General features: G+C 41.0%; 3 protein-coding genes across 4 annotated transcripts; 2 read left to right on the top strand and 1 right to left on the bottom strand.

Moving 5' to 3' along the window:
* Positions 1–13362: 13362 nt before the first annotated feature.
* On the bottom strand, positions 13363–39547 carry PDILT (protein disulfide isomerase like, testis expressed). The gene is made up of 12 exons (XM_010719913.4): positions 39526–39547; positions 38615–38767; positions 30388–30594; positions 27403–27536; positions 25313–25450; positions 24512–24622; positions 23091–23216; positions 21927–22124; positions 20458–20578; positions 19074–19255; positions 15358–15447; positions 13363–13562 (listed from the first exon to the last, which is right to left on the bottom strand). Exons 1-12 carry the CDS (start codon positions 39545–39547, stop codon positions 13491–13493), a joined length of 1554 nt encoding a protein of 517 aa, XP_010718215.2. The 3' UTR covers positions 13363–13490.
* LOC100540188 (acyl-coenzyme A synthetase ACSM3, mitochondrial-like) lies at positions 35297–51629 on the top strand. 2 transcript variants are annotated; one of them, XM_010719914.4, is made up of 14 exons: positions 35297–35578; positions 41333–41598; positions 41852–42062; positions 43084–43291; positions 44137–44280; positions 45210–45366; positions 46399–46478; positions 47401–47524; positions 48158–48238; positions 48556–48657; positions 49490–49617; positions 49746–49845; positions 50430–50549; positions 51160–51629. In XM_010719914.4, exons 2-14 carry the CDS (start codon positions 41398–41400, stop codon positions 51244–51246), a joined length of 1743 nt encoding a protein of 580 aa, XP_010718216.1. In that variant the 5' UTR covers positions 35297–35578; positions 41333–41397; the 3' UTR covers positions 51247–51629. The 2 variants fall into 2 exon arrangements, with proteins under 2 accessions (XP_010718216.1, XP_010718218.1); XM_010719916.4 differs by lacking the exon at positions 51160–51629 and adding an exon at positions 50938–51153 and having other exon boundaries at positions 35304–35578.
* A 3356-nt stretch (positions 51630–54985) lies between these two features.
* Positions 54986–65427, top strand: LOC100540035 (acyl-coenzyme A synthetase ACSM4, mitochondrial). Its single transcript, XM_031555886.2, has 13 exons — positions 54986–55683; positions 56532–56742; positions 57115–57322; positions 57692–57835; positions 58617–58773; positions 59909–59988; positions 60723–60846; positions 61347–61427; positions 61523–61624; positions 62606–62733; positions 63119–63218; positions 63644–63763; positions 64269–65427. The coding sequence occupies exons 1-13, from the start codon at positions 55432–55434 to the stop codon at positions 64353–64355; spliced, it is 1794 nt and encodes a 597-aa protein (XP_031411746.1). The 5' UTR covers positions 54986–55431; the 3' UTR covers positions 64356–65427.
* The last annotated feature ends 5427 nt before the right edge of the window (positions 65428–70854 follow it).

The raw sequence follows: 70854 nt of genomic DNA, 5'->3' as shown, positions 1-70854 counted from the left end.
AGCCCCAGCTCTCTCAGCCTTTCCTCACGGGGAAGGTGCTTCATCCTTCTGATCATCTGAGTGCTCTCTTCTGGACCTGCTCCAACAGCTCTATGTCCTTATTGTCCAGAACTGGACGCAGTACTCCAGGCGGGGATGATGCTCATGAGAGCAGAGCAGAGGGACGGAATCACCTCCCTCTCCCTGCTGGTCACACTTCTCTTTGGGCAGCTCAGGATATATTTGACCTTCTGGGCTGCAAGCACACATTGCTGATTCATGTTGAGTCTTTCATCCTCTGACACCCCCAGATCCTCCTCCTCAGGGCTGATTTTAAGCCATTCTCCACCCAACCTGTATCCATGCTTGCTATTGCCCCAACAACCGGTTTTTGTTGTGAGTTTTTTGTTTGTTTGTTCATTCCATGAGGCCTCGAGTTTCCAGAGTATGAGAGCAAATTGAAAACTGACTGAAAGCACATCCCTGTGCTGGCCGGACTTAGAGGCATTCACTGAACAAGCCTGCATCTGAACTTTAGGACTTTTCAGTTGCTCAGCCCAAACCTCCCTCTTCTGTAACCCTGAAGGTTTTGCTGCAGCACTTGGGGCAAACAGCTCAGTGTGATCCTCTTCTGCTGAGAGTGATCTGCATACCTCTACTTGACGGACCCCTGAGTTGGGAAACTTTCTTTTTCAGCAGATCTACAGGATTTTCCAAAGCATTGCAGAAGGAAAATATTTGCTCACCTCTATTGGCTCAAGCTGGAAATGATCCCTGTGGTAAAGTAAATCTGCTAGCAATAAGCAGGGCTTGATAATTTTGGACAAAGCACCATTCTAGTGTAGTTATTTACCTTCTGGCTTTGGCCCTTGAGCGATATCTGCTAGTTCAGACATCTCTGCAGTGTGCTTGGTTTGGTTTGTAGATGTACACAAAGTGTACAAGAGCTCTAAATGAACACTCCTGCTGTCCAAGCTGAACATGGAAATTGTTGTTTCTTCTTGTTGATCTGAGTCAGTGCTTCCTATTTTGCATCCTACCTGAAGATGCATATATATGGCAGCAGAGTAACATCTCCTCTTGTGACTGCAATGCTTAAGTCCACAAAAAGCCACAGGATATGTTGACAGAGCCCACATGAGCCCATCTGGGCAAAGACATCATATTATTTTGATGCATACCACTGCTAACAGGCTGGTAATGGAAAATCCCCTATGGGAATGAGATTTGAACAAGAAAGAGTGCAGCCTTGATTGAGAAAGGTCTTGTACGGTAACTGTTGAGTCCCAGTCTGAACCACTGATTGAGACCTGGGGAAAGGACCTGGTCAGCCCTGGCAGCACAGGTGAAGGCAATTCAGCTGTGTGACTGGAAGGGTTGGAGCCTGGCTGCACTTCTCTTAGACTCCATTTAAGGACTGACTGCTGCTGGGGTAGGATTTCTTTCTAGAGATCCCTCCTTGGTGGAGTTTTCCCTTGGGAGCTGAGATGTTCAGAGATGGGTGAGCATTTTTCCTTTGTAATACCTTTCCTTTGCTCTAGTCCCTTTGTCTTCACCTCCTGTATCATCATTCCACTGCATTGATTTTTCTGATTGTTACAGGTCTCCGTAGTGCGTTAACCAGGCAGATGAAGGGCTTCCCATCCCACTGTAAATATAAGCATGTTCTTAATGAGAACACGTCAGGAATTGTCAGGGACTGCGTTAAGTGAAAACTGCTACTTCTCCAGGCACCATCTGTTAAATTGTAGAATTGCAACCTGAGGTGATACAGGAAGGGGAGGGAGAAAAGCCCCCTGCTTGTCTAAGAATACCACCATTACAGTTTGATGGGAGTTGTTTCTGATAATGTTGCTTGTAACTATTCATGCCATGTAATTCAGCCTCCTTGGGAGTTCATACTGAGCCAGAAAACCTATCTCTAACAGCTACTAGTGATCATATCTGTTTGCCTACAGCTACTCCATCTGTGCCCCCTCATTCTCCCAGGGGCACATCTAGGTTCGTGTAAGAGAGGTGTCCCTGGAGCACCTGACTGAGACGAATCTATCATTCCAGATTTTCTCCCACCTCAGATCAGAGGGCATAGTTTTCCTCTCAGGAAAATGCAGACTGTTTTTCCTGGGTAATTTGACTGAAGCTGACAGTGGCCATTCCCCTGGCTGTATTACCCATTTACCAACCAGCAGACTATACTGAAGGGCAGATAGGGGAAATGAGAAGTTAAACATAAATTTCCTCTCTTAGAGCCTGCAGAAATCTGATGTATAAGATGCCTGGGAACATACTGTGTGCCTCTGATAGCTGAGCTTCTCTGAGTACTTAATGTTGATAGGGTACTTGCCTCTTCATATGCAGCTCCAAAGATTTGCAGATACCTTAATTATGGGCTTTTCTGCTCAGCTGAGGGGGCTAACAAAACTTAGGTAGGGCTTTTGCTGTATTTGCCTAAGGAACAGTTGGAGGGAGAATCATTTGCTCCTGGAAAACCTGTATTCATTGCCAGCCAGCAAAAGGTTCAGTTCAGTCCTTTAGTGTTCTCTATCCACAAGTGCAAGGTAGTATGTGGCCGCAGGCTTGCAGGGATCTGTTTCCTGCCCTGGGTCAACTGTGGGCCAAAGGCAGGAACTGCTTGAACTGGAACAGCAGAATCTGCTTCTGTTTGTGAGCAGCAGCGGTGTGTCTCTCTGGGCTCTGCTGATGTTTTATCTTTTGAAACCAATCTGTGCTCTACTGTGTGCTGCTCATGAAGGTTACTGGAAAGAAATTGGGAAGTGAAAATGGTTGCGGCTGCAAAGTGACATTCTGCAAAAACTGCTCTGACCTTAGCAAGGGTCTTCACAGCCCACCAGGCTCACCATGGCTCTCCTCCAAAAGCCAGCATGAGATTCTGTTGTGCTCAGCTCCCCTTTGAAGAAGAAGAAGGGGGGATTATATCATATAACACTGTCAGCTGTACCACGGCCCTCAGAAGGTGAAAGATTTGTATCTTGTTGCTGTTTTATCAGCATTTACTGTAACATTTTGAGTACCATCATTTCTTCCAGAATGACCACCAGAGACATCTACCACCAGCAGACCTGGATATTCAGATATAATTTCTTATGTTTTGTTTCTTTTCTCCCAGTGACAGTTCCTTCTGATAGCACTCCCACACATGATTTCAGAAATTATAACTGCTGTAGACTGAATGCCTCAGGAGGTGATCTCTGTAAATTGGCAGCTTTGCCTCTCTGTAAATCTTCTGCCAACTTGTGGAATTCATGCGATTCATCCTTTAGGCTAACAGCCTCTTCATATTTAAGCACATAACGTACGTGCACCCTTCCAGGGAGTATTTCATCTTAACTTGGAAAAGCATTGCAACTTTCTGGCTGTTCTGTTACCCCTTAAAATGAAAGCTGGTTCTGCTTTTTATGATAGACATTCTGGCTAGTAAGCCACTGTGTCTGGTCCTGTGGTAACACTGGTGGAGAAGAGGGGTTCTGGTTTTGGTCTTTGCTGTGTTTGTGCTGGGCTCTTTAGGATCAGCAGTTAACATTCATGTTAGCTGGTGTAAGTAACTGATAAAATCATCATTATCCCTGTTAAATACAGCGAATACACTGTCCTTGACCTGCATTGTTCCATAATCACATTTGTGTAGCTTGTCTGTGCATCCTATGCCCTACAGTGTTCATCTGAAAACCTACACCAACCCAAAGGCCTGTTGAAAGACCATCAGTAAATGCTCTTAATTAGTCACAGACCTGTTGTGCTCCTTGCTTTTAAAATAATTTGCTTATGGCTATCTTCTCATATTGCTCTTACTTCTCTGAATCACTTCTGGCAAGGAAATCCTGGCTGCAGTGAGCACACCTGACACGAGGTGGTAAATACAGCCAGCACTTGGGTTTGGGACACTAAACCTTTTGCTTCAGAAAGCAACAGATACTTCAGGAATAAGATTTCTATAAGTTCTTCTAAAACATGATAGATTTTAGGGTTCAGCTGCAAAATTCAGTAGAAGGAATTTATGCTGAAGATGTTGTCTTGAACACTGGTTTGAATTTCTTCATAATTTGCTTAACTGCTCTGATAGATGCTTCATCCTTTGCTGTAACACAGTGGCTACTTGGGGCCAGGTGCTGCTTTTTTGGACAATCTTGAGAAGTGGCTCCCTGTGAACTTAACAAGGTTGAGCAAGGCCCAGTGCGGGTGTTGTACTTGGGTCGGGGCAATGCCAGGGGTGTGCAGACTGGGAGAAGAGCTCACAGAGAGCAGCCCTGCGGAGAGGGGCGGGGGGCTGTGGGGGCTGAAGAGCTGGACGTGAGGCAGCAGTGTGCGCTCGCAGCCCCAAAGGCCGACTGCATCCTGGGCTGCATCAGCAGAGGGGGGCAGCGGGCAGGGAGGGGATTGTCCCCCTCTGTTCTGCCCTCGGAGCCCCCAGCTGCAGTGCTGCATCCAGGCCTGGGGCCCGGCACGGGAAGGGTGGGAGCTGTTGGAGCGGGGCCGGGGGAGGCGACGAAGATGTCCGAGGTTGGAGCACCTCTGCTATGGAGACAGGCTGAGGAGCCGGGGCTGTGCAGCATGGAGAGGAGAAGGCTGCAGGGAGACCTCACTGCGGCCTTCCAGGACTAAAGGGAGCTTATGAACAGGAGGGGGACTTGCCTTTCTCACAGACTAGTGAGAGGACAAGGGGGAGCATTTTAAACCGAAAGGGTAGACTTTGGTTAAATGTGAGGGAAAAGTTCTGCATCCAGAGGGCAATGAGGCTCTGATGCTGCTACTCTATCCCTGGAGGTGCACAAGGCCATGCGTGAAGCCCTGGGCAGCCTGAGCTGGGGGGGCAGCCAGCCCATGGCAGAGGGTTGGAGCTCAGTGATCTTTAAGGTCTCTTCCAGCCCAACCATTTTGTGAGTCTTTGGTTCTATGATTCTATGGTATGATTCATGCTGGAAGAAAAGCGTGCCTGAGAGGTGGCACTATCCTCATTTGGGGATCTGCAACAAGGAGAGATTTGAAGTTACCAGGAAAAAAGTCTGACAGAAAACATAGGGTAACACTGTGCTTCCCAAGAAATCACATTCTTCTGTTATCTGTAGGATAAGATACTCTCATCTGTAAGGATGAGATACTCTCAGTTCTCAGATGGTCTATTCCTCAAAGCAATGGCCATAAATCTGTGGAAATAGGCTTGGATCCTGCATTCAAAGCTTCGTTTATGTAGCTGGCAATTTTTGTAGTATCTCTTCTGACTTTGCTCTTACTAAGCTGATGTTGTGGTAATCCTGAATTGCATGCCAGCAGGCAGAATGAGAATTGGGACTTCTTGTGTGTGATGCATTACTGATACATTACTCACATACTAACTGGAATGACCATCCCGGTGCATCTCTTGCTCACCCACAGTTGTTCATTCAAGGATATCTTCTTGGGGTTGAGACCTGGGTACCAAGACCCCATAAGCTAGAAGTGCTGTGAGTTCTCTTGACTCAGAAGTTGTTGTGGGCCATGCTGAAAGAAGGTATTCACTGAAATGGCATTGGCAAAGGAGCCAAGGATCAACAACTGCCCTTCCCTCTGTATTTTTGTTGTTGTTGCTGCTGTTGTGGTTGGTTGGTTTTTGTGGTGTGAGGAATACAACATGATGATGCTAAGAGATTGTGTCATTTGTTATCTGCCATGCTTGAGGACAAGGTAGAAAAGTATTATAAGCAGAAGGAGTAACTTGCACAGAGCACAAGTTTTCCATTTTCTCCTCTAAAAGAGGCGTGATGAAAACCTGTAAGATTGAAAGGATGGCATAAATTTGAATCAAATTCATTTTCTCCTATAAGCATATGAATTGATATGATATGCTTTGAGAAATGCTGGATTCTTCTGACCAAGATGCTTGTCAGCTCAGAAGTTTTATCCTTCTCCTTGTGTTACATTCAATCTGCTAAATATATATGACTTTCTGACATTCAGACATGAAGGAAAGGCAATTAGTGGTGTTGTGTTTTTTTGTTTTTTTTTTTAAATGGCAGTTTTGTGCAGGAAAAACAAACTCTGTCCTTCACTTCCATGACAGAGAGCAACTGTAAAACTAACATAACTTCTCAGGGAAAGGGAGAAAATTGACTTCTTTAGTCAAAAATGTACTCAGAACTTGGAAAAGTTGATCCAAAGCTGCACTTAAGCAATTTTAATTGAGTCTGTTTAGTAGCAAGTCATGTTCATGAACAAATGAAAATTAGAATTTGAATTGGGACAATATCAAATTGAATTAGGTGCAGATAATTATCTGGTTCTCTACTTACATCAATCAGCTTAGCTTCATCATTTGAAGAACATGTGCCTGACCCACTTACTGTTGTCATCAGAGTTCTTCTACAAGAAGAACATTAAAGTCAGTAAATCAATAAGATGGAAAAGAACTGGCAGCTGGAACCACTGCTGATCCTGAAGGCTCCAGCAAGTCCAAAGATGCTTCCTACATACAGATAAAACTGTAAAAAGCAAATAACTGCATTTCTTGCAAAGTGGATCTCAGCTTTTGGCTGAGTCTGCTTATTTTTCTTGGCAAGCACAGCTCTAGATGTGCAGCGGTGCCAGGTGGGTAACCTGACTTCATTAAGGCAAGGAGAGGTTGGCATGGAGCTGCACATGCATGACATTAAGTTGACAGTTGTGGTGAAGGGAAGATTCCAGCTTCACAGTGAATGCACTTAGTATTTCAATGCTGCAAGTCAATCAGGTTATCGACAAATTCTTACTTTTTCAAGTAGTTTTCAAGAAGTGCACTTATAACAAAATCCATTGGGGTTTTTTTTGATGTTTTTTTGGTGTTGTTTTTTCTGCTTTAGGCTTGTTTATCACCACCTACAATAAATTCATCTTGAGCAGTCATGAACTTTGCTCCTTCAAGTGTCTCTGATCACTTTTCTGTAGGCACTAGTGCAATGTCCTTCAGGTTTTAACCTGAGAGATAAATGAGAGGATAATGTCTTGAGTGATCTGTATGAACAGAGAATCAAAGAAACTAGAGCCTGGGTGCTAGAGAGGTGCTAGAAAGAATAATGATATTGAAGATAGGGTGAAGAAGAACTATGAAGATCTTGGAGATCATCCAGAAGAGCTACATCTTGAAGGAATGAGCCATTGGGGTATTAAGAAGGCTGAAAATCAAGTGTATGCATAATAGCTGGTTTTGTGTGATCAGGAAGCTATCTTAGGATATCAAGTATGCCAGTTTGTTTTGCTGGAACATTGGTTCAACTTTACCTTGTGTGTAATCATCACTAACATGCGGGGTATTTCCAGGATAATGTGCTCTTTAAATTGATGTCTGGCTTCACAACAAGCATAGCAGTGCTATATTGGGAGCATCTCAGTGCATATTAACATGGCACCTCTAACTGTTGCAACAAACAGATGTGCTTTTGCAAGCTGAGTTCTGTTCAACACTTCTACTGGTTGGCACATTCCATGTATCACATCTTCACATGTTCAGTTTCAGCCATTTTTGTTCAATTCTACAGATTTAAGTTTTGATACTGTTCAGGAAGGCATTAGTATGATTTTTATGCATTGTCACAATATCAGTTTGACATATTAAGGCTCTGGAATGAGGTTGCAATATATTCATTTTAACTTCCCTGGTGCAGTGTTTTTAACAACTTCAAAAATCTTAATTGATTGGTACTTTTTTTTGCCTTCATGTTTTAGTCTGGAGAGAAAAAAAGAGATGTGATTTGTTGGGCCACTTCCAACAGGCCAAAGTTACCCCTTTTCTGAATAGCTCTGTCAGCTGGAGAATTCTCTGGTTAACACTCTATCTTAGGAAATTTATTTGGTGCTCACCTGATCTTTCCAGAAGCACTAGAGCTGGGTAAGTGTTACATATGTATATGAATGATCTAGTAGATTTCTGCTGAACATTTATTTAATGAGAAAACGTGGATGAGGTCCTTGGGGTCCTGGCAGGTGCACCCCACTCCATGTCAGGGAGTTCCCCAGGGATTCAGCACAACCTTGCAATTTACCAGCAGGTATCATTAACGGAGTGGTCAGTTGTGCTTTGGGCATTGCTAATGAAGAAACATGCTGCACTGGCTCCCTGGGAAGTTATGATTATTCTTGTTACCATTTTACTTGCCAGCTCATACACCTGAGATCTGCCTTGTTAGCTTTTCTCACCCTTTCAAACCTTGTGCTCAGTGATTGCTTTGAGTTTCTGTTGTTTACCATTCAGTGTTTTTTCCCTGAAGTCATACACCTTATTTCTCACCTCTGACTGCATGATTGAAATGTTGTTGTGCCAGGCTCAGATATGTTACTAAGAACCAGATTGTAAAACAATAAACAGATTTGGAAAAGTGCTTTGGATGCTTCCAGTAAGAATGAGAATTTGTAAGCCAAGATTTGATCACTACAATGGCTGAAGAGAAGGTTTCGGGTCACAAACAGAAATGAATTTCAAAATAAAGACATTAGTTTATCCAAATTGATTTTCTTTTCAAGCATCACAGCTTGTAGTTCACTTTCACCTACGACTATTCAACAAAAAGTCATCTTCCTCACCCTCTATGGTGTCCTTTGGTTGCTGAGGGAGCACATCCTTCACACCTCCGCAGTGATGTGTTCTCAGAAGAAATGTTCTAATGAATTCTTATGCCAGCCAGCATCTTAGTGCAAGGGTTTCAAATGGACAAAGAAAGATCTACAGTAAAGATTGTTAATTGGGTGCAGACTACTGTCCAAATCTCTTCCTTCAATGAGTCTTAATAAAGGATTACATGGGAAATTATCAAAGACTATAAGAAAGAAACAGTTTAGACTAGAGGTATGTATAGAGGAATAATCAGCACCTGTTCAAAAACGAGGCCAGGGAAGTTGGTTAGAACCCAGATTACTGTAATCTATCAAATTCAGGCTTTGCAAAGATCATGCTTGAGCAGTGATGTTTACACATGTATGTTCTGTAGCCTGTGACTAATTATGATTCTACCTGTGTTGTACTTGGCAAGGAGACAACATTCGTTGCCAGCTGTGCTGGTGAAAGTGCTTTTCAATAAGATTCCAATTAAATGTTTTGTTAATATTTATTATTCACTGGTGGCAGTTGCTGGTAACACACATTTGCCCAGGGGAGGTTAAAGGAAGCACAGCAGGGTTTTACTTGCTGGTGAAGAGTAGCAAATGATTCTTTGGTTGTATACGTGCTGCCTGGTATATAAATTGCTGAGCAGTAAAGTCTACGTGGAAACTCAAAATGGAATACAAACTTGTGTGAGTGACCTGAAGGCTGTGTGACACTGGGTACACAGATTCAATAGTGTCCCACAAGCCCAGGGGACAGGTGGACCTGAAGCATCTCCCAAATCCATCTGTAACACTCTCTCCTACCCCTCCATTATCAGAGTTGATCACACCCAAGCATTGTTTTCAGTCATGAACTTCTGAACTAGTAATTTCCATCAGCCAAACTCCACTTGAGTTAACAGAATAGCACATTTTTAGGAAAGTGGTAATTGTCCATTTTCATTAATGTCTCTGTATATAGGCACTGTATGCTTGGAGCTATCTCCCCTCTTTGTTATCAGGAGTAAAGGTGAGAGAAGGGCAAGACAAAGGTAAAGGCTTCCAAGCATATGAAGTTTGGCAATTCCAGTCATTGAACCAAATTCCTGAAGTGCTGACCTTAGCACACCAATTGTCACATCAGATTTCAAGGGTATAACCTATATATTTCTACCAAAGCCAAACTTTTGGTCCCCAGCTCAGACCTTTTGGTTTATACCAATTGTGCACTACTACAATCGGGGCTTTCTGAGCAATCAGTGCATTTGTTGTGCATTTGTATTAACCTCTTCTAATGTACTGTGGTACTGTTTCTCTTGTTATGCTATGCTGGCTGAAAATAACTCCAGGGGAATTAAGCTAGGATGAAGCTGTTGCAAAGACAAGAAGAATTATTGCAATTTTCATGTGCATATGAGCATTTATGAATGATTATCAATTCTGAGCCATGTTTTTCTTCCCCAGGATTTAAGAAGAGAGCTTAATGAGATGAATTGCTATCCTCAAGGTGCTCAAAACTTGTATTTTAAGGCAAAATAGGCAGATATTTAGTGTTTTAAAAAGTCAGAATTACAGGAAGGTAGTTCACAAAACCTGCAACTTATTTTTTCCATAAAGCTTTGCTATGCTTCACATTGCTTTTGAGTGCTTTTTTAAATAAGATTCTTGGCTGAGAGTGTTTTTTCTGCTCCATATTAGTAACCAAACCATCTTGGCTCTGCAGACTAAATGAGCTCCATAGTTGGTGCACACTGATATCTTCTTACTTAGTCATATCAGACTTAATTGATTGAGCTTATTTATGTGCATGGGGACATCTTTCATACAATTAAAAAATGGTGATATTGGTGTGCTCACTGATACTCATTTACTATCATTCAATTAATAAACTTTTTTTTTGCCTGGATTTAAATAATTTTTAGAATATTTGACCTTGGTTATAATGAAGTTCTCTAATGTTTGGACTAAAGCAAAATAGCATTTGACTTCATAAAGCTTGATAAAGTGATTCAGCTCCCAGCTTTTAGGGCTCACTTCTGCTTGTGATTGTTGAGGAACCTCAGAGGCACTTACGGGTTTTGTTGATCAAACTGACAGAAGTTGGCATGGGAGGGAAAGCGAATTTGTAATTCTCTCCATGTATCAGGGCAAGGCAGGCATGCACTTGGCCTCTTGCCTTTACACAACACATGAGAGTGGTTGGGATAGAAATAAGAATCACATTTGCTAAGGTGGCACGTGTTTTCATTAATCTGTAATCTTGCACCTTATAATAGGATAGATAGCAGCTTCAGGATTGAGCCTCATATACAGGGGGTAGGAGCAGTGAAAATTAATTTTTTTTCATTATCTTGAATGGTAACCCATCTGCCAGATAATGTGCAGAACATTGCTTGCTGTGTTTTTCTATGGAGAAACTAATTAAAAGATGATAGCTTCTGTGTTTAATAGTCATTCAAAACGCATTGGTGACACTGCTTGCCATTCAAATTTCATCATGTTGAGTGCAGCAAAGGGAAAGCATGCAGGCACTTCCTTCTTCTGGATTCATCTCCTCTCATTCACTCTCTAATCTGATCTCCCAGGGTATCACGTGAGTGCCTCTGTTTGTTAATGAATGCCCAGAGTTAAATGAAACCTGGTGTCCAGCAGTGAGCAGGTTTACTTTGTGCAAGGACCCACTGGCAGACAACTGGTTTGATGTCCAACAGAGAACTGACTTCTTCGATTGTGTGTAATAATAATTAAAAAAAACCCTTTGGCATACATTGGAGCTAGAAACTCTTCTGTGATATTTGTAAATAAAAGCCCCTAATAATGGTGCAGAGAAGCAATTACTGTTAACTGCATCCCTCACTGTCCAGCTGGGATGGGAGTTTCCACTGCCAGCAACTAAGGCTAATCTTTTCAAACCCAGCACCCCTCTATTTGAGATCCTATCTTCTGCTATTGCTGCTGAGTGAGACTTTGGTTTGACATGTGCTGTGTTGCAGTTCTATCAAAATCTTGTTCTGCCCTAAAATCAAGAGGTTTAAATAGCACTTGGCATCTTTAGAGAAGAATTTTGCTTTAAATAATAGCTCAGCTGTGATTTGCAATTAGAAGTGAAGGAGTGGACTGCTTCTCTCATTTCTGCTATCATGACTTAAGCTACAGTTTCCAATTTTAGTATTGCTAAATTCGGTGGCTTTTGAAATGCGAGGAACAAAATATTTTGCCAAAGAATCGGGAGCAAAAAGTAATTTGAATATTTGAATCTTCTATAATATGTATACACATATATACATATGTATGAAGCTTAGGAAAGTAGGGAATACAAATGATGTTGCTCTTACCTGTTTGCAGTTTACCATCCAGCCGGCTGGCTGGGTTATAGGACTGACTTTGGGAACAGAAGTAGGACAAGGACAAGTAGTGCAAGGACCTTGAACCCCTCCTGTGCTTCCAGTGTAGTTTAGAAGGGTCAACTTCAGCTCCTAAAGTGCAGTGCTGAGGTGGTAAAGAAAACTGTCAGTCATAGTGACCATTTTCTATCTCCCATTGCATAGGCAGTATGAGGTGAATACATGCTGAATATATACCTTGGGAGTCAGATGCATCTTCTCAGCTATGGGGAATGACACCCATCACGCTGCTCAAGAAAGTAGGTCCAAGACCTACAAAGCAAAGCCCAGGCAGATCCTCTGTGTGATCTTGCACGAAAACATACATCTAAAAGTGGCAGATTATGGGGATTTAATTGCAGTCCAAGTGAAGATTATCCCCCGCAGAGATTAAGTGTGCCAGTGACGCATTCACACAAACTGCTTTACTTTGTCTCCTTGTTATTAACGCTTCCTCACCAAAGGCCAAGAAACAGCAGCATGAGATGACAGCATTGCATGTGGAGTGCTATCTATTTGCACGATCTGTGAAGTAAAGAGGAGTTGATATTTTATCTTCCATCCCTAAGTGTGTCTGTTTAATTACACTTTGCACCCTGGCTGGCAAACAAACCATTGGTTCTGAACCGTTCTTTCTAGCAAATAGCTACAAGATGTGAGAGGTCCAACAGCTCGAAATTGCCCATCTCTTGTTGATTTTCGCAAGAGGGGGGAGGTAGCTCTTTCAGTGCTGTGTTCTTTACATTGCAGTCATTTTATACATTTTCACCTTTCTTCCTCTGCTTACATAGAGCACCTTATTGACATTAACCAGTTGGGATCAAAGACTTGGGAAGTCCATTATTGAAACGAACACTTAGTATGTGATTTCTAATTCTGTTAAAAAAAGTTTTCAAGTTTTAAAACTTACTTCTACTTTGTTTAAACTCTGCAGGAAGAAACTGTCATTGTCCAGCAGTGTCACACGTATGGGGTGCTTAGGAGACCTATCAGAACTAAAATATGAGTCATAACACTGACTTTGTGTATTAGGTACAGTATTTTTCTTACTGGAATTACATTATATCATAACTTCTGCATTTTCTGCTGCTTGACATGTAGCAAAAGGATCACAGGCCACCCCTTGGTGCCACTTTGGGCACAGCCCCTAGCTGCAGTTACTCCAGGGATCAGTTGATCTCCCAGGGAAACAATAGGGTTGTCAAGGGGTACATTGGAGAGGAACTGATTGCAAACTCGTTGCACTTTTTGATCAAAACAAATAGTATTGCACCTTGATTGGTTTACCGGGGCACTTATATTTTTCTAAATAAGAGCAGTTGTTTGATAATGAAAGAATTATTCAGGCAAAATCGACAATATTTTAAGAACCCTGACAACCGATCCTGGTAAAACTACAAATAAAACTGAATTCAGAATAGAGTTCACACAATGAGCAATTGATGCTGAATTCTTTACTTTTATTTAATAATTATTATTAATTTTTTTCAGTTCTGTGCTCACTTGAGTTGATTCATTCTCACAATGAATTCCTTCCAGGAAGTATTCTCCACAATCCTCAGCACTTTTCTCTCTGTACTATTACAGTTCTTCTTTCTCAGTTATTACAGTCTCTTTTTGGCTGAGAACTTCTTTCATTCCTCTTGAAGGACCCTTTTAAAAAAAACAAATGCAAGAGCAAAGCTGCTTACTATTCATGTTCACTAAGAGAGTCGCTCTAGTAACCCTTTACTTTCAAAACAAAAAAAAATTAATATATATATAATAAATTCATGATTGGTAAGATAATGAGTATAGAAGAATATTTCCTAGGTAATTACAGAAGAAATCACCTACTGTGTCCATGTCTGGAACTCCCAGTACAAGAAAGACAGGGAGCTGTTGGAGAGGGTCCAGTGGAGAACCACTAAGATGATCAGGGGGCTGCAGCAGCTCCCTACAAAGACAGGCTGAGGGAACTGGGCTTGTTCAGCCTGGAGAAAAGAAGGCTGTGGGGTGACCTCATTGCAGCCTTCAGTACCTAAAGGGAGCCTACAGACAGGAGGGGAATCAATTCTGCGAAAGGGCAGATAACAGCAGGACAAGGGGAAATGGTTTGAAGTTGAGGGAGGGCAGATTGAGGTTGGATGTCAGGGGGAAGCTCTTTAGAGAGAGTGGTGAAGTGCTGGAACAGCTGCCCAGAGAGGCTGTGGATGCCCCGTCCATCCCTGGAGGTGTTCAAGGCCAGGTTGGATGGGGCCCTGGGCAGCCTGGGCTGGTATTAAATGTGGAGGTTGGTGGCCTTGCATGTGGCGGGGGGTTGGAGATTCATAGTCCATGAGGTCCCTTCCAACCCTGGCCATTCTGTGATTCTGTGATACTTACTTGTCTTGTTTATGAATACCCTGAAGTCAGGATGAAGAGTTATGCTAATAGGGGACTTTACATCAAGCACTGTACTGCAAAAGGTCTACAACTGCATTCTTCTGGGAAAACTTGGAGAACATCAGGATGGAGAATTTTGAACAGATGAGCAAATGTCAGTATTTACCTCTTTTACTGTACAAAGCATGGTTTTATGGATAGTGTTTCCCAAGTAGGCACTTATGGTTTAATGCAAAACAAAGCATGAAGAAGGGATGACAGAATGGCTCCTTAGCATGGTACATAAGATGGTAAGTATGGGGTTCAAGAGGTCTGTTGCAGACTCAGCACTGAGGTACACGCAGCAGGGGCAGACACCAAATGTAGGGTCCAGGTATTGGAAAACAGATGTACAGTGACTGGTCAGTCAAATGTCTGATCCTTCAGTGCAGACCTCTGTTTGGTAACACTATTTAGTCATCTCTCTCCATTTGTAACTACCTATTTTAGCAGTGAAGTCAGGAGTGAATCAATTTTTACACTGCATGAGACAGCTAATGCTTATCTGGTTTGACTTACAGAGAGAGTTGAGGAATCAGAAAATTGTCATAACTAGATTGCCAGTACGAAAGACAATGTCAGCTCTCAACTGTGCCATTGCTTTATGAAGAAGGGAAACTACACTGCATGCAGAAGGATGAGGTAAGTATGAATATTTGAACCAGTCTGGCTGTAGCTGAAATGAATTTAGCAAAGGCTTTTCTCCAGCTAAAATCCTGACAAGGTTTTACTTACGCTTGTCAAGGTGCAGGTTTCTTTTTGCAATACCACATTAACATAGGGGCTCAGTGGTGATATGAGGAGTGGGAGAAGAGCTTTCTGTGTGATGAAAACAAGGATGTGAGTGGGTGTGTGCCAACCTGGCGGTGGTATGATTGCAGTTAATGTGGTCATGCCAAGCTGTGAGCTGGTAAGAACCATCCAAGCAATGGCTGAAGTCCATGCTTGTGGTCTATGCTATTGCTGATTCAAGTGTGTCTATTTAGGCTGCAAACATGCCTTGGATTGCACAGTAGATCCATCATTGTCTGGGTCAGATGCCTACCTTTTCTCTTGTTTCTGCTTTCATCTTGATTTGTTCTTCTAAGAATTCTGAAAATGCCTCCAAGTTGTGCTCCCCAGCATAGGGCACCTCCTAGAAAAAGTTTGAAGATTAGGAAAGTCTTTAACTCTCTACACAAAGTGCTGGAAGTAGCAGTATAATTAGCTGAAGGATGTCCATGTTTTAGACTGCCCACACTCTAGACTTTTGCTCTTAGTTTAAAAAGTGAAGGTAGAATTGCAGCAGTTAAATGTTTGCAAGGTATCTGGGGAGCAGAGTACTTTGCAGGTCCAGCTGTGATATTCTAAGCTGTCTGAGCATTTTTATGGAAATTCAAAATCCAGAAATGCTTTTAAAATCCACATTCCCCAGCTTGAGTATTCAATAAGAGCAGGAGGAAGGGGAGCAGTTATGTTAATTTTCTTACATTTCACCTTCAGTTGGGAGCTCACGAGAGATTTTCTTAATAAGTTTAGTGAGATGCGCTTTTAATTTAGGCCTTTACAATTCTCTGAATGGGTCTGAGCATCATACTCTATTTTAAAGATGTTGGTTTTTTGTGTTTTTTTTCCCAAATACTATCGCTTCCAAGTGCCCTCTAGAAGTCTGAAAGGATCTTGCACAAATCTTTCAGTGGAAATTTGTAGAAGCTCATGTGTATCACTTCAGGAATTGTCTGCTGTTACCAGAGTCTATTTAGACTCAGCCAAATGCCTTTTCTCACCTGAGGTAAGCTAACTTCTCACGAAGACCAAAAATGCTGTATTACTTTATACCTGCTGTTATGCCTGATTTGAGTTCACGGGACTATAAACAGAACGCCTCCATTCCCTGGTGAATTCACTAGATGTATACATGGGTTTAATATTCCCCATGCAGTAAGATATTTGCTTGTAATAAAAGGTGTTGCAGCCTTGAAGGTATCTTTTCTTTGCAAAATTAACTTTTTTGAGTAATATTATTTGATTCCTCCAGAGGCAATTAATATTCTCAGGTGAGTCCTGCTCCACTCTAATGGCTGAAATAGAAATTTCTCAGATCAAAGACCTGTAAAACCAGAGAAGCAGTTGATCCTTGCTCTGATTACTAAGAATATGTGTCAACATTTCTCATTAGAGCAATCAGTGTATAAGTGTATGTCAATGTTATTTTTCTCACTTAATCCATAGAAATAAATCAAATAACATTAAAATCTGCCTGAAAAAATGCATGTTTTTCTCTCACATTTGGACTTGAAGACACAGTGGATGACTTGTTCATCTCACAGATGGAGCTCAGATGATGCCTGGTCACTCTTTCCTCCACACAATCATTCCACTCTCTTGTTCCTCCAGCTCTGACTTTAGCTGTTCCTGGAATACAGCTATGTGCCAGATTTAATTGTTCTTTGGGGGAGGAGGAAACTTTTCTGTCTCACTGAGAGTTGATTTTTGCTTTTGACATCAGAAGGTTTTTTTTTATCTTATCAATAGCCATCTAGCAGTGCGTCCTTACGCTGAAATCAATGGTTATTAAACAGAGTGAGAATGAAAAAATAACATAGGGACACAGAGCTGGTGCTTTGGAAAACTGGACCCATGCTAGCTATAGATCGAGGTGTCTGGGCTCATGTAGCCCCACTTAACTCCATGCTAAATGATTTCAGGTTTAAAAATACATTAATTATTATAAAAAAAAAAAACCACCAAGTTTGCATCTATTGTAAGAAAGAGGATGACTCGTCTTTAGCTTCAGAAAAAGCTGACTTCTTAGATAGCTTAGATGGAGTGTGACTGGAAAGCAGACAAGTTCATGCCCTGCAGACCAAGCAGATGCTCCTGTCAGGAGGGGAGTGTGACCTCATCAGGTGAAAGTGCATGGAAGAGTCTGTGTAACCATGTGTTCTTTAAGTAGATGTAAGGGGGTCTGTGGTAACCAAAGAACATGATAACCCAATCTAGAAAACAGCTATGAGTCATGTTATATTAGCCACATTTCCATTGGCTTATCAGGAGCTGGCTCAAACTCCTTTATTTATATTTATGTGCTTTCTAGAGTCTTAGGATAGTTATTCCATCTTTAGAATTCTACCTGCTTCCACACTAGATTTCAATTCATTCTTAGTCTTTAAACAACATGGAGGATCAACAGGGGCAGTTAGAAGGCTGGTGTTTGTTTCCAGCACTATGCTTGTGTGAAATCAGGGCTGTACCAGCTGGTGATGCTGGCCTGTAGATACGTCCTGTTCCACTTCCTTCTGCACATACCAGTTCCTCTTTGTCTCCAAGACTTTTCTGTTGAGCTTTTCATTGGCAGAATAAGAAGTAGGGACTGTGAATGTGGGGTAGTGCCTGTACAGTATATCGTGCTCTGTGTATTGGCAAGTTGGGGTATTACTGCACCTTTTCTTTGGTTAACTTCTAAAAAAGCATAAATGTACTTGGAAGAATTCCTGGTATAACTGCTGGTTGGGTAGAAAATGGCTGAGAGCTGTTGCAGTGACTGGGTATTAATGGCTTGAGTGTGTCTCTAGTTATTTATGATGGTCTGTGGCCAGCTGTCCATACATTGCACTAAGAAAGAAGGCTGAGACGTGGGTCAGCCACTGCAGGAAGCTTCAGGACACCTGCATTGCCCATCAAGTACAGGCTAACATCTCCAATGCAGAGGGACCTGGCATAAAAACATGGTGTACAAGCAAAAACTTCAGATCTCAAACAAACTTAGTATTTTAAGTCTGAAACAATCCCTTAATGGCTACTGAAAGATATTACTGATTTTTTTTTTTTTTTTTTTTTTTTTACAAACTGGTATTTATTGTGAGAATTTCTTGGATTTCTGCTCTCCTGTTTAAAGACAAGGCACAATGTGAGTGTGCAGAACTATAGTTCAATTCATTAGAAGATGTGCATGCACATCTGAGAGCAAAATATCTCCCTAAAAGATTAAATGAGAACATGAGCAAATGTCTTCAAATTTAATTTAAGTTTGGACTAAAAAGAAAAATGAAAAGCTTAGTAATGTCTTAATTATAGCGGTATCTTAGAATTTAATTTGTTTTGGCTTCAGATGTGTTTTCTTTTTAATGAGATTGTGTATGTAGACGGACAAATATAACTACTTGTCTAATATTTTTCTTTCTTTCAGCTGTAGCATTTTCTGATTATTCTGTAACATGGCATTAGGTAGCATATTCTGAAGATCATTAGTCTTGACAACAAATATTTCTTCCCTACTGAGACTGAATGAAATAAAATTACTGGCAGAACTGCACAGGAGTAAGTCTTGAGAGCTGAATGTTGTGAAAATATAGAGGATGTGACAAGTGATAGCAGTATTTTACAGCCTAGTCATAGCTGCTGCAGAAACAACTGGCAGAGTTGTGCTGTGACTGTCTGCCTCTTGCCATGGTTTGAAGAAAGGCCTGTAATGATGAGGAGTCTGTCTCTCATGATGAGGAGTTTGCTCTGAAGTGAGGCTGTTGCTAGAACCCAGATGGGAGGCTGCTAAACAGCAGAGAATAAGGCAGTAGTGAGGTCCCAGATGGTGAATAGAGTAAAGGCTCTTGCTACAACTTCACATTTCAGAGACAGTGGAAGAGTTTCTCCTTTAATTCAGATTCTTGTTGATAATGAGCTCAGTGTTGAGTAGATAAAGAGCAAAGCCTTGCTTAAAGGATGTGCTTCTATCCGAAAGACTCCCATCAGCATACAGCTGTGGCATCCCCCCAAGTTTCTCACCTGGATATCGGGTCCAGCAGGAAAGAGTCTGAAGAAGGGGTAGCGATCCATCACAACTGACAGGACATCGTTTGCTGTGACGTCTATCTTTGCAATGATTACGTCCTCGTGGCTTTGATATTTCTCTCCTAGCTCATCCCAGATTGGCAGAAGTTTTCTGCACTCATAGGACCAAGGGGCATCTGCAAATTTAAAAGTCTGTTGTAAGAGCATGTCCTGGTTTGCTGAGTGGGATCTGCTAAGTCTGTCAAAGTTAATGGGGTTTTATGATTTCTCTTGTGGTCCGTTTCTACTTGAAACCATCCGTTTTCTATAGGTCTTCATGTAGCGATAACCAGCCTAAAGTTATCACTATCACTATCTCTAAGACCCTTCTGGCAGCAGCACTGCTTCTCAGATCCTTATTACTGTAACACACAGCACTTGCCATATGACTTTTCTGGAGAAGCATGGCAGATAACCAGTGCAACCCAAGTAACACATTGTTCCCATGATGAGGTACTTGCCAGAAGCACAAAATGCTTTAAACATATTAGAACGTCTCCAGACATATTAAAATTAAATGTGTCCATAAACTATGCTATAGTTGTACTGAATAGGAGGAGTTTGAGGTATGGTGGTGCTTTGTCTCCAAGCAGCGCACATTAGCAGGTTACCAAAAAGGCATATTGCTGAGAATGCCCTTAAATAGCATACACAGCCACAGATTTTCCATCAAGAGAAGAGTGGTCATGATCAGGTTAGATGGAATTAAAAGGATTGCCCGATTGTGCTACCATTAAGAATTTGTTAGTATAATGCTGAATGCTGTATTTATATTAATGCTGTCTGTTTGTTCCACTGAACAAAGTAAGGCACAGTGTAATCTCTGCTGGCTGGTATAGGGTAGGGCAGCAGTTTCCTGCAGAGAAAGGTCGAGCAGGGAATGCCACTTTACTTGCAGACAGAGAAGGAAAAGGAGTTAGATTTGCTGAACTACAGCTCTTTGGGATGTAATACTACAGCATTGTATCCAGACAACCTTACTTAACTCCCTTCTCTCCTTGGAAGACAGCCAGACTCAAACTGTACAGAATATTATAATGCTCCATTGTGCAGCATGAGATCCTAGTGTCCCTTTCCTTCCAGGCAGAGATTTGAAATTGCTTTGACAAAAACTTATTGAAGGGACTGAATATTTCTCATTGCTGCTCTAAGTCAGCAAGAGTAGTGCAGCATTTTCATAGATAGGACAAAAATTTTTTAAGTGCTTTCATCAGACATCACAAATTTGCTCAGCATGACTTCTGTAAAGTGCAAAGGCCAGTTTGATATGTAAGAATTAGCTTTCTTTTTTCATTTCCAGTGGATCACGTAAAAGCAATCTGAAAACAATGACACTTACAAAACATGACAAACACAGTCATGGTCCTATTGAAGACAATCCTGTTGAAATTCTTCCCAACGAGCACTTTGACAGGCATCTTGTCCCAGTCTTTGGCAATTTCTTCACTAGAGAGATGTAACTAAGCAGAAACAAACACTGCTGTGAAAGTGCAGGAAGCGGCGAGGAACTGTACTCCAGATCAAGTTATTGTGAGACAAGTGGGATCCCCCTCTGCCTGCTGTCCTCCTCTACCAAATGCTATTTTCATGCTATCTCTAAATCCTCTCCTGCCTTCTCTCTGCTCTGCCCTCAGCAGGGAACTGGTATCTTGCACCCCTGTATAGTTGGTAGGCAGAATTATGTGTCCCTCTCTTGAATACAGACATAATAGACAGTCTGCAAATCACTTTTGGGAACATATTTGTATTCGTTATCCTGAATGCTTGCTGCCCACCATTCAAAAGCTAGAATACTGAAAAGCTTACCCCCTTATTGGCATTGAAATTAATGATCATTATGGTCCTTCTCAACCCAGTGCATTCTGTTATTCTATGAGTCTATCGAGGGCTCTCAAAATTAAGTAAAACACATAAAAAGGTGAGTATTGCCTATATTTTTCTTCTAGTGCTGATCATACCCTCCACGTAACTCCTACAATTTCCAGTATAAGGCCTGGCAATTTCTGTTCTTTTAGACCAAGTAGAAGAATGTCATGCTCTCCTCTTAGGAGCTGTTCCATAGCGTGTGTTTGCCACCAAAGCAGCTCTTTGTGGAGGAGATATCTGCAGCTCTTCTGTCCCTCCACCTGCCTCAAAATTGAAAATAGGATCTACTGCTCAAATTTTTCAAGTCAATTTACTCTGGCTGATCACCTCATCACTCTTTGTGATGAAAATGAAAGTAAATAACCCTGAAGAGCACTGAAGAAGGAAAATGTTTTCATGTATTTTCCATGTGAGTATGGAGAATGATGCTTCATTATGATAAAAAATACTGTATTTACCACTGGGAGTGATTCCTCCTGTGAAAATTTACTCTGCTAGACTCATTTGCAACAAATGCTAAATTCTGTTCTACTGTGAAATTGACAATTTTCTATTAACTGAACTTCTATGATTTCAAATTCCTTTGCAATCATTAGTGAAATTTCATTTCTCCCAACTAAGAGAGTAGATTTTCTCCACGGTTACTGGAAAGATGGAAGCACAGGAAGGCTTTAAAGCACTAAAACATTAGCTTGCATCAACAGAAAAATTGCATCCTAAATAATTTGCCCATTTTTTCAGGTAGGAGAATGGGAGAGCTTTGTAATTCCCCTCTGTTTTAAATACAGAGGAATGCTCTTTCAGTAATTATCAGTGAATGCACTAGGGCAAGAGTAAGTTAATCAGTTGATAATCAGAAAAGCACGCTTTTCTAATACTAAAAGGGATGTTTTAACTTTTAGTTGGTGTAGCAGAGAGGCATCTCATTAGTAATGGACATACCTTTGCTTTTCCATCCAGGTAGCTCTGGCAAAAATGTCTTACGTTCTCCACAGTCACCTCATCTGCAGGCATTTTGTACTTTGCTTGGCTTGTGAGATTTAGGATTCTCACAGCAGGAACATCAACTTCCCTGATGCGAAAATACTCAAAAATGCGTCCATTTCTTGTTTCATTAGTATTCACCACCACAAACATTATCTGATAATAAAGAGAGCCAAGCATCTGGTTGAGTCTTACAGCTTTCGTTTAGCCATTTTAGAGAAGTGCAGGTTGGCAGCGGGTTCGGACCTAACCTTAAATGAAAGCAATTTTGTAGAACCCTTTTTTGGTCTCAGCCCAACAGCCAGCAGCTCTGTGAACATTTTCGTACCTGGATCCAAGTTAAGAAGTGGCAAAGCAGCCAAAACGAATGGAAATTTCCCTTCTGCCTTTTCACACTAGTTTGCTACCACTTATTTTAGAAACACTTCTAAATTACCCCTTAAAGTTCTTAATAGATCTTCACAGGACAGAATTGCTGGAACACATGTCATGCATATGTCTTTTTAAGTACTCGTGTATGCTCTTCTATTACAAGGCAAATTATACTTTTTCAATCTTTAGCACAGCTAAAGCAGAAGTAGCACTACGCTGGCTGGCAATAGAAACTGAAATACCTCTGTGTAAAACTGCTCTTACCTGTAAATATATATATGCAAACACTTGTGTGTTGCAGACAAAGCTACACAGATGCCTTGCAGTGTTTCTCAGGCTTTGTAGCTGGAACCAGCTCTTGCTTCAGGCAATGCCCTGAGATCTTTCAGCCATTTCCGGGTGCAGGCAGAAATTGCCAGAAGCTTGCTAAAACCAGCTTTGGTTGGAAATTGCTCCTAGAAAGTTGTATGTGTAAAATCAGAAGCCAGTTGAGTGGGAGCAGCTGGAATTAGTGTTGGTTTCTGTGGTCTTTCTGTTTTGAAGAATCGTTTTGAAGTGACATTTATGCTTTGAATTTCTCAGATAATTCTATTAAGGGTCCAAGCTGAAAAACAGCTGCTGAAATGGTTTTTAAAGGGCTTAGTAGACCTAAAGACAGAGTGGCAGCAGTGTGCTTTTGCAAACACCTATGGTGTTTTTCCACTGATCTTTTAGCATTTGTATTTGTGTATAGGATTCAGTATTACAAACCTTCCCCCTAAATTCTGCAGCAGCAGACTTGTAGTTTTCGTAAGTTGTGTTGAATGTCTTTGAGTTCGTTGGGATGAACAGCAGGATGTGATTTTCAACAGGGACATCAAAAATCTTCACAGATGTCTGGAAAACAACACTCAACATCTGTTCCATTACTCTTAAGTAGAGCAGGGAATCAGAGACTCAGAGTATCAGTGTCATTCAGTTCTGATATTGCAAATTTTACTTCTCAAGGCTCTATTCCCAATAATTTCCATAACCCTGAGATTGATTTCATTGTTTTAGAGAAGATAAAGTGAGAAGAATCAGTAGCTCCTGAGTATTTTCTATATTCCAGTAAAAACCTCATTGGTATTCATGGATTTTACAGTCAGAAGGGAGAGTCTGTCCTCCTGTGTAACACATGCTGAAGAATTAGTGCTAAGGATGTGCTGAAAGTAAAAGGCAGTGGTACCTAGGGAGGCCGAGTTGCAGCATCTAGAGCCAACTGGGACACTTCCCTCACTTCTGCATGCCATCAGCAGCCTACATCTCTTCCTTTGCAGAGAACTGCCCTTTTTCATTCCACACCGTGATCAGAGTTAATAGGGTATCCTCCCATGCAAGCATTTCCATGCCTTGTCTCCCCTTCCTACACTAGCAATGACTATTCCAGTGTTTCTAATTTCTCTTGGCCCAGAGGACCGGGTTGGTGCATGGGAATGGAAGGGCTGGAGACAGGGTGGAAACTGACCTTCCAACCTTCAACTCTCTGAGCTGCCTCAGAAGCCTGAGGTTTGTGCCATCTCTGCAGGTCGGTGGTGTTTGCAGGCTCAGGTGGGTTCACTGCTTGGCCAGCCCTTCCCTGTCCTCTCAGGAAACATCTTGCTAAGAGGGATGCGCCCTCTGGTCTGGATTTGACCAAGAGCTGCCTGTTGGATTTTACTGGGGTCCCTGGATATGATTAGGGCTAGCCTAGTCAAACAACATTTTCAAACACTAAGAAACTGATCAGCTCCTTATTTTCTGTATGCAGGTGGTAACTGCCAGCAGAGATCACAGTAACAGCGGTTGTTAGGAAGAAAGGCAACTGTCTTCCCTCTTCCCTGAATTCTTAACACGTGGACTTTATATCTGGTGGGTAGGGTTTCCTCCCTCCCCACTTCCTTCCCATTTTTTTACAGTATTATAAGAGGTGCCATGAATGATAGCTTGCAGTAAGTGGGAAATAGGATATGAAATATGTTAGCCAAATACTCTCTTCTGTTCCAGGTAATAACTTGTCAAGGCATGCAAGCAGTTTCGTAACATGTTGCCTGTATCAATCTGATAGCCTAAAACCTAAGAAATGTAGGGAGGTTTCTCAGAGGTTGATGTGAAATGTTACTGGCTGTCCTTCTCCTGTGGCTTTTGTTAACACAGTGAAAAAATACACATACCTCAAGATTATATTCAGTGACCAAATCCAAGGTAAAGGTTTTGATTATCTTTGTGAGGTCCAGTTTGTTCTGTCTGCCATCTTCAAGTACTTCATTATGCACAGGTTTTCCCTTAGATAAATAGTGAGGTTTGAGGTTGTTGGCTTTATCAACTATAGGAACAAAAGCACTGTCTTTAAGCTAAAATGTTGCCCTTGCTTTTGCTGTTTTCTGATCCTTAGTAAGTGAAATTCCATAGCTTGTGAAATGAATGCCATGGATTACAGAAGATTATAGCTAGAATCCAGGATAGAGCTGACAGTTTTAATTTGCTTATTAATCTTAATAAACTAACTGAAGAGTTCTACACCCATTTTTGGTCGGGCTACTTTGAGGCCTAAAGTTTGATGCTGTTACTGTAGATTTGATCTTGTTGGTCACTTTTAATATGGGCTGGAAGAAAAGATACCTGCTTGAAGGAAAAGGGAAGAGTAAATGTCAGCAGAACTCTCTGAACATTACCACGTTCAGTTCATGGTGTGTATGGGTGATTGGTGAATTAGAACATAGGGATTCTGAATAAAATGGCTTAAGTATAAACCAGGATCCTGAAGTGTGAGCAGACAGATGGAAAACATCCAGAGGTTGTTGTCTACCTCTTCCTTATCTTTCTTGTCTGCAAATGCAATATTTTTTGTGTTGAACTGTTTGAATTTCAGGTAGGGAATTATTTAACCTGAAAAAGTACCACACTGCATTTCCATGTCCTGAAGCTGCCACAGCAGCTTGTTGCACCTTACCTCGCTAGGCTTGCACTCCTACCTTCTTAAACACAACCAGAGTGTTAGTTTGGATGCCATAATGGGCACAGATGTCCTCGCTGCTTGTCATCCCAAAAGGCATCTCTGGCACATCTTTTGCAGTCTCACGGAAAACTTCCACGCTGTCTTTGTGAAGTTCCTAATCCCAGAAAGAGTATTCATTAAGAGCTGTGTCCAGGATCCTGACAGGATGTCAGGAAGTGATGCTGCAAGTGATGTGGGCTCTGAAAGGCTTGTGAGGTATAGGTGAGTGCAAAAATGGGCTCGCCACAATTACCTTCACGGGGAGATCTTCAGAACAGAGGAAATCATAGGAGTGCTGTGTTCACTATTCTGGCTGGTGTTGGCTGGGCTGGGCAATATGGTTACTGAACAGCCCCCCATCTCCTTCCTGCACTCATCTCATCTGCCCTGCACTCCCCTGGCATTGCCACGCTCTGCCGACTTCTCCAGATGGGGAAGGATCGAGCTAGCAGCTGCTCCCCTGCTCCAGCTCTGCTGCACAGCTGCACACAGAGCTGCATGGACAAGGGAGGGCTGCCTGCCTGCAGGAGGACCTGATGGATGTGACTGGGGCTCCTCAAAGCGGGCATCTTGACTCCTACATCTGTCAAACAGTCACCGTTCTGTCCATCCTTGAACTAGTAGTCAATAAGCACGATGAAAGGCAGCAGCTCTTTTGGGTATGGTTTAATCAGACAATTATTTCACGCTGTATTAATAGCAATTTATATGCTGAGATCTTCCAACACATTTTGGCACTCCCATTTGTGAGCAATCTGTGACTAACAGAAGGCCAAATGCAGCTCTTTATTTACTTGGACACCACTGCATTAGCTTCCATGCCTTGCATTTCTGACATGGCCTCATTCGTGATAGTGCTCATCTACTGTATTTTCAGGGAAAATTGTGGAGTCCAGTCAGACACATCTGCAGGCACTATCTGCTATCAGCCTTTTGCAGCAGACTCTCCTGCATCACTGCCATACCAAAAGCGTCTCAGTCTGATCCAGCACTGGAAAACTGCCCTTCTCCATACATGGCTGTGAGCAGATTGCTGCAAAGCAAAATTCTGGGCTCTGTGAGCATTTTCACAGTTTCTCCTATTATGCCATTTGTGTTCACCACCTCTGTTACTCTGGGCAATTTGGTAATGAATCCTACTTTCCTCAGCCATAAAACATGGTCTGTCTGCTGTAGCCAGCACATTTGGGACCTTATCAGTTCAGGTATGACTCCAGACTCCGTGCCTTGAACTAGGCAGAAAGTTACCAGAATAAAAGTCTCTTTAGAGCATTGATTGAATGTTTCAGATAGTGAAGGTTTCAAGGACACAATGAAAAAGCAGAATTAAAAAACCTACCCCTTTTGTACTGACCTCTAACTGAGTGCTTTGACAGCTCATATTTACTTTACCCTACTTGGCTATTGCTCTGCATCATTCAGTCCCAAATCCTGTGAACCTTATTCTACTCTGGAAAGTAGTAGGATTTTACCTGAGAAAGGACTGCGTGAGTTGGATCATACACAGTGCAATAATTTGACTTCCTATTCCCTGCAGATTTCCTAGCTGGCAGAAGTTAAATAAACTGCTAATGAGTTACCGATGGAGCTCTTTTCTACTCCTCAAATGGAAAGATAAATAAAAGGCATTCCAGAACATTTGATGATATTTATCACCTTTTCTACGGATTTGAGCATGAAAGGAGCTTTCCTTCCCCTTGCCAAATATTCACATCTGTGATTTTACACCATCTTTGAATAGAAATACTGTGATTAGTTGTTGTGGTTTTGACTGGCACAGAGTTTAATTTTCTTTGTAGAGGTTCACACTGTTGTGTTTTGGGTTTTTGATAATTGTGGTGATAGTACCCCAGTGTTTTTGCTTTTGCAAATCTGTGTTTATGCAATGTTGAGCACTTTATGCTTCTTGTGCTGCCCTGCCCTGCCAGGGAGGAGGCTGGAGGGTACAAAAAGTCTTTCAGGAAGTTCTGGGCCTTTTGGATGTGTGAGATTTGGTGGCAATGGAGAACATCATAACCCTAACAGATCAGAAGGGAAACCAGCCTCCTGAGCTCTCCAGTGAATTACCTTAAAAAAGCCAATCACTGCCAAATCGTCAGCATTTATGATGGCTTCGACCTGATCGGTGGAGTTGATTAAAACTGTGCTGTGTCCTGTTTGTCTTTTGAGCCACGTGATAAAAGCCGAAGCCTGTCTGACTCCTGTGGCAGGAAAAAAAAAGAATTAAAATGACCTTCAAAATGAATGAGACATTTCTGAGCAATCAAGACAGAAGCAGTGGAAGTTGGGAAGGATGCTGAACTTGGACTCCTTAGGACTGAGGTCAGTGCTGATTCAAACCCAACTTCAGGGTCCCGTCACCACTGTAATTACTGCCAGCTCTAGAAGATCAGCAGTGATGAGCAGTGTTTTGTGGGACCTCTGCACACAACTGTGTCCAGTTAATTGCTTGAGTGTAGAGATGAGAAAATTCAGACAACTAGAAAATCTGTTTTTCAGGGTTTCATGTGCCCACAAGTGAATCAAAATCATAATAAGCTATAAAGAGCTATCGACCTGAGGTTTAATCCAAAATGTCTTCAAACCAATTGCAGATTTTATTGGACTGGCTATTCAATTGAGTTAGGTGTCAAAATTGTTCCTTTGCTGCTGCAGAAAGGATCTAATAGGTACAGAGACATGATAAAACTCCCCAGTGGTACAGCAGCTTCACTTTGTCTTAGATATGAGGAACAAAGCTGAAAAATGTCAAAGTTGTCCTTAAATTCAGCAGCATTCCATCTTTGGGGTTCTAAATTAACATTACTGTGTTCGTAAGTTCATACTCAGTCCATTTATTTGGTAAATTCTTTTCAGGTTTTCAGGAGTTTTAGAAATCTTAAATCTCTTTTAAAATAGTTTCTAGTTATTGTGTTTTCTAAGGAAATGTAGCCATATATTGAGGCTCTCAGCCATAAAATAACCCCTTCGTCTCTGTGAGCCTGGCATCCTTTTTGGATTAGAACAAAAGTCCAGCAAAGGGTTAATGAAAACTGTACATGAAGATGTCTGCATGTGTTATGCTGCAAAGTGCCAGAGTCGAGATGTGCTGTACAAGTGGATAATCAAAGATGCAAGTCCTAGAGCTGGGTATTTTAACAATACGGCAAGGTCAGAATTGAGTCATACCATTTTACTGCCATCAAGTCATTTTGCAGCAGGCTGCACTGCAACTAGTTTAAAATATGGGGTTTTTGTTGGTGATGGTGATGGGTTTTTTTTTTTTGTTGTCATTGGATTTTTTTAAGACCAAGCTGGCAGACATCGGCTGTTAAGGTGTGCAGGCTGCAGAGCAAAGCACAGAGCACTGCCTAGTGGCCACACAGGGCTTGGCTTCCATCCACGTGCAGAGCGGGGCTCTTGCAGCTTTCTGTCAGCTAAATAACCTCTCAGCAGGCTTTTCATATGCAGAGTATCCCTGTTGCTGTTCTACATGGCCTGTAACTTGTTTCTTCTAGGCAAATTCTGGCCTTGGAGTTGTAAATAACGATTTGTGCAGTGCCTAGGATTTGCTTGCGGATTCCCAGTGTTGACAGTTATACTTGCTAGGTAAGCTTTCACTAGCAATTGTACAAGGAAATCAACCAAGCGTGATTTAAGTCATTATGAGCAGTATATGTCTCTGAACAGTCAGCACTGCATTATGCAGATTGCAGGGGAGAAGCCAGTTTGTAACTCCTTGTGTCCTGCTGGCAGGTGTCTCTTAAATAGCAGCTCTCGGTTGAAGGATGGCTGTGTGCATCTTGTGTTGCGATGCTCTGTGTTCTCTGGCTCTCTCAAGCATGCCTGACAAGTTAGTTTACCAGTTTTAAAAGATGTTTTCAGCCCTCGAAACTTAAGTTGGAGCTTTCACTCTCATGTATCAGCACCTCTAATATGAGTTCTCTATGGCAAACTGTGATTTCAGTGGCATTTGTGCAGGAGTTGTTTGCACAAGTGTAGATTGTGGGAATGTGGGCATGAAATTCAATAGCTGATGTACAAGGAAAAGCAAGGTACTAAAAATACTTCAGATCAACTTTCAGCAGAACAGCCACAGGGGTCAGGAGTTGAAGAAACCTGAGCACTCCGTTGTGTACAGGCTCAGAAACAAACTTCACAATCCTTTTTTAAACTTGTGACTCAAGTGTATTTGCTCAAAGCACAAATGGAGGCTTAGGCAAGTCATGACATTATTGCTAACTTTGTAAAATTGGCCATTTTTAGGAAGAAAAACTAAAAGGAAAGGGGAAGGGGGAGGGGAGAGGAGAGGAGAGGAGAGGAGAGGAGAGGAGAGGAGAGGAGAGGAGAGGAGAGGAGAGGAGAGGAGAGGAGAGAGAGAGAGGAGAGGGAGAGGAGAGAGAGGAGAGGAGAGGAGAGGAGAGGAGAGGAGAGGAGGGAAAAGGAATTACTTGTCTGCACTTTTGGTGGAAGAAAAGCTCTAACAAGGCCTGGATTTCCAAGGATTGCTTTTGTTCTATTGCAATATTGTTGTTTTTGCTGAATAACTTTCCCCAAAAGATTTGAAATTATTCCATAATTTCTTTTCTGAGCCATGTATGAGCTCCCTCTCATGGCTGCAATGTCCAATTCTTTTCTTCGGCTTTGTTCAGAATTTGTTGTTAAATGCATCCTGCTGCAGGTACAGTACCTGTGGAAGTTACAGTGAGTCAGCAGAAGTTCAAACGAGTGGGTTTGGGATCCAATTCTTGTTTAGTGTAACTTTTATTTAGGGGATTTTTTTGTTTGTTTGTCGTATGTGGGAGTGTGTCATTTTGGGTGTGTTTCTGTGTCCTCAGAATTATGCCAGCTGTGAGCTTGGCTGTGTGAACTCAGTAGAGAGAAGCATATTCAGTTATAAACATAGAAGGCCAATTAAAATCAAAATTCTTGTATAGACACAGAGTTAATTTTACGTTTAACACCATGGGCACAAAGAGTTTGCATAGCCTATATCTGAGCATCCATACTTTTATCCTTGGCAGCAAAATAGGTCAGCACATCCTGTCATTAACAGTGCAGAAGATAATTTACCTTTGCAGTCTATAGGGGCCTCCCTGATGCCATCCACAAAAAATTTCACGGTAGGAAACTCTTGAATATTAAATTCTTTTCTCAAATCAAATTGATCTGTGACATCTATTTTGCCAAACTGGATTCTTGGAGCTTCTTTCTTGAGCAGTCGTGCAGCTTCAGCAAATTCTTTCGACACATTCTGAGATGCTTGAGATAAAGAAACATCTGGAAAGGGTCAATCAAAAGAGAATGGGTTACACAGACTCCAGTGTGAAATTTTGCCACAGAAATTATTGTGTCAAATAGTAGCTGGAGGGGTTGGATAAAGGCCATTTATGACTCAAGTAAGTGAGAAATTATCTTTACTTCTTATTTCTTTGTGTTGATTCCGATTGTTCAAGGCTACATGAGTACTTGGACAAGTCAGAGTGAATAATTAACAGGACTGCAATAGTCTTCTGTTGGCAAGAAACGACTTAGAGTAAAAAAGTAAGTTTGACAGAATATCCTGAGTAGATTCTAAAGGGAGTTCAAGGGTAGAGTTTGTACTCACATTGAGACTCTTTGTAAGATACTAGTTGTGTAAGCACTTCATTGGGATAAACTTGTGTAATTCAGAAACTACTTTCTCCAAATAAGATATGGAAGGGAGGGAGAGAATAAGAGAATATGTTCTTACAGACTGATAGCTGTTCTAAAATAACAGGTATTTGTGTGTGCCATGTGCCAACTCTTGGCTAGTTCAAATGGCAGTTGTGGTTCATCAACTAATGTCATTGCTACTTTACAGAGATTTCCTGAGATTTAATTGTAATTTCAGTTTCTTTTCTCGTAATTATAAAGATGCTCTTGCTAACAATTTCCCCCATAAATTTGCAGCATTCTGTCTTCCAGCACAAAAACACCACAGTACTATCTCAGTCTTAGCTGAGTTTGATCCACTCTAGATGAAATTGCAGAAAACAGTGATACCTAATGGAAGTTCTGCTCTGTCAACGGGAGACATGGCATATCTATCATACAAAACACTGCTGTTTCTCGAGAGCATGTTTGTTGAGCCTTTATGAAATATCAATACTTAAAATGATTAGAGATGCATGGAATCTTTATTAAAACACAGCGTGTTTGCTGTGCTATTGAGTGCTGATATGTAATGACTGCATATGGACAGGGTGAACCCAGATCCATTAGGAAGAGATGCTGGGCTTTCTAAGAAGATGTGTTTCTCTGGACTTGGAATAACAAGTAGAAGTCACATGGTGGTTAGGGATCCAGTACCTTCTGGCTAATTCCAAGGCAGTGGTTTACACCAGAAACAATTTCACCCAGAGGGTGGTGAGGCACTGGAACAGGTTGCCCAAGGAGGCTGTGGATGCCCCATCCCTGGAGGCATTCAAGGCCAGGCTGGATGTGGCTCTGGGCAGCCTGGGCTGCTGGTTGGTGACCTGCACACAGCAGGGGTATTGAAACTAGATGATCATTGTGGTCCTTTTCAACCTGGGCCATTCTATGATTCAGTGATTCAATTTCAAGATAGCAACTTTTTTTTTCCTTAATAACGTAAGGTTGCACAGATCTTTTACCACAGTTGGGAATCTGGAATTGGGAAGTTGGGAAGCTTGCTGCACGTGAAGTGGGACTCTCTCAAGAAGGGGCAAAATAAATTGTTGGTATATTCCAGACGAGAAGCTGAAGATGCCTGGAGGCTTCCCAGGTATGCAGCTATCAAAAGCAATATAGGCATTACATATATATGTAGATTGTCTCGGGGATTTTAGGATCCATTTTTCTGTGAAATATTTCTACTTCAAAGATGTATTTTGTTTAAAGAATGATCTCTTATCACCTAATGACCTGAACCCACTCTCACACAGCCATGGCTACTCTGTGAAGTGTGCCTGCAGGACACTTATTTGCAGGGGAGAGTCCATAGCACCATTTCTGCAGCAAGTTTACCCAGACAGCAAGTGCTGAAGAACAGCATCTCATTTTTTCTGATGACTACAGTTTCCTTTATTTTAAGAACTGCTATAAGAAAGCCTTCCTCTAAAAAGGTCAGAAGGAACAGATTTTATATATACCCTCATTCCCCAGATAAGGGTGCTGAGTGGGGGAGATTTGTCATATTTTCCACTTTTATAACTCAAGCCACTAGCACTCTTGTTCTGTGCAGGAAGTGTGGAACCAGACCCGCTTCCCAGAAGTATTGCTGCATAAGGATTAAGAACAGGACCTCATCAAAGAGCATTTCTGTCCTAGAGAGAATGCCAGAGTATGTTTTACCCAAAGCCTCGCCAAATTGATATGTTAAAAGTGGGAAGAGCACCAGAAATTTTGTATTTTGAACACATGGATGATCTGAATAAGCAACTACTTTGCTTCATGGTGCCATGTAGCCAGCGACTGTATACTGCAGTGTGGGCAGAGATACAGAGATATATACACCTCTCTCATGACCCTAAAGCTTCCTTTAAGTGACAATACATGGAAGTATGATGTGTTCCTCTTTCCTTTAGCTAATTGCTGACGGCCTCCAGTTTCATTGGGCAGTCTATACTGATGTCTGGCGCTTGCTGCAGACACTGTGAATATGCCTGTTGTCATGCTAAATACTGATTTCTTAGCTGTTAGTTCCAGACATGGTAAGAAAGTCACTTCAGGACTCCTACTTCTCCTCTTTCCTGTGTAGTCTGCTTTTACAGTTTTCACTAAAGATAGATAATTTTCTTGTGAAGAATAGTTTCCTGTTTAACATATTAGACTGGAAGCGAGAAAAGCAAGGTATTGATCTCACTGCAAATGCACATTTTCTTATGTGACCTTGAAAATGTTCCCATTCTATTCTACTGGGCAAAATACAGCCCATTATCTCCTGTGTTGACTTCTGTACTTTGAATCTGAGCTAATTTAATGTTTGCAGTTTGCAGTTCAGTTGAGGTCTTCTGCTATGCAAACACTGAAGATTATTCAAGAGTTTGGGTCCTTCTACAGAATGTTCAGTTAAAAAAGAGCATGTATAAGGACATCTAGATAAGGGATTGATGCTAATCAATAGGACTGCATCCAGCAACGAGGATATCATCTAGTGATTCCAGTGATGCTTGTACCTGCCCAGACATGCACTTGCACCATCGAGCTCCCTTTTAAAAGCATATTTTACAAATAAATCAATAAATCAATTAATAAATCTATTTCAGATAGTGTACTCTTAAGGACTGAGACAGATTTCCAACAAAGCCTACATGAGCGAGGCACCCACATCCCACTCTCCTCATGCTGCACTAGGCTCCTATATGGAGCTTAGTTTTCAGATATGCATGTTTGGGGGTGTTTTTAAACTGTTCCCATTCTCTTTGTAGTGAGCAGATTTCTGCATAGCTGGAAGCAGCTCCTAGCACACGAGTGAATGTGCTTTGGATTTTGGCTTTACGAGTGAGCTGACACACTGATTTAAAATCAGTCATGCTCCCTTCACTGCATGGAAGTCTGCTTTCTCATATGTGCACAGTCAGCAGTTTCCCATTTGCTTCAGAAACGTCACCTTCTGCTTTAATGCCTTGGGAAGGAGGTGAACGTCTTTCTTACCCTGTCTTGCCTTAAATGTCATTAGCCCAGCACCGATTGCCAGTCACAGGCTGCAGGAATCCTATGGCTGATCTCGTGGCTCACTGCATGCACAGATCTGCTAGAAAAGGTAAATGTTTCCTTTATTTATTTATTTATTTTAATGGGTGGAAATATGCTTGGAGAGCAAAGTAGCAGTGCAGTGCAGAAATCCACCACTTGTGTGTTTGTCCATAGGTTATAAAAAGACAATGAAAATGTTACCACCCAGATAAATAAGACAGGAAAACTAGTGACAACTGCTGCACAGAGGGACCCTGACAGGCTTTAGAAATAGGCCCATGTGGACTTCATGAAGCTAAGGCTAAGTGCAGGGTCCTGCGCTGGGTCAAGGCAATCCTCAGTGTTGTCAACCTCTGGAAGAAAAATTGGCTGAGAGCAATTCTGCAGAGAACTTGGAGATGAAAAATGGGATTCAAACCAGTAATGTGCTTTTGCAACCCAGAAAGCCAATTGTAGCCAGGGTTGCACCAGAAGTGTGACAGTAGATGGAGATATGTGACTGTCCCGTTCTGTTCCGCTCCTGTGAGATCCCACCTGAAGTCCTGCATCCAGCACTGGGGTCCCCAGCATCAGAAGGACATGGAGCTGTTACAGCGGGACAGCCATGAAAATCATCAGAGAGCTGGAACGCCTCTCACAGGGAGAAACACTGGGAGATTTTAGCCTGGAGATATCTGTGGGGACTAAGTTAATACATGACTGAAAATGGTCACTGTTGGTGGCTGTTTGCAGTAGTACTTGGAGTGTTTGTGTTTATAAGTGGACACATTTCATCCTCCCTGTGGTGCTTATTGTTGTCGAAGTGCTTGGGATTTTTTGTTGATTATCTTGTTTTTGAGGATAAAACTTGAAAGCAACAATATCCTGCAATGCACTTCGACACAGGGGTTTATATTCAGTTAACACAAAGTGTAAATAACAAAACTCTGCCATGCAAGCAACACTCATGTAAGATTTACCATCTCTTGGTGGCAGGTGCACTGTGTTCTCTGTGCTAGCATGCGTCTGAATGACACTTAGATCAGTTTAACACTAATGGCAACGCTGCAGACTGCAGCAGAATGAGGACGCATTCATGTGATCTTTGAAACTGAGTGCTCCTAGCACAATCAGGACATATAATTCAGATAAGAGAATGGGCACAATGCCACGTGCTGCTTGGGCTGTTTTCAGACATTGTTCACTGTTTTTTCATCAAAAAAACAAAAACAAAAAAAAAAACAAAAAAAGCAAACTGAAACTGGACTCTGTTCTTCTGCCCTCCCCCTCCTCCTTTGTGCTGCCCATCAGTTACTTTCTCATTGCAGAAAGCAGTCAGGATGAAGACAGAAGAATGTTGGATTTCTGGATCATTACTTTGTTTCCATAATGGGAATTTGCCCAGTGTACTTCGCTCGGCTCATTAGGGTACTGACACTGCACGGCAGAAAATCAGCAGATCTTTTTATATTAAATCTTGCCTGAAGGAAGACAGAGCTGTGACACAGTGAGGGTGGAACTGCAGGAGGCACCAGGAGGGCCTGGGAGTCACTGGGCAGAAGACGTCAAAGCAGGCCTTTCTTCATTGAATATTCTGCCACTGGTAAGTAGATACTGTTGTGCAGAAGGGAAAGGGTTGAGGTTTTCTCAATACAGACAGATGTACGGCAGATCCTAGAGCATTAAATCCAAATTTGCAGCTTACGCTTTCCCCTTCTTGGTCCTGTCCACTTTCTGGGGTGTATGGGATTCCTTTGCACTCTCTCACTGCATTGCCATGATTGAGAAAGGGTTGAGAAGATGAATCTCAGGTCTTGCATTCGTTCTGGATTTCTGTTCCTATGTGGGAATATTGCTCTGTCTCTCATTATCTCAATTCCCAGAGTGGTTCCGTGTTCACATAGTTTACTTAGCCTATTTTAAGGAGTAGGGCACAAAAAATTATTTATGGGCTCTCTGTGCATGTCTGATCTTTATCCTTTTCATTCCAAAGCAAAGCAAATTCCAGCAAATGAACCAGATGTGAACCAGGGTAGGCTCATGTTTCCCACATCCTGGGCCAGTGCTGCAGGGCAGGATGCATTTTCACTCTCTCAAAGGTTAGTTAGTACCATCATCTCCAAAGGGACCTGCTGAGACTGAAGCTGAAGACTTCCAGGTAATGTGTTCTGGCTGAGGAACTCAATCTGAATGATTTTACAAATCTCTGTAGATGTCATTCTGATTTGTAGGAAGAAAGGCAGTCCATGGGGTTTCAGTAAGCCCTTCAGATAGATGCAGTGACCTTGAATCCAAACCAGAATGCAGTGAGGCTCACTGGTCAAGATGTGGTAGGGGAGCAGTGCTTCCTCTCTGAGTTTATCCAAAGGTGCAGAGTGCAGGGACATGGTGTGTTCATCCTCTGGTTCTGAGGAAATCCATTTGTGAGAGTGGTGGAGTATCAGATGGAGGGACAAGACTTCTCTGAAGTGGGAGCAGGAGATCCTGGTTTAGGTCTCCTGCATGCTGTGAGTGCCCAAGTCTCTGAGCTACTATATTCTGAACAATTCTTTATTCATCTCTCATTTTTCATGGAACTTTACATGTCTTCTTCCCATTTGGTATTAGGTTGAAATCTTGAAATATGTTGCAGAACGTAGGTGATGATCAGCTCTGTCAGCAGCAAGGAGGCTTGGCTACAAACTCCTCCCAGTCTGGATGTTTAGGTTAAGTGCTTTGAATCAATTCTTAAAAAAGGTTGAGAGTAGTGCTTGAATAGGGTTTTTCTGATACAGTATTTTTTTCACCCAATTATCACATCTTCAGAGGAAACCAAAGCAATTCACAATTGCAGGGTGAATTTGACAAGCAGTTTTAAATCCTCAACAAATAACAAAAACACATATATATTCTTGCTAAATTTGAACATTTCAAACGTCGCTTAATTTTTAAAATAAATTTCTAAAGTGATTGCTCTCAAAGTTTAAGGAGTATATTAGGTTTTGTAACAGTTTGAGGATTAATGAAATGTTTAGTATGACCCAAAGTTATTTTTAGTTTCATTAATTCATCACATCTGCCTCTGCAAAGTTAGGATATTGCTTTCACTTCAAATAGCTATTCCAGATTCAGGATAAATCTGGGATTTGCATCTTGTGCTTAATGCCTACCTGCATTCAGAGCAGAGCTAGCCTGCAAAGTGTGTAATCTAAGGCTGAGCTCAGTGAGTGCAGCACAACTGATAGCAGGGTGAAGCAATGTCAAGCTCAGGGAACAGAGACAAAGTTTTTGTTGTTTTACACAGATTGAGAAGTCCATTGTCCATAATCATTAGACACTCCCATAGTAAGCTTATCAGAAAAAAGTTCCTATCTTAAGTAGTATCTTCCCCTGCTTGTTTGGTTGAACTGTCTCTACTTGGTGATTTACAGCATTTTTATTTACACTGCAGTCTCTTACAGGACTCCTTTATCTCTGCTGTAACTCCTCTCTCTGCGCCAATCATAGTGCATGGTGTTTAATATGAAATACGCTGTGTCTCCATGCATTATTTCCATCCTGCTGCAGGCTGAATGATCATTTCTGGTCCAGCAAAGCACTAAGCACAAGGTATGCAGGCATGGAATTGTAAGCACATCTGTTAAAATTCAACATGAATGTCAGTGATGAACTGGAGAAGGAGCAGGATGAGCACTGCTCCATGGGACTGGCCTGCTGGTAGGTTGTATGAAGCAAGCTAGTAAAACACGTTGGAAAGACCAGTGCTATCCACAGGGCTTCTGCAGCCCCACTATGAATGATTTTTGCTGCATAGCCCTTTTTAAGTCCTACACCTCATTGTGGATTCACTAGCAATGAAACTGAGAAGGACCTTTTGAACTGAAATGGCATCCTCAGGTTTGCAGGCACGAACTGTAACACACAGCCCCTTGCAGGAGTTTTGCTCTGGTGTAAGAATTTGTGCTACCAGCAAGCTGTTCAAAAAACCTCCCCATGTGAAGGGGGAAATTATGCAGTGTCTGAGCTTTTGGGTGGGTGCAATCACAAGACTGTTTTTTGGCTTTTGCTTTTGTAATTTGCTTCTTGTAATGCCAGACCTCCTAACTCACAAAATTAGTTGCTCCCCATGAGGAATGAGCAGGAACGTAATAGAAAAATCACAAGCTTGCCTCCACTTAATCGAGTTCTGATTTCAGGGAAAGAGTCTTGCAAACCTATATCATGCAGTTACAGACACTAAAATAATGTACTGAGCCATTCCCTGAAGTCCAAACGCTTACAGAGGAGGGATGGCACCTAGCATAAATCTCGTACATAAAAATGTAAGAGAGAGGAAAGCCCTCTCTGGTTTTTGAACAGTTTCACCCATCATTGCTGTGAAACACACTTGCAAGATTAGGCAGTGGAAGCAAAGAATGCAAAGTCAGAGCTGCACACATGTAAACCTATTTAGTATCAGTTTTATGGAGCAGGCCAGTGCTCAAATACTCCAAAAAGGAATCAGTGATTATAGTTATTGTCAGAAATAGAGACATGGTGGACATAGAACAAGGGCTGTCAGAGGACAAAGCAACAGTAGAACAGGCAAACCTTCGTGCTCCAGCATCAGCCGTGCTCTGCAGAGCTGCCAGGATAAGACACAGACAAAGCTGATACTCACAGAACTCCACCAGCAGGTACTTCGTTTCCTTCAATGCTCTGTCAAAGTTGCTCTTTTTCAACAAGAGTACGCTGTTCTCCTTTCTTATTTTAGGGAGTTTGGCTTTCCTCAGCTTTCTTTCATTTGGGCTTATGCTCTCTGCAGCCAGGAAACCTGAGAGAAATAACAATGGCAGAAAGAAGAACTGATGCATCTTCATCGTGCCCTGCCTTTATTGGGTGACCAAAAAGAAAAGAGAAGAGGAGCACTAAGCAGCAGTATTTGCTGCTCAGATGGCTGCTGTTTTATCAGCCAAACTTAGAAGCTGATAAGGTTGTTAAATTTACCACCAGTGGAGCCAAATGCACCTTTCCACTGGAAGGTTAACGTAATTACTTCCCCATCTCTAGCAGTGTTTGGAAAAACAATTTCTGTGGAGATAATAGGTATACATTTGCTGTAAGTAATAAGAACCCTGGAGAGAAGGTGGGAGAGCACAGGAGGGGAAACATGCCCTAGAAGCATAAGTCAATTTGACAATATGCTATTGTGACCCTAACCCAGCACAGAGCTACAGAGAGGAACAGTGAGTGAGGTAATAGAATCATAGGATCATAGAATCATAGAACTTGAGAATGGTTTTGCTTGGAAGGGACCTCAAAGATCATCAATCCCCTGCCATGGGCAGGGTTGCCAAGCTATTGATAAGTGCTAAATCAGATTGCCCAGAGCCCCATCCAACCTGACCTTGAACAACTCCAGGAATGGAGCATCCACAACCCCTCTGGGCAAGCACCTAGGAAAACTAGATGGTAGCTGTTCCTCTGGTTAATACCTGTTTGTCTGTTGTGCTGGCAAAGCTACATCCTGCAGATCGATTCAGGGTAAGCACTCTGATGAAGTACCATGTTGTACCCAAGAAAGATACCTACTTTGTAGGTTAAACCAGAGCATTTTGCCGTTGATTCTCAGCTATAGAATGATTTCATGCGATGTGAACAGCTTGTGACCCAAATTTGTTTGCTAGTGTCTGTACAGTAACTGAAGGCTCCAAATGTTTCCTTTCAATCTTCACATAGCTTTCAAATGTGAACTCTGAAGCCAAAATATTTGCCAGTCTCAAATGGTAGTAGGAACACTTACGATCCTTAAACCGTGTTGAAATTTGTAGCCTAAAGTGTACACCCAAAGTTCAGTGTCTCTAGAGGTCTGATCAGAAAGCAAGGACAGAGATGACTTGAGGATGGATCTGTCCAGTTCAGAAGAACCAAACTAACAGTTAAAGAAATGTTTCTCTTGAAGTGTAGCTTCACTCTTCCATGCTCTTAAGCTAAAGGATGAAAAATTTACTATTAGGAGGGTACTTCTAAAAGTGACTGGTGATCTTGATTGTGGTGGATGTGCTAGTCTCCACTTTTTGGGGTTGACAGATTGCTTCAGTTTAGGTTGTTTTCATACCTGGTGTGAGGAAGGCTTCATTTCAAGTGAACTCTTCCTTGTAAATCTCAAAGGCTTTGGGTTGTAATGCACCTTGAGACGTGTCTGATTAGCACTTGTTCAGGGTGACTAATGAAATCAGAGAGCTGTATACTCAGGCTGCTTTCAAGATAAGATCACACGTAAATACAGACACAGCAATCAGGTTCTAAAGGGAAGGAAGAAAAAAAGCAGGAAGATAAGAGTCTCCTGTTTGACTTTGTGGTTGTTTTCTTTTCAGTAACAGAGAAAACATCTGTTATTCATCTCTTTTCCAAAGCTGTCTTCCAAGTAATATCCTAGGAGGATAAAAAATATCTTTCAGAATAATAGGGGAAAAGGAACAAGACCTATTTGATCTGAACATATCCTGCTGTAAGCTACCCGAGCCTAAGGCTCCCAGAGCACAGGTGGGATGACAAAGACATCTGCTTATAGAACTGGTTTTTCCCTGTCTGCCACTGAAATAAACAGCAATCAGATCAAATCTCTTCTGAAAATCTTCTACAAGGGAATAAGCACAAATTTGAAAAGGGCTTCTAATCTCCAGGAGGGAAACTGGAATAAGAGGAGAATGATATGAAACTCAGTCCTTCCAGGACATAGGGAAAGGTTCCTTTAGATTTAATGAGGTCACTAGATCCCTAGGGACTTGACTAAACTCATAAATTTAATCAGGTGGTTCTGCATCTATGAGTAAAGATCCAATTTTTTCTACTTCCCAAGCTGGGCTGTAAATAACTGCATGTGCCTGTATGTTGTGTAGGACAGAAGTGATGGAATTTTCTTCATATGTTTTACAATGTGTAAAACGTGATGCACCTTCAGTTTAAGGGAAAAGCAAATGGAAGATTTTGGAATTTCATATTTGCCTGCACACTGTTTATTTTGAGTTTATTCCATGCCCCCAGCAAAATCAGAACTCACAAGGAAAACGAGATTCAGTTTTATAGGTGAATTATTTGGTGTGGAGAATCGCCACCTAGTGTGTGTGTGAGACATAACATAATTACAGAGTCCTGAATCATAGAATCGTATCATAGCTATCATAGATGGAATCAGTCTGATATACAGAATGTCCTGAGCTCAACACATTTCCTAGCTTTGAGCACTAGACCATTTCATTTCTGTGACCAGTCAAAGTATAAAACTCAGACGAGTCAAGAGATATGGGATTCATTCATGAGCTGAAAAATTAGAGAACAAAGATGGAAAAAAAGTCAAATATCTAGCTGCTTCTAAACACAGTTTCTTTCATTGCAGATGTCTGATCCCTGTAAGTGCTCATCTGGATTTTTTTCCCACTGCCTGATAAATCTTCGTTTATCATGAGGACATTTATGATATCCTGGATTCCTCAGTACCTGCAGATTCTGAGGTCGCCTTCCAGACTTTTCCATGGATGTAACAGGCTTCTTACATCCCGGATTATTTCATATTATGACTCTGTAAACCAGTGTGAAAAGGAACTGCCCAAATACTTCAATTTTGCAAGTGATGTCTTGGATGAGTGGTTGCAACTGGAAAAGGTGGTGATTTTCTTCTATTTTATAGACAATGAAACAAATATCAGACAATAAAAAACAATTTTCATGATGGATGCTGGATAATAGCAGCTGGAAATTACAATGCATTATTTTCTTTTCTTTGTCAGAAATGTGGGCATCACTCCAAGGGACCAATTACCAAAAACCATTTGTGTAGTCTGGAGTTAGTTTTGATTGAAACTAAACCTTTCAAGGTTTGTCATTTTATTTAATATGTTCTATTGCTATGTTCTAGGATGGAAGGCGACCAGCAAATCCAGCTTTTTGGTGGGTAAATGATGAAGGGGAGGAGGTGAAGTGGAGCTTTGAAGAGCTGGGATTTCTGTCCAGGAAAACAGCTAACATACTGTCTGAGGCATGTGGTTTGCAGAGAGGAGATAGAGTTCTGGCAGTTCTGCCTCGCGTCCCTGAATGGTGGCTACTGAGTATAGCCTGCATCCGAGCAGGTGAGTTGTCTTATCTTTTAGACACAGAAAGAATACAGAAAATAAATAGATGTGAAAAAATGGCTCTGTCAATTGAAAACAAAACAAAACAAAACAAAAAAAAGGGGGGGGGGGCGAGGGGAAAGGGAAAAAGTAAGCGGGAATTAGCCGTTCTTTTCTGTACAATTCTCCTTTTATATAGAAGGAGAGTTGGCAGTGCCCACACGGGAACCTAAATAACATTACAAACTAGATGCTGAACAGACTTTGTTCAATTAAATGCCATCCTTAGTTGAAGCCAGTGGAGGCCGAATGGTTACAATCTGAGGCCAGATTTGACCAGACGTATTATCAGTATGGACAGTTCTAATGCAGTAATATGACAATAATAGTTAATAATTCAGTACAGTACTTTTCTGGTCTGCTGTTATTTCCACAGATTCTTCAGAAGAATTTGACCCATCACCTTTTCAGTCTGCAAAACATCCATGATAGAATAATTCAGCATCAACAGGGACACATACAAGCATTTTTGTATTGTTTGCTCTGTTGCAGATTGCACATGGTACTGAGGCTCAGGGTACCCAGTTCTTTTGTATCCAAGTTTTTTTTCTTTATTATGTGTTATGCATTATGTAGCTCAGTTCTTCAGTTTCCCAATTGAAAAATTTGGTAGACACCTCTGAAGGTGCAACAAGACTGAAATCAATCATGTATGTTCAGACTATTGAAATTCTTGGGAAAAGGATGTATAGAAATCCAGGAAATTCTTTTTTTTTCCCCTCTGAAACTATGATACCAATCACATTCTGCCCATTATCCAAACTCACATTTGTTTATGCTACAAAATTCATCCAAGCTAGATAGAGATGTTGACTGAGCAATGCGCGTAAGCCACCTGAACTCTATTGAGTTCTATATCATGATGGAGGTATTAATTCCTTATTAAAATGAACAATGTCTTTATTCCACGCTATCATGTTGTACAAACATCATCAAGATAACTGGACCATTTTCTAAATTCTCTGTTGCTTTTTTCCAGGAATTGTCTTTATTCCAGGAACATCCCAGTTAACAGCCAAAGATATTTTATACCGACTCCAGGCTTCAAAGGCCAAGTGCATCATTACCAATGATACCCTGGCACCTGCAGTGGAATCTATCTTGCCTGACTGCCAGTTTCTGAAAGCCAAACTAATTGTAGCCAAAGGGAACAGAGACGGGTGGCTCAACCTCAGAGAACTCTTTGCGTGAGTATCCAGTTGTCTTAGCTTCATCTCTGTGAAATAAAGGAAACTGTGTCAGTCAGGTGACATTGCTGAGTTTTGACATTCCAAAATACAGATGAGTTATGTTTTTCCAACCCTCTGCCAACTCACTGTTATCACTACATTAAGTACATATCCCTCCAGCATACCTCTTGGGAGCTGCTCCTTACTTAGCACCTTGAAAGCAGAGACCTTTTTAGAAGCTGACAATTGTGATCACAACATAAGAGCACAGAGAACTAATCTTGAAGTCATGTTGTGCTTGTCTACTAGATCCCAGCCTAATGACTCTTGAATTCTGTGATAATACAACTGTTGCCAATTCTTGTTGCCCAGCTGACATGGCATCAGCTATTTCTTCCCTTGACTATCTTGATAGCTCAGGCAGTCTGGATAGTTCATCAGCATCTTGAACTTCAGTAGTATAATATGTGTCTAAGAGCACCTTATCTGGCATCATAGAATGAATATGGCTTCCATTGACTTCAAAGTGAAAGATGATATGTGTTGAGGCAGAAGTTGGCTTTGCAGCTACCTGCTGTTCCACAAAAAGCACTTTCAGAGACACTGAAATATAGCTGCAGGCAGTCACTGGAATAGGTTCTAGGTTTTCACATTGTGAGAATTATGATGCATGGAACACAAATGTGATTATCAAAATCTGCTCTCTAATTCTTATGTGTACCTTCTGATGCAACTCTTTATTTTGTGAGATCATATATTTTAGTGCCAACTGTTTTCCTACTTAACTCCTAAATCTTAAAAAATAAAGTTTCCTTTGTGGAAAATCTACATGTAGTAACCATCATATACTATGCCTTCTGAAGGGTGACATCTGCTGACCACAAATGCGTTAAGACAAGAAATGAAGACCCAATGCTCATCTATTTTACTAGTGGAAGTACAGGCTCTCCAAAAATGGTGGTGCAGTCCCACAGCAGTTATGGCATCGGATTTGCAACCAGTAGCAGGTATTGTTCCTATATACTCTCAGTGTCTTGATTGACATAATCACAAAATGACGGGTTGGAAGGGACTTGTGGAGATCACCTAGTTCAACACTTTCTGCTAAAGCAGTTCCCTACAGCAGGTTGCACAGGAAAGCACCCAGTTGTGTTTTGAATATCTCCAGAGAAGGAGATTCCATCACCTCTCCAGGCAGTTTGTTCCAGAGCTCTGTCACCCTCACAATAAAGAATTATTATTTTTTAAAATGTAACACTAAAAACTGCAATAAATGTAGGCATTACATCAGTATAGGATCTTGCTTCTTCCTCCTCTTTCTTCTCTCAGGGTGAAACAGTGGTTATTAAAAGTTTTTTGTAGACTCAGTTGAAAACATCAGCCACGGTGTTTAATCACTCACAGGGCTGATTGCAGAGCAGCACTCAGGATAGCCTTGTAGCAAAACCAGATAAAGTTGAGTTCTTCAGTATTATGTAAGCCTTCCTTAAGAACCAAAAGCCTTTTATCATAGCATCTGAAAAGTCGCAGTTCATTCGGAATCTAGTTTGACACTTATTTACCTCCACTGAACATCATTCTCATTTGTACTTACCACGAAGGGAGAAATTATGTGAAAAATAAAAGATAAATATCCTTAGGCATTCTGTGTTGAAAGGTGGTAGTGTGGAGTCAACAGAACTAACTTGGTTATTTTCCTAGAGAAGTAACCTGTGGTTTGGCTGATGCCTCTGATCCACAGGGTGAGAAAAGCCTACTCCAAATGACCAGTTTTTCATTTGAATCCAATTGCACAACACATTCCAAGACTGTTGTGGGCTGTTCGGGGTAAAACAGACACTGGAAATGTCCTTTCCTTTAATTGTGCCGTAACTTGGGCCTAAGTCAAGTCTTTCATGCTGTGTGAACCATTTATTTTTCCCCTCTGCTTTATCAGGTACTGGATGAACTTGACTCCCTCAGATATAATGTGGAATACCTCTGATACTGGCTGGGTAAAGGCAGCTTGGAGCAGCATTTTTGCACCATGGATCAGTGGATCTTGTGTTTTTGTTCACAATATGCCACAGTTTAAACCAACAATCATTGCAGAAGTAAGCATAACATTTCATGCTGTGAGCTTTATTTCCAGCTGGCATAAATGAAACAAACAAACTGGATTCCAGAGCATACCTACACAGCGTTCTTGAGCAGCAGGCATGGTACTTCCCACATCTGAGAAGTTATCCCTCCTTATGGTGCAGAGTAAAAAAGAGGAGCAAGTGTTTTCCTTCCTGGTTAGGCTATAGGGTAGAGATGTGGTGAAAGATGCAGAACAGAATTAACTCAAGATCACTGCTGTCCTGTCCCATGCTTAGCCTAAAATGAAGTTTGAATATGGATTTCTGGGCACTTTGGGAGGAGGGTTGGCATTGCTCAGTAATCAGAGTAGAGTATGGGCTGAACTGGGTTTGTGCTATTTAGAATTTCTCCTCAACATCAGCCTCTTGTAGGAGAGGAGATCCAGACTGCCCCAAGAATAAACTTGTAAAGCTTCATCTCAGTTCGCTACTGTCACTTAACTCTGGGGCTAGGACAGTCACCTTGGGAAACAGAAAATGATCTTACATGGAACTACTAGATGCTCTCAGTGGTCATTCATTTACAAATGACTTTTGTTGGACAGAAAGCCTTGTATTTTTTCTCTAACATCAGCACTGACTGATACAACCACTCTATGCTCAGAGTATTTCATTCATTCATAATTTGTTCCATGTTAAACATATCACATATTTATGGGTTTCATTTTGCAAACATTTTAGCACAGAAGTCATAGAATCATAGAATCACCAAAGTTGGAAAAAACCTCCAAGATCATCTGGTCCAACCATCCACCTACCACTTATATTTCCCACTAAACCATATCCCTGAGTACCACATCTCCACCTCCAGAGACAGTGACTGCAACAGCTCCTTGGGCAGCCCATTCCAGCACCTGACCACTATTTTGGAGAAGAAATGTCTCCCCTGGTACAACTTGAAGCCATTCCCTCTAGTCACATTAACATCTCATAATATCTACTAGGTCAGAGCCACCATTACCTTTTTTTTCAATAAAATCACTTCCTTTTTTTTTTTTTTTCTAGACTCTCTCAAGATACCCTATCACTATTTTCTGCACTGCCCCCACTGCCTACCGCATGCTTGTCCAACATGATGTGAGCAGGTACTGCACATCTTTGTGTTGCAGGGGTAGCTGGGGTGGGATATAATGCTGTGACAACACTAGCTGTTTAGTTACTTATGCTAGGATGCTAGGGTTTGGGTTTTTTTTTTAAGTTAAAGGAAAACTAACTAAAGGAAAGCCTTGCTCTTAGACGAGAAGGCTATATTCCAAAAAAGGAGAATAAGTATTCACACCTTGATCCATTCAGGCTTCAGAAAGGAAATCTCTGAAAAAAGAGCAGATAGGAAATTAGATTAAAATTATTAGATATAAATTAGGTATATTTTTTTAAGGTGTCAAACCAAACTTATGTCTCACAGTTAAATTTAAGTCAAGGAGGATTTCAGACAGCACCGGATCAAGGAGCTCTGGAGTACAATGAAGTCATTGCTGTATCCTTGAGGACGTAAAGATTTAGGGGACTTTGACATGCTGATAGTTATTTGGCGGCTGTTCCCACTGGTCTGTTACACTGTAAAATATTTAAGCTTATGAGTAGTCAATGTAGTTTGTAAGGAGATTTCATACATTACTCATGTACTCCTTGTCTTATTTTGCCAGGACACAGTCACCTAATTCAGCTTTCCAAGAACACCCGACATGCTTGTTCAGATAATTTCTTTCTTGTTCTTCTTCCGAGGAAATGCTTTGTTTACTCTTCTTCCAAGAAAATTTGCAAACACTTTTTTTTGTCCTTACCCAGCTCCTACTGACACAGAGATAAATCCCCTCAGTGGTAACATGAGCAATCTAGGAGTCCAATCAAGGATAGTGTGACAGAAGTATTGTAGTCATTTCCAAAGTAGCTTGTGAAGTGTTAGGCATACTTCCTTTGAAAGCTGAGGCACATTCCGCAGGTAAGATCATTCAACTGCTTTTTTCAAAAATTAAGAAAACTCTTTTATTTGCTGTTCTTCTGAAGCTACAAATTCATGACTCTGAAACATTGTCTATCTGGAGGAGAACCGCTCAATCCTGAGGTGATGGAGAAGTGGAAAATCCAGACAGGGCTGGATATCTATGAAGGCTATGGCCAGACTGAAACAGTATGTTTGTATTAATTTCTGCAGTATGCCATCCCAAAAGTAACAACTGCTTTGATTAATCAGTGGAAAAGTGAGAATCGTTTAAATGAACTTTTTAAAAAGAAACTCCCTGCAAAATAACTTGTAGTAGATCCCTTCATCGTCTTTGCTTCAAAAGCGAAAATAACAATTAATTTGCTCTGAGTATCAGTTTGGCTCATCTGAGTTTCTGATGGGAAGTATTAAATCAGTTCACATCCCTGCTGACTCTGTAGGCAAACATAACTAAGCTATTAAGAATCAGATTTCAGGCATTCTCTCTACTTACCCTTGAGACGGTCCCAAATTAATTGTCCCATTATTGAAATAAGATATGCGATGTCTCTGCTGTTTTGTCTCTGCTGGATTGCAAATTCAAGTGTTTACAAAAGAATCCACTGGCTCAGTCTGGGCAAAAACAACCTCACTCCACAAAGCTGATCCTTCCCTGATGCGATGGAGAACCATGGTGCTTTGGTCCTGATTCAGTCCTGGTCGTGACAAAGTCATGAAGAGGTGTCATGCCTAACGCAAGGCCATAATAAAATCTACAAAATGCTGCAGAAATATGAATATGTATACATATATATGTATATTTATTTATCTATTATGCAGGTCACAATATGTGCCAATATGAAAGGAATGAAAATTAAACCTGGCTCTTTGGGAAAAGCTGTTCCACCTTACAACGTGCGGGTATGTTGATATGCTGCGCCTGAGCTCAGCTGTGGTTGTGGGCACTGGCGTTAGAACGCGGACTGTCCCTGTGTGTCGTTCACTGTTACATCACAGATACTTCATTAAGTTAATCAAAGCCGTAATGACACGTCCCTTTGGGCACTGGCAGTTGGGCAATGGAATAGATCCCCCAGGGCAGTGGTCACAGCCCCAGGATGCCTGAGTTCAAGAAGCGTTTGGACAACACTCTCAGGCCTTGTGAGCCAAGAGTTGGACCTGATGATCCTTGGAGGTCTCCTACAAGGAATTCTGTGATTCTATTATTCTTCCTGTAGATCATAGATGACCATGGGGCTGTTCTGCCTAAAGGAGAAGAAGGCAACATTGCTATCCAAGTTCAACCTTCACGACCCTTCTGCATGTTCTCTGAGTACTTGGTAAGTTTGAGTTGTTCTGCCTGCCTGTGCCTGCTGAGAAGCTCAAGAGAGACTCAGGGCAAAGTTACTGGATTTCATCCAGAATCTTCACAGGGCCTCTCTATGTGGCTTGAGAGCTTTGAGCCTGATCAGTACATCTGATCCAGAAGAGACTGGCAGAGTATAACTGCAAGTTGCAGCATGAAGCAGAAGTAGCTTGTTCCACACCTGTACCTGACCATGGTAGATTTTCTTTGCTGCATTTGGACCATCACACTGAATTAACCGTGAGGAACCTAGCTGTATGTTTCATCCTCTTCTGAACTCATATAATATTTGGGTATTTGTAGCATCCCCTGATAACAACTCCCAGAAATTAATTATGGGATTAAAAAAACTTACTGTAGTTTGGTGTTATTGCTTCAATTTTACTCAAGTTTTCAGTTGTCAAACTTTTTTTTTTCTTCTTGTGTAATGTTCATCCAATAGATCAGTGTAGTTAATGATATTTTTGCTGTAGGTCACCTCATTTTGCTTTTGTCTCGAAAGATAGAGGTAGAAAGTTTCTATTGACAGGTCATTGCAGAGACTCCCTGCAAGAAAAAAACAAGAAAACATTTATCTGAAGAGAGTGGATTATACATTTTAGCAAAATACTGTGAAAAATGAGCATTTTGATGGAACATGAATCCATGGACACACAAATACTCTTTTCCACTTCTCATATACTTCCAATGAAAGACTGCTAATTAATGTGACTCTTTTTTTTAAACCTAACTCATAAAATAGTATTAAACATACTGCTATGAGAATTGCTTAAGAAAGCAATTCTTTTACTATTGATTGTTGTCAGGATAATCCAGAGAAAACTGCTGCCTGCATGACTGGAAACTTCTATGTCACGGGGGACAGAGGGATTATGGATGAAGAAGGATATGTCTGGTTTGTTGGAAGATCTGATGATATAATTAATTCTGCTGGGTAAGTAGCCTGCTTTTAGATTCCATTGTTTACCTGTTAATGATCTGTTTTTATTTAAAAAGTCGATCTGAAAGAACTAGTGCAATGGCAAGTTTGCTGTGGTTGTCATGTCTGGATTTTTCTCCTAGGTATCGTATTGGTCCATTTGAAGTCGAAAGTGCATTAATACAACACCCAGCAGTCTCAGAGTCAGCTGTTGTCAGCAGTCCTGATCCAATTCGAGGGGAGGTAAAGATATGGAAAGAAATGTATTTGATTCTAAGCACCGAGTTCTCTGCATATACTGGACTTCCTTTGGGAAGATTTTGAAATAAAAATGGGTTAAAAAATTAAAAACTGTGCCTTAATAGGTTGTGATTTTCAGCATTTCCCTGGTAGCAAGGTTTCATTTGGAAAAACAGATTTATTGTGGCATATTTTTGTCTAGGAAATAGTATTTGAGATTTAATTCCTTTTGTCCTGTCACCAAGCACATGATGGCAGTGATAAACAGAGAGGGGTTTTTTTGGTTTCAGCTCAGCAGTGTGTCTTTGAGATCTGAGATGAAATATTCAGCTGCTTTCTGCTCTAAAACTTTTGGAAAGTTTAGTACTGTATAAAGTTAAGAAGAAGAAAAACATTGAAGGAAAAAAAAGCAAACATTCCCATGCTTCAATATATGTCATTCATTACAACTAATTTTGTAATAAACAGCCAAGAACAGGAGAGATTAAAGAAAAAACTCACATTTTTGTATTTTGGTGTTCAGTTTTAGCAACCCCTTAATTACCACATCTAGAAGTTAACTGAGTCCTTTCACTTTTGTGGCACAGGTAGTCAAAGCCTTCGTTGTTTTGGCTCCTGCTTTTGCATCGCACGACCCAGAAAAACTAACTCGTGATCTTCAGCAACATGTCAAAAAGGTGACTGCTCCTTACAAGTACCCCAGAAAGGTAAGTACGCCATAAAGAGCCAGGTCTTCTAATTACGTCAGAAACTGAACTGGCTTTGTCCTGCCCCCGTTTCTTTTCCACTACCTTTTGACAAAATCTTCCAATATAAAAATCAATTAGAGAATGTGTTGCAGCTGTAGCCTTGGATTTGCTGTTCTTCTGTGGAGTGGGGGGGAAGAAGAAGAGAGGAAATGGTAATATCAGAGCCCAGCTCCTGTGATACGGGGTTTCATAGAAACTCAAATGGACAAGGCATTCTGTTCTTATCAGTTCCTTCCCTGAGCTGTGTTCAGATGCAGTCATGTTATGACATGCTTTGTTAAAGCAGAAATTTCTGCTGGCATCATGTCTGGAGATGATTCTCTTTCGAGATTCTCTTTCCTAATAGTTGAAGAGCACTCTTCTCCAGGATCATTGTGCTTGCCCTTGCAAGCAAGTACGGCCAGTGCAGAGCAACTGAGACATGCAGCAAGGAATTTCACCATCCCAGCTCCAAGCTGTGCAGCTTTGCATCCTGTAACCCTCACCGTAATGTTAGACTGTCTTTCCTTGCATCTCTGAGATTAATCAGAATGTGTTTGGCTAAAAGCGAGCATTTTTTGTCACTCAGGTGGAGTTTGTTCAGTCTCTGCCAAAGACAGCTACAGGGAAAATCCAGAGAAAGGTTCTAAGAAACAAAGAGTGGGGAAAAGCATAACATTATCTGAAAATGGAGGAGAGAAAATTTCCATCATCCACATCAGCCAAGACACAGTGTTTGGACTTGGTATGTTATCATGAACGAGAGCACTGAGAGAATGTATGGAAGAACAAGCTGCGGGAGGCAAAAATGGAGGCACCACTCATATAACTTGGGGATGTGTGATATGAGAACCTCTTCTACCATCAACCCACAATTATTCAGATGAGGAAAGGCACAAATAATTAAAAATGTGGTATGAGAGAGAAGAGAGTGATCCAAGACTGAATGGAAGTTTAATTTTTTTATTGCAATTAATATAAACATCAGATTCCTTTAAAAAAATAAAGATCCACAGCAATTTTGACAGTTACAAATAAATGAGAAATTAATAAAAATAATCTTTGCCCTGTAATGAGTACCAGCAGTGATGGAATTATATTCTCTCTTTAAATATTCTCCCTATTCCCAAACTCTTTCTGTTTGGAAGGAGGAGGACATATTGTATGACTACTCATTCTGATGAACCTATGATCTTCTCAAATGGTTAAAAAGGAAGAATATACAAAGTTCTTCAGGCTAAGGTGCAAATTATACATGATTGACAACGCTGTAAATGATTACAAGGAGAAAGGTTACTCTAGAAATTATTACACTGCCTGGTCAGTTTTGTACTATGTTCTTCTCTCATTACTTTGAAAAAAGCAACTGGTAAAGGGGCATCACTCCAAGTACTTCTTAATTAGCACGTCTGAGGTGCACACCTCCAGGCAGTCTTCCCAAAGTGCCTTTTGGGAAGCATGTCTTGAAAGCTGAATAAACCAGCGAAGAGGATCTACTGCAGGCAACTCAATCCATCCACGCTCCCCAGAGCAAACAGGTTGGTAAAATGTGTTGTTCGTGTTCTCAGTGGCGCAGTCACCAAGAAGAAGCAATTGGTACTAATCAGGAAAAATGATTTCTGATTCTAGCAGCAATTCAGAAGACTTTCTCACTACTGTATCCTTTTGTCAATTTTCTTCTTTCGTTTTCAAAACTTAATGTAAATTTTGTCAGACCACCAGGGAATCCTCCAGTTAAAATCTCTTTCACTTTGTCAGCTTTGAATACTCTGTCCAAACTTGAACGGTGCTCCTGAATGTCTGTAGTCTCCTCTCTACCCACTGTTGTGTATATTTTGCTCTTACAATGCTCTTAAATCTACAGATTTTAGCTAAATCATAGAATTAGAGCACACTATGTTATTAGAGCTTACTATGATATTAAAAAGAATAATCAAAATTATTAGGCCTTTGTGTTACAGGGCTGAAAGTAGATCCACTGGTTTTCAGCATTAATGGTAGTGGTCATATCTCAAAGAAAAGTTACATTTAATGCAAAGCTTGCTATTTTTCAATGAAAGTGGTTTTCTTAAGTAAGAAAAACAAAAACATTTCTTAGAATATTTAATATCCTTTTTTTTTTTTTTTTTTTTTGTAGAATTTAGGGAATATTTAACAGGCCAAATTTCACAAGTAAAACCTTTCTAGATTTTTAGAATAAATCACATCCCTGTTAATAGGATTTTGACTTTAAATGCAATTACCACCTAGATTCTAAGTTTCTCCTCTATAATCCTAATTCTGAAGAGGATAGCATGATTCTTCTGTTGCTTGTCATGATCCCTCTGGGGTACACATGTAGACATCTGAATGCATGTACTGGATTTTAATCAGATTTGCTTTCCATTCCCTGTTCAAGCACCCACTCGGGAACCTGATTTTCTCTGTCAAGGAGAAACATCCTCTTACTGCTGTGAACCTGATTTTATTCATTTTTAATGGATTTATTTGTTGAATTGAGCACTGTTTTACCAACTGATGCTGGAAAAGGGCATGCAAGGACACAGAGTCATGTGATTCTGAAGTTATGGCAAATAAATGTATGCATTCTGACTCATTGCCAAAACACAGTCCTGTTTACAGAGAAAAATATGCAACTCTATCAAGCGTAGTTACTGTGCTCATTGTATCTGCTGTAGTTTCCATGAAAATAAATTTATTTATTACTTTTGGCCTACATATATGCAGCCCAAGACAATTCTTCCTCATTCAATGGGGCCCTGGCAAGCCCAAAGATTGGACATCCATGCCCTGTTGGTTTATTTAAAACTGCTGAGTATTTTCTAACACAGTTCTGTGAACTACTTTGTTTTTGTCAAATTACCCATTGAGGGTGGGGGCCTCATCATGCCAGAAAAATGACATTTTTTTAGCCAGTACTATTTATTCTACTAAAACAGTCTTTCAAATGTATTAAGATAACATACCATAAGCAAAATACTTCATTTTTAATCACTGATACGTTCAGGTTGATTCAAGCGGATCTGTTTTAATCCAGTCTGGTGCTCCATGTTAGACGTGGTTTAGTGGGCAGTACTGGTGGTAGGTGAGCAGTTGCTCTTGCACGTCTTTTCCCACCTTATGATTCTATGTTTTTGGTGGTTCTGGTGGTACAGGTAATTCTATTCATGTCTGAACTCCACTGACAGCCATGAAACGATAGCACTGAGGTGAAGCAGACCTGCAGCTGAATGTGGACCAGTCAGGGGAATGACTGCAGCCCCATCTCAGCCTTCCTGCCAATTTCTGATGCCAAGACCATGTTTCTCTTTGACCACTCTTGCCTCTTTGCTTATTCCTCTGGGTTAAAGGCAATGGGTTAAATACACCAGGTTAAAAATTTTCATGCATTTTTCCTTCACTCAGCAAGTTAGAAGTGAGCAACTGGTAATTCTTTTGGAGACCTCTGTTATTACTATTTCCCAGCAATGATAATGAATGATATTACTGGTCACTGAATGTTTTTCTGTGGCAACAGTGCATAACACTCCATCAGGCGTTGTGTAGATGCATGATAGTTTCCTGTACTGCTTATATCCAGTAACACATTCGTGTTTATTTTGAATACCTTTGTGAGATTCTTTGCTTCACCAAAGATCACAATCATAACAAGATGTTGAAGCATTCTGCATCCAGCCCACACAGTTTTTTGAGCTGTCGTATATCACTGAAAAGATTTAAGCTATGCAAGCTGTAGGTATCTGAGTTCATTGTCCTGATAGGAAGATCAAATGTGATTGTTACCAGCTCCTGCTAGTAAAAAAAGAAATAATTCTGCTGTTAAAATATTTATTTTGTCAGGAGGAATAAAGTTTTTTTATTAAATCGTGGTCAGTACTTCAGAGGTTATGGTTGTAAATATGGGACAATATAAACTGAATACAACACTAACTTAAAAACATGGGGCAAAGGACAAAACTTACTGTTTTTGCAGCTTCACTCAGGTTATGCACATTTCATGTGGACCAGAAATTAATCAACAGCTTTCTTGTTATTTTTTCCAAGCTGGCCGATGGCTTCATTCTTTGTAAGAATAGGAAAGAAAATGACCTGAATACCAGCAATCACTCACCTAAGCTTGTAACACGACTAGTAATTTATATTTAGCAGCTGAAGAAGGAAAATCAATAGAAAGATACAGATTTCAGGGTCATCATAGACTGCGTTGTCCCCTGCTATTTCTGCAGACTCTTCCAGAGGCAAACCACGTTTTGTTCCATGTTGGATAGTGTTCATGTATGCTCAGCAGGCACCTTTAAACAGCATTCCATCACTGTTTGGCAACAGTCTGAAGCAGTCTTCCAGGTTACTGACAGTAATGATAAAAATTTAAAAAAAAAGAAAAAAAAGAATAGCAATAAAATGAAAGCAATTCATTAGATTGCAGATCATTTATGATTCTAGTGGTGAGAACAGATAGAAGAGGGAGGACGTTTACAGTGACCAAATGGAAACTGGAAACATCCTTCAGTTCCACGTGAAACAAAAAGAATCTCAGAAAATCAAATACCAAGTGCTCTGGTGTAAGAACAAATATCCTTCCATCATGTAGGTGATGTTAGCAGTCTTGAAGATCTATAATCTGTATGGATCAGCCAAGCTACAGACAATATGATCATATCAGTAGTCCTTAAGAAGCTGTTGGTACAAAATACATGAGAGCATGCTGGGGAACTTTGCATTTAAACATCAATTTTGCTGTGAATAGCCTAAGTGAATTCAACTAATAATTAATCAATTCATAATAGAATTATCTTTCTTTGGTTAATTTCAAGATAGTGTTTCTCTTTTTCATTATTTTTGTTACAGAAAAACAATAGCAATGATTCCATTAACTTTCTTACGCAGTCTACAGCATCTCCATTTATATCCTGCCATGAAGATTTGTAAATTACAGACTCTAAAATTGTTGTGGACTCTGAAACCTCCTTGTAGGACTTTCCATAGGCATCCCAGGCTGCTTGTCTCTGATGTGCACTCTCAGTACGAGTCTGTCAGGCGTGGTGAACAGGAAATACCAAAGTACTTTAACTTTGCAAGTGATGTACTGGACAAATGGTCTGAGATTGAAAAGGTAGGTGATCTTTTGTTGGGCAGATGAGAGTCTTTAATTAATTTAAAATAATAACTTCTTTTTATTAAAAAATAATCAGGTGCTAAAAACAATTTGCATCAGGAAATGATGTGGGATCTCATTTCTTTTTGCTTCATTTATTACAAGTGTCTCTGATCCTTGGTGCTTGTAGGCGGAAAAAGCAATGATAAGACCCTCATGACCCTGATTTATCCTTGGAATGGTTGTGCTTATTGCTTCTGCATGCCATGGTACTAGCTGTCACATCATAAAAACAAGAGTGGCATAGCAATAATACTGCATGCCAAGGAATTTTCTTCCACAAGCATGCAATTGCCTTGCTCCAAAGTAGAGGCTGAATTTGTCCACATGTCGTGTCACTGACGACCTCTTGCTTGTTTCACTCCTTCTCCCTGAGCTCTCAGGCTTGTCCTGGAATACTGCATTCTCCTGATTTATTTTCTCCTCTGCCTGGGTAGCTTCTGTTTGTTAGTATTCCACAACTCCATTCAGAATATCACAAGTATTAGGTGAAGTATTTCATGTTGCCCATTACCTTCTTAAGAGAAATAATGCTCTAAGCTTAAACAGGAATAGAATTCAGACAACTTGAGTCTGGAGATGCACAGAATGGTGAACACTGCAAGTTAGAAAAGGGCAGTTTGTTAGGAATATCTGACTATGATTCATAGTGAGTCTTGCACTCCCTAGAGACAAAGGAAAATAATGGCTCATATGCAAGTTTGGAAACACCTATATCCTCCACAACTCGCAGATACCTGTGCTTTTATAATTATGAAGTCTTTAAGAAGAAATTGGGGTTTCTTTGGAATCCTTGTGGTTTTTAGGCTGGAAGAAAACCAACAAACTCTGCTTTTTGGTGGATAAGTGGTAATGGAGAAGAAGTAAAATGGAGCTTTGAGGAGCTGGGATTCCTTTCTCGGAAAGTGGCCAACGTGTTGACCAAAGTATGTGGACTGCAAAAAGGGGACAGAGTCATTGTGGTTCTGCCACGAATCCCGGAGTGGTGGCTGGTGAACGTGGCTTGCATTCGAGCAGGTCAGTGAGCATATCTGAGATCAGTAAAACCGGTTTTTTTGAGAGGATACAGAATCATTTATAAAGGAGAAGTAATGTAAATTAATAATCAGTGAGTTGCCTAGCTACCAATTACGCAGGCAGCCCTGAAGGATTTGCAGTAGGTGCCATAGAGCAGGTGGCCTGGGGGCATGGAGAGCTGAGGAGTCACCAGAGAGGTCCACCTCCTTACAGGAGGGCACAGCAGCTGCATTACTCCAACATTAACTGACTTAGGAATGTCAGGGCAAATCCACCCCAGAGGTCAGTTTGGGAACAGTCGCTAGTTTAGACTCTTAGAAAAGGATCAGATGCAAAAAATGTTATTCTAAATTAACCATATTGCTCTTCCAGGGATTGTCTTAATTCCAGGAACATCCCAGTTATCAGCCAAAGACATATTATATCGACTCCAGGCTTCAAAGGCCAAATGCATCATCACCAACGACACTCTGGCTCCTGCAGTAGACTCAGTGGCATCTGAGTGCCAGTTTCTTGAAAACAAGCTGGTGGTGTCCAAAGGCAGTAGGGAGGGATGGCTGAACTTCAATGAACTGTACAAGTGAGTATGCATGAGCAGCATTGCAGTCACGATGCAGAAAGCAGACCTGTTCTCCACAAATGCTTATTTACAAGTATTCATCAACTGTGAATATTCATCAAGCACCAACACTAAGCTTTAGTGGTGTGATTTCATGACTGCCTGATTGCTGTTTCCACATCAGAGTTGTTTGCTGATAGCAGATGTTTACCAACAGTCTTCAGTTTTATTCCAGGAAGTTTCTACCCTGTCCTTCTTAAGTGGAATCTTGTCATGGAGGAAAGCGCAGTTCTACATGATTTCAGTCTAATTTGGTGAAAGGCTTCTTTGAAGCTTACATTCTGAAGCCCATGTAATCACTGAAGTCACCAATTGCATTGTGTTTTACAGAAACCAGCCTGCTGACCATTCCTGTGTCAAAACAAGGATTCAAGATTCAATGGTTATCTTCTTTACCAGTGGAACCACAGGTTCTCCAAAGATGACCGAACATTCCCAGGGCAGCCTTGGTTTTAGACCCCTGTTATGTGAAAGGTATGAAAGGTTTGAGCCTGGTTGATAATTGGAGCTGCACAGTACAACTGATGAAAGGTTCCTGAGTTACTCAGATGTAAGGCTACAGTCCTCCTCCCCCAGAAATCAGGTTAGAAACTCTGACAGATTTCCATATGAGTAGGATCAGCCCCAGTATCTCCATTTTCCAATGACTATCTTCCAGTCCTTCTTTAGAATGGTTCAAAGGACAGACACAAGCTGGGAATATTTTAGAGTGCAAAACCAAGAATATCACGCTGTTTGTGCTGCAAAAATTATGTCATGTGTGTAGGTGAACAGAGTCGAGCTGATGCTGGTTGCACAGGTCAGCCTGATCCCTCAGCAGACATGGAAGTGAAATACCTGGTGTCCAACACAGAATTGATGCATGCTTCTGCTTCAGCCCTACCTTCCTCCCCAAGAAAAGTCACTTTATTGCAATTCTTTCCTTTATTGTAGCCTATGTTATGAATGGCCTCGTATCTTTACCATATATGTTTATTGTACATATAATTAAACCTTAAAGGTCCTTTTATCCCTGAGCTAGCTCAACAAATGAACTTACTGCCAGAGCCCACATATCTCATTAGCAGTCTTGGATTTGATTTTTGTTTTCTACTGGCGTTGCTGGTTGCTGGGTATTTGAGTTTTTTTACAGAAGGAGTGGGGAACGGTGACCCTTTGGTTTCATTTGCTTTCCTTTCGCTTTTTTTTTTTTCTTTTAATTAAACCAAAGTTATCATTTCCTTTTTATTTTTTTAATTCTTTTTCCTGCTGCTAGGTACTGGTTGGATACATCTCCGTCAGACACGGTGTGGGGCATTACAGACACAGGCTGGATAGTAACTTCACTGGCATCTCTATTTGATGCCTGGGCTTTGGGATCGTGTGTCTTTGTCCACCAGCTCCCACAGATTGAACCATCAGTTATCCTAAATGTAAGAAAAAACTTATGGATGTGTGTAAACCTGCAGAAAAGGAGCAGAAAATAATTTCTAACTGCATAGAAAGATTTAATGACTGTTATGTCCACTGTTGCATTCAAGATGTACCCTTCCATAAAGTCTCATTCACTTTTTTAGTGTACACAGAAGGGGTCCGTCCCAAGATACTTTGATACATTTTGCTCATAGCTGGTAAGCACATGGGAAAATCATCCCAGAAGCAGTACTAATCACATTGCCTTTGTTCCAGTAGCCATGGGAGATAATATTAGCTAATATTAATGCAAACTGAAAATTATTTTCTGCCTCTGGCGGCCAAGATGAAAGTGAACCCCACCTGGAGTACTGTGTCCAGTTCTGGGGCCCCCAAACAAGAAGGACATGGAGCTGTTAGAGCAGGTCCAGAGGAGAGCACAAGATGATCAGAGGATGGAGCACCTTCCCTACAAAGATCGACTGAGAGAGCTGGGGCTTTTCAGCCTAAAGAGGGGGATTTTATAGCCCTTCTATGACCTGAAGGGGCCTACAGGAAAGCTGGAGAAGGAATTTTTATAAGGGCAGGTAGCGACAGAATGAAGGGAAATGCCTTTAAACTGAAAGAGGGTAGATTTAGACTAGATATTAGGAAGAAATTCTTTACTGTGAGGGCAGTGAGAGATTGGCACAGGTTGCCCAGCAAGGCTGTGGATGCCCCCTGCCTGGAAGCACTTGAGGACAGGCTGGATGGGGCTGTGAGCAACCTGGGCTATGGGAGGTGTCCCTGCCTTCAGCAGGGGGTTGGAACGAGATGGTCTTAAAGCTCCCTTCCAACCCAAACCATTCCCCATAACGCAGACAGGCTTATTCTGTCCATGCTCTGAGCTGTCTAGGCAGTCTGGGTTTCATGCAGACAAGAAGGAATGGGATTTTTCCCAAACACTGTGACTCTCCACCTGCTATGCCAAGGGTAGGAGGGTTTCTTGCCCAGCAGAATGTATATACATACATATGTATGAATGTATATACATACATTCTGCTTTTACATAACAGGAGAGCTACCTTTGACCCCTACACCCCTGTGCAGTGTACATCCAGAAGATAGCTTTTGTTGCCTGAGTTTCACCTGTTGTCTCGTTGCTTCACTCACTAGACTCTCTGCAGATTCCCCATTGACACCATGATTAGTGCTCCCACCCTGTACCGCATGCTGGTGCAAGCTGATCTCTCCAGGTACGTCAAGAGATACTATTTGCCCTAACTACATGTTAGCCATTTCCCAGGTCCAGCTTTTGACCCAAAGTGGGGTCATAATTCAGTCTAAAATATCCTTTATGAAGAGACAGTCATGCAAGATTTGTGAGTTTTGCTGCTTGTAGAGAAGCTTGATATTTTCCACCGGTCATTTGAGACTTTTCATTACTGAACTTCTAAGCAAATCCCAGAGGGTATAAAACTAAACACCTGGGAAATTCCAGTTCCAATCACCAAGTTAACTGTCCATGCTCTGGGAAGCGCTGTCACCCCCGGACAGCATTAGCATAACTGCTGGGGACCGACAGACCTTCTGCTCCAGTTTCTCAGTGATGAACAAACTGTCGCTCCTGGTTGCTCCTCTCCTGTACTTTCTCCCTTGGGCTGTTGCAGAGGGTCAGCAGTCACGCCCCTGGCTCAGCAAATTGGTCCCTGGTTAGTTACAAGCTGGTGCTTAAATTCCAGCTGACTTCAGCAAAACTTTTACTTTGTTTTTCATGCATGTTTAACTCTACTTGTGTGCAACACTGAGCAAAGACTGATATCCTTGCTTTATTGGGAACCAAAGAATCAGGAATCCTCTGGTTTTCCTACTTCGTGGGAATAACTTCCTGAGTAAACAGAACTCCAGGATTATTTTACAGCATTTTGCTCATCCTTGTCTTATGCAATAGATTTAAGTGTTTCTCTTTGCTTTTTGACCCTCTGGGAAGTTACAAATTCATGAACCTGAAGCACTGCATGAGCGGAGGGGAGCCGCTAAACCCAGAAGTCATTGACCAGTGGAAAAGCAAGACAGGGCTGGACATCCATGAAGTGTATGGCCAGACTGAAGCGGTAGCGTCAATATTCTGTTAAATCTTTGTAATTCCCTTTTGCTTAATGAAACATTAATGCTTGTTTTCAATAACGCAGCCTATTTCTTCTTTCATGTTTCTGTGAATGTTTCAGTAACCTCTGATCACCCTGAAAGAGCACCTGTGCATGGCTCTCCTCACAGAACCTCTTGGAAATGGGGATTGTTGGGAGGGGTTGTGCACTAATATTTTCTTAAATGTCCTTAAGCAAATGCCAAACGACAGTGCCAGGAGAGAGCTAAAAGCTAACAAAGATGGGCTAGTAGAGGACATAAATTCTTTGTAGTTAATGGATTAGTATTCCATTCCAATAGTAATCTTTTTTCTTCATCTTGCTCATTTCTACTTTACAGAACCAACAACCAGGATCTTCTGAATCTTAATTCCTTTGGCTTTATTCTAGAAAATGCATGCAATGAATTGAATGTGAACGTAGTGGTTTTCTATGGCAAACCTTCATTTTGATTTTTATTTTTACAGGGAATAATCTGCTCTGTTTCTAAAGGAATGAAGATCAAACCTGGATCAATGGGAAAAGCCGCTCCCCCGTTTGATGTTCAGGTTTATTGACTGCTTTTTAGACTTTTCCATAGGTAGGGGGTGAGTGTTCTTATTTTCTTTTCTTTTACTGAAGTACATGTTGCTTTTCGTTCTAGGTTGTAGACAAAAATGCTAATATTCTGCCTCCTGGACAACAGGGGGAAATTGCTGTCAGAAGCAAACCCGTAAGACCACTTGGTTTATTCACTGAATATGTAGTAAGTATTTTATTCCTCACCAACAGCAATATCCCCAGAATATCTGAAATTCCTTAGGGATTAAAAATGCCCTGTGTTTTTCACCAGTTTTCAGGCTTGCTGGCCCATTTTTTGAGTCCTGAACTGTAGAAGCAATATATTTTGGTAAAGATAATCTGAGAATGAATTCCTTAGATGCCCTGTGCAGACTGGAACCTAATGGGAAGCTATACTTCCCCTTAAGGTTGGATATTCTGGGTATCTGAAATTCCTTTTCAGAAGCAGTGGTGATGCATTGGCACAGGGAGGTGGTGGAGTCACTGTCCCTGGAGATGTACAAGAAATGTGGAGATGTAGCACTTGGGGACATGGCTAGAGGGCATGGTGGGTTGGGTTGAGGCTGGTTATCTTGGAGGTGTTTTCCAACGTGAATGATTCTATGATTCTAAGATGCACTTAATAATAGAGTGGTCAGGGTTGGAAGAGACCTCAAGGATCATGAATCTCCAAGTGGAAAAATGTGATCCAGACTTCATTTCATCCCATTATTTGATTCAGATTTTTGTTCAAGAACATTAAAACATGGATCTGAAAAAGCAGCCTAAAACATTTCCCTACCATCCTTATCACAGACAGTGACCTCACTGGGAAGTACCATATGTGCACCATATGCTATCTGAAAAGCTCATTAAGTATTTATGTTAAGGATTGACTAAAAGATCAAGAAATGTAGAGAAAACATGAACGATTCACTTGCTTGGACTGGTGAATGTTAGACAGGTGAAGAGAAGAATTTATCAAAGATTAAGTTAGTTTCTTTTCAAGAGTCAAAACAGTTTAAGTCTATTTTATTGTATTTTATATCAATATCAGTATAATTCTTGAAGAGTATTGACCAAAAAAAAAAAAAATTCCAATTAATTTAACATTGTGTGTGTTATAATATAATGCATAGCTGATGCATTCTTAAAATGTAAGTTACTATTTGTAATCCACTTCAAGGATAACCCTAAGAAAACTACAGAAAGCGAGCGTGGGGATTTTTACATCACAGGGGACAGAGGGACTATGGATGAAGACGGATATTTTTGGTTTATTGGAAGAGACGACGATATCATCATTTCTTCAGGGTCAGTTTGTGTGCTTCTCTTCTAAACTGCTGTTATGCAGTGTTACTGCTGTGCTTCTGACACAATGGTCCTTATGGTGAAATGCATTACCTCTCACCTTATGAATGCTCACTTTTATTAGCAGTTTTTCTTAGACCTGCAGTATTATCATCTTACTCGTGTATCTGTATCAGTTTCCCCTGCAACTCATCTCTTTCAGCACATGAGCACAGCACAACCTGCCTGTTTTCCACTGGCATAGGAGGGATTTTAATCTAGTTTCAGTTTTAACTGAAATTGAAGGATACCTCTATCATAGCCAAGGAAACATGTTATTTCAGTACTGGTTTGGTACCGGTTTTCCAGCTCACAAAATCAAATCCTTTGTTGTTCTTCCCTTATCCAGGTATCGCATTGGGCCATTTGAGGTAGAGAGCGCCCTGATAGAACACCCAGCAGTAGCAGAAACAGCTGTTGTCAGCAGTCCAGATCCCCTCAGAGGAGAGGTAATGATGCTGCACAGTGGTGGCAGAAGCCATACGTTTGTTTAAATGTATAAGTATATAAATAAGTTCCTTTTTTCTGAGTAATGTACAGCTGTAAGGCAAACTTCAGAGAGAGAAAATATTCAGCAGGCTCTGCAAAGACAATTCTTGCTACCCCTTCTTCTTGACCCCCTATGAGGATATAGAGCAAATGCTCTTTTCCTGCAACAGGGGCAGGAAAACTATGCTTTGAACTTTCCCCTCAGCTTAACAGTGTGCAGAAGCTGGGCACAACCATTTCACCTCCCGCTCTGGTTTCTCTCTTATTCCTTCTTGCACGTCATGACTCCAAGCTCACATCATGTCATAACTGCTCACTGGTAGCCAATGTATCAGTTCTTAAAAACTAACAGTGTCAGATCACTCTTACTGACCTTGTCTTCTAGGTTGTGAAAGCATTTGTGGTCTTGTCTGATGCCTTTTCATCCAGTGACTGCGAGAGCTTAACCCGTGACTTGCAGGAGCATGTCAAGAAAACTACTGCTCCATACAAATATCCCAGGAAGGTAAATGGTTTCTGGAGAAACTAAACCATAACATCCTTTCATAAATCTCAGGAAAATTATTATTTGGATCTTCGCTGTTCACCTGAAAGAAACAGTGATGATATGCTTGATGTTTCTCAGAAATATAAACATTATAGGAAAAATGCTACCAGCAATGCTTTAGTTTACATATGTAGAACTTGTAGAAACTAAGGACCATTACTTGATGCCAATATCATCCCTCTTCTCTTCATTTTGTCATTATTCATCTCTGTTCTCAGGTAGCATTAGTCTTCATCCTTTAGTTACAATGCCCAACTTGGTTAGCTGGTTTTTGACCATCTAGGAAGCCAAAGAAAACTTCAGAAGATGCACACTTTGCTGCCTTTATTTGGCTTGGACTTGATCCTATAGGCTAAATGTGTTTACTGATGGGAGATCTCCTTGTTCTCCATGTATGTTGAGAGACTTGGAAAAGCTGCTCTGCAGAGATCATGCTGCATCATTTTCTGTCTTTTTTATGCAGGTGGAATTTGTCCGGGAGCTACCAAAGACAATCACTGGGAAGATAAAGAGGAATGAATTAAGAGCCAAAGAGTGGGGACAGATGTAGCACTGTGTGGAATTTAACAGAACTCCTGTTGTTCCATTAATGCTATATTTCTCTGTTAAAATCGGTCTGGTCTGCCTTTTGTTAAATGCCTGAGCATCAAAACTTGTACATAACACCAAAGTGTGATGTCTGCATCTGTTTGCAAAAACTTCTAATGTCAGCACTACAAGTTCAGATCCTGATGCACTGCTGGGAGAACAAACCAATTATACAATTCCATTCTAGTCCTTACTATCCAAAACTTCACCAGAACTTAGCTGGTGACCCATCTCTAATATATAACATCCAAGATCACAAAAGGATAGGAGGAAGTTTTTCACCCAGAGGGTGGTGAGGCACTGGAACAGGTTGCCCAAGGAGGCTGTGGATGCCCCATCCCTGGAGGCATTCAAGGCCAGGCTGGATGTGGCTCTGGGCAGCCTGGTCTGCTGGTTGCCAGCCCTCAACATAGCAGGGGTTGAAACTAGATAATCATTGTGGTCCTTTTCAATCCAGGCTGTTCTAGGATTCTATGATTCTATTATTATTAGCTTCAAGCTGCAGAAAGAGGCGGGTGTGGATTTGAGTTGCTTACATGCACTGACCTTAAATGCAGCATGCTTTAAACTGAATACAGTCCTTCTAACATTTACTGAAGATGGAAAGACTCCTCTGCTGATACCAAAAGACCTTCCTAAACCTATGTTCATGTGTTATGTGTTGATGACAAGTACTGCCAGCCTCTACCATGCTTTTTCCACAAATGTCGTTTAATACAGAGAGTGGCTTCGTTGCTCATCCTCTATTCTGATCTTCACATACAAGAGGCAAAACTCCTGTACCACCTCTGATGCTCTTTAAAATAAAGTTTGCTGTTCAGCAAGTGACCCAATTTGTAGACTAAACCACAGTTCTTTGCCACAGTAGTCAATTGCTGCATGAAGAGGCTACATCAGCAGCCACTTAGGTAGAGGTGAAACCAGTGAGAAAACTCCCACAGTCTGGTTTAGATCATCACATCTGCTTAACTTCAAGCTCTCTGCTTTCTAAAGAAGTACGAACTATAATGTGCACACCCTTTCTCCTCTCCTCTCCTCTCTCTCCTCTCCTCTCCTCTCCTCTCCTCTCCTCTCCTCTCCTCTCCTCTCCTCTCCCTCCTCTCCTCTCCTCTCCTCTCCTCCCTCCCTCCCCTCCCCCCTCCCTCCCCTCCCCTACCCCCTCCTGCCCTCCTCCCCTCCCCCCTTCCCCTCCACTCTCCTCTCCCCTCCTCCCTCCCCTCCCCCCTCCCCTCACCTGCCCCTCCCCTCCCCAACCCTCCCCTTCCCCTGTCCCCTCCCCCCTTCCCCCTCCCCCATCTCCTCCCCTCCCCTCTCCTTCCGCCTTCTCTCCCCCTCCCCTCTCCCCTCCCCTCCCCCTCACCCCCCTCCCCCTCTCCTCCCTTCCCTTTCCCTTTCCTCTCCACTCCACTCCACTCCACTCCACTCCCCTTCCTTCCACTCCCCTCCACTCCCCTCCACTCCTCTCCCTCCCCTCCCCCCCTCCCTCCCTTCCTCCCTCCTGTCCCCTCCTCTGCCCCTCCCCCTCCCCCGGCACGAATTTTCATTAATTGACAAAACATCTCCAGCCTTCAGCAGTCCACTTCCATTCATTAATTAAGAGCAAATGGCTGGAAAACAGCAGCATCTTTGGGCATGAGATAAGGTCTTTTCCAGCTGCCTCCCTGCTTGGAGCTCCTTTCTAGAGTGAGATGTGGAGAATGCTAATTTTGAGAAAATAAAGCATTTTTATTTCTTGGGATTAAACGTTTTGGTTATGTCAATGAAACAATTTCTGTACCAGCAACAGCTGAAATGAAAGCAATTGTCAATAAATACATTTTCTTTGCTGACAGTCACTTCATTGTTTAATGCTCCTTAGTATTTCACAGAGATTTCAGAGCACTTTTCAGTATTTCAGTATTTTAGAAGCATAGGTTACATTATAGTACAATTAGTCATTGCTTTCTTACATGCACTTGTTTCAGCATGTCACATATCACTGCCACAAGCTCTTATCTGTATACAGTTCTGTTTCCCTTAAAAGTCATACATTTCCGGACCCTTCAGGTTCTCTGCCTCTTCTAAATCTTTCTCCTTTGTTTTTTTACTATTTTTACTATTACATTTTACTATTGCACACTCAGCCAGAAGCAAAAAGCATAACTGCAATCACATGTATGTAAAAATAAGCAAGTGTATAAACTGGAATTCAGAGACCCTAGAAACAATCTCTGGCTCTGCAATTAGCAGTTGGCTGATTAGAATAGTTTGCCACAGGCTTTAGTGCTGGAAATATCATCTACTGTGATTCCTTACTCAGCTGATTCTAGGAGCTGGTGCTTTGCTGTGAACTAGTAGTCAGTTTTTTGCATGAATAGGACAGGATTGTAGTCAAACATATTGCCAGGTCATTCATTCTACTGTGAGGTGCCCTGGTTCTCACTGCAGCAACCAGGCTGGATGTGGCTCTGGGCAGCCTGGCCTGGTGGTTGGTGACCCTGTGCATAGCAGGGGCTTGAAGTAGATGAGCATTGTGGTCCTTTTCAACTCAGGCCATTCTATGATTCTGTGAACCTCTTACTGTTGATATTCATTATAGTTTTCTGCCTCATGTTCAGGGTAGATGATTTGCTTAATTCTCCTTCTCTGCCCAGGATCAGAGAATTACCAAGAAATTTCTATGCAGAATGATTTTAGAGATGTGGGTTTGCAACTACAAGCAGGTGAAAGTAAAATACATACCTCCAGCTTGTGGCTCTCTTCTGGAGCCACAGAGATTGAATCTTGAATGGTTTATATCATTCTAACTGAAAAACACAACTTTTTATAGACTAGCCTTCCCTCTCAGGTCTCTTCTCTAGCCCCACCGTAGCCCAGCTTCAATTTACCATTATTTTCAGACATTAGAAAAAAGTAATAGCTGCACCTTAAAAAGTACTCTGCATCAGATACATTTTTCCTGTTACCTTCTTTCATGAGAGCTTAGTTTCTCATCCAAAGCCTATGGAAAGGATACAGTGACTTTGGGCTGTATGGTCTCTGTTAGGATTACAGAGGTGCATTGCTTTGCTGAGGTTGTAAATCACACTCCCCCTAGTGTTAACGCTGTCAGTGCCTCAGTGCACATTGCTGAACTTCTGCAAAGACATCAAGGAAACAGAAATGGACCAGAAGGGAGAAGCTGTTGTGTTCTTGAGACTGTGTGGTCCGAAGCTTCTGCTTCAGAAGATAAGGAGCCCTTCATTCTGTTTTAATTGTGTTTAGAATAGGCAATGCAGTTGTTCTAAGGACTGCAGACAAGTCAAACAAGCAACCAGTTATTTTAAACTGTTTGTTTCTCTCCTTTGAACTTTTAGTTAGAAAAAAAGAGAAAGCTTCAGTTTCAACTTGGAACAGCAAATATGTTTTCTCTTTATTTTTCCTCTTCACTGGTTATATCCATTTTCTTGTGGTTTGGGACAGTGGCAGCACAAGCACTGAAAATGCACTGCTATATGTGGGAGACTAGCAGTTTTATTTCTGCAGGATTCAAAATCCACATCTATGGGGGTAGGGTGAGAACCGTGTGTAGGTTGCCCTTCTTTTGGTGGTGTGTCTCTAGTCTGCCAAGCACAACCCAGGGATGGAATTTCCAGTGGCGAGTTCAAAAGAGAGTTTTTGGGATACTTTTAAACAGGGAATAATGCTCTTATACATAGCATAAGAATGCTAAATAGCACAAGTAGAATGTCTTTCTACTACAGATAATTTTGAAATAGACTTTTGAATTAGGTATGAGCATCAAGACCTCATCTTTTGTTTCAAGAACCTCCCTGGGTAAATACAGTGAGAACTGAAATTAATTGTAGTACTGAGAAATAACCCTTTCATGGATGATGCCATCATAAGCAATGATAAACTGATAGTTGTAGAAACTATGCTTAATATTACAGACATATAAATGTACTGTGTGCATCTATGTGTATATATAGAGAGAATAGAACAGAATCATAGACTCACAGAATCACCACGGTCAGAAAAGACCTCCAAGATCATCTACTCCAACCATCCACCTACCACCAATACTGCCCACCAAACCATGTCCCTTTGTACCACATCAATGCACTTCTTGAACACCTCCAGAGATGGTGACTCTACCACCTCCCTGGGAAGCCCATTCCAGCATCTGAGCACTTTCAGAAGATGAGCACCCCCATTTTTTCCTATTTTTTACCTATTTTTTTAAATAAATTTTTCCTAATATCCAATCTGAACCCACCCACACCCACACAGTGTGCCTGTATAGCTCTTTTTGCATTATGAAGTAAGTTAATGTGTCGTTTGCTAAGAAGTCCTAACGCACTTCCAGAATGTGTTCTGAACTTTGTATTGCAGATTTGCTGGATGGTGATTTTTGTAACTTTTGGTTTGCTATTTTAGCCATTCCACTGGGCAGAAGTATTTAATAAGTGATCTACAACTTCATCTCCTTTTCAGTACAAACATTGGAATAGAGCCGTAATGAAAAACAGAGCAGTAATTGAGTTTGCTCTTAGTCATTTGTAAGGCTCTCTAGATTGTTGGAGTAAAACCAATTATTATATTAATATCTTATATGAGTCTTTATAATCACCCTCTACATATAAATATAGCACAATTTATAAGTGAAACGGCTGTAAGCAAACTTATGTGAGAAGGATTCATTGTTGAAAAGATCAGTTAGAGATGCAACTCAACCTTCCCATTGCAATATTAGATTTAAGACACAGACTAAAACTCACCATTGGTGTCTGAGTTTACATTGGATGTGGCAGAGCAACCAGCTGGTTGGTTTAATTCCATTCAAGGCCAGGTCTTTGCCTCAGCAGGTTTTGTCAGATCCTTCCACTGACGTCTGAAATATGAGGGATTCCTCACTGTGATTTCTGGGATATTTCTCCATAGGAAAAGCTGCCAAAACTGTGTGGTTATCTTTATACCTCTGGGAATAGGACTTATGGAGATGAAGGTGAATATTTCTGGTTTGATGAGATAGACAGTGATATCATCATCTGGGTAAGCTTTTAGTTTTTGACTTTTTTTTTTTTTTTTCCCCAGCAAGTTCATTTTATTCTGTTAGAATTTTGAGTTCTCTCCAAAATAGGAATGGGAGATACAGTTGTCGTGCCTAAGCATAGGCTGGTAATTAACTTCTAAAGGAATTTCACTAAAATTAAGATTGAACTCTTAACTTGGATCTTAATTGAATCTGAAGGGAAAAAAAGACATCACTCCAAATTATTGCAATTTTGCATTTACAGCATTCTTTTAATGAAGCCTTACATTATGATATTGTTGAAATCAAAACATTTGATTTTTTTTCATTTTAAAAATGAAAGTAGTTTTTTGAGCGTTTGTATAGGTTTAAGAAAGTAATCTTATCAACTCTAAATATATTATTTGACCTAAAGAATTCTGCTGTTTTCTATTCTGAGTTGAATATTTCAGTCTGAAATCAGCTGAAGTCATTTACCTTTTCATGTTACTGGAAAGAAATAAAAGAAAATTGTTGACATTCATGAATAGCTGCTGTGATCTGGCTTGGTTTACCACTGAACCAAAGACCTGAGGAGTATTTGGTCAGCTCTGTTTCTCAATGCCAAATTCTTATTTCCTATCTAGATGCGGAAAATTATCCAGCACCTGGCCTAGAAATGTGGATTTCCAGTGCTTTGAAAGCAATTAGATTGTAGGAAAGTTATTGTAGTCTTTCTTTTCAACATTATTCATCCAGTTAGTGATTACTGAGTATTGCCTAAATCCATCTCTCTCTTTTAGGTGTAAAAACTTCTACTGTTCTGACTCATCAATTTATATTTCACGATCTTGAAAAAATAATTCCTCATCCTCAAGAGCATGTGGAAACTTTACTTTGTCCAACAAATACCAGTATCCAAATATCAGTATCCACAGGGTTCTGATTAGAAAAGTAGTTCTTGACAGTGCACCCTGAAGTTAAGACTGCTCTAAGAAGTAGGATAATCAGATTAGAAATAGAATCAATTTACATTTTGGAATAACTTAATTTGTTTTTTTTTGTTTGTTTGTTTGTTTGTTTGTTTTTCCTGTACCTCTTTGTCTTTTAATCCAGTTTTTAAATGTAACTTTGAAAAATCTGACCCCGTTCTAGCTATGTAAGTAACTACCAACTGTTTGACCATCATGGCAATACAATCTGACAGTATTTTCTTACACTGAGACTACAAATGAACCTATATCAGATTTCACTGAGATTATGTACAGGGAAATGAAATGCTCTTTCATCTAATCATATTGTTTCTACGAGCATAAATTTAACTTAATTAGTTTAAAAAAAAGAAGCAGATTTTACAAATTAAGTAGATCTACAAAATATTAAATTTATTTCTAGACATTTTCATTAACTAACTGAAGAACAATAATGCTTAGATGTTATAATAACAGGAAGGCTTTCTAAGGATTCAAACTCCATGAGCAGTGTATTT

Source organism: Meleagris gallopavo, chromosome 16, assembly GCF_905368555.1.
Source record: "Meleagris gallopavo chromosome 16, MGAL_WU_HG_1.1, whole genome shotgun sequence".
Taxonomy (NCBI): Eukaryota; Metazoa; Chordata; class Aves; order Galliformes; family Phasianidae; genus Meleagris; species Meleagris gallopavo.
The sequence above is the reverse complement of the archived record's forward strand: the minus strand, read 5'-3'. Positions and strand labels throughout refer to the sequence as shown.

Excerpts from the sequence above, each read along its gene's own strand:
- PDILT (XM_010719913.4), bottom strand. The coding sequence starts at position 39,547 with ATGCTCTGGTTTAACCTACAAA. Across the intron at positions 30,595-38,614 it reads GTACCTGCTGGTGGAGTTCT|ATGTTTCTTTATCTCAAGCA; the intron begins GTGAGTATCAGC and ends GACCCTTTCCAG. Across the intron at positions 20,579-21,926 it reads ACCTGGATGGAAAAGCAAAG|TTACATCTCTCTAGTGAAGA; the intron begins GTATGTCCATTA and ends GTTTCTGCTTAG.
- LOC100540188 (XM_010719914.4), top strand. The coding sequence starts at position 41,398 with ATGAGGACATTTATGATATCCTGGATTCCTCAGTACCTGCAGATTCTG. Across the intron at positions 42,063-43,083 it reads TATAGCCTGCATCCGAGCAG|GAATTGTCTTTATTCCAGGA; the intron begins GTGAGTTGTCTT and ends GCTTTTTTCCAG. Across the intron at positions 48,239-48,555 it reads TTCCACCTTACAACGTGCGG|ATCATAGATGACCATGGGGC; the intron begins GTATGTTGATAT and ends TTCTTCCTGTAG.
- LOC100540035 (XM_031555886.2), top strand. The coding sequence starts at position 55,432 with ATGATTCCATTAACTTTCTTACGCAGTCTACAGCATCTCCATTTATAT. Across the intron at positions 55,684-56,531 it reads AATGGTCTGAGATTGAAAAG|GCTGGAAGAAAACCAACAAA; the intron begins GTAGGTGATCTT and ends TGTGGTTTTTAG. Across the intron at positions 57,323-57,691 it reads AACTTCAATGAACTGTACAA|AAACCAGCCTGCTGACCATT; the intron begins GTGAGTATGCAT and ends TGTGTTTTACAG.